This window comes from Chiloscyllium plagiosum, unplaced genomic scaffold (assembly GCF_037043375.1).
Source record: "Chiloscyllium plagiosum isolate Xiang-an unplaced genomic scaffold, Cpla_swu_hap1 HiC_scaffold_19, whole genome shotgun sequence".
In the NCBI taxonomy this organism is placed as follows: domain Eukaryota; kingdom Metazoa; phylum Chordata; class Chondrichthyes; order Orectolobiformes; family Hemiscylliidae; genus Chiloscyllium; species Chiloscyllium plagiosum.
In genome coordinates, this window is record NW_028270157.1 from 72,173,517 (window position 1) to 72,243,299 (window position 69,783).

At 49.8% G+C, this 69,783-nt stretch overlaps 1 protein-coding gene across 1 annotated transcript; it reads right to left on the minus strand.

Moving 5' to 3' along the window:
- Positions 1-11,704: 11,704 nt before the first annotated feature.
- Positions 11,705-42,931, minus strand: LOC122559455 (aldo-keto reductase family 1 member D1-like). Its single transcript, XM_043708908.2, has 9 exons — positions 42,774-42,931; positions 39,718-39,885; positions 38,858-38,974; positions 36,656-36,733; positions 26,631-26,753; positions 24,363-24,472; positions 16,933-17,098; positions 12,327-12,409; positions 11,705-12,002 (listed from the first exon to the last, which is right to left on the minus strand). The coding sequence occupies exons 1-9, from the start codon at positions 42,864-42,866 to the stop codon at positions 11,960-11,962; spliced, it is 981 nt and encodes a 326-aa protein (XP_043564843.1). The 5' UTR covers positions 42,867-42,931; the 3' UTR covers positions 11,705-11,959.
- Positions 42,932-69,783: the final 26,852 nt, after the last annotated feature.

The window sequence follows — 69,783 nt, forward strand, 5'->3', positions numbered from 1 at the left end:
ACATTGCCTTATTGTACACGGTGTACAGAACAGAGAGACCTAGTTGTAAACATACATATTAATTAAGGATGGCAGGACAGGTAAAGGGCTGTTAGCCTTTGTTCACAGAAACATAGAGTATTGAAGCAGAGATGTTATGCAGTACCCAGGACACTAGTTATACCATAGATGGAATATTTAAAGGGGGCAAAGCTTTAAATTAAGGGGGGGTAGGTATAGGACAGATGTTAGGGGTAGGTTCTTTACTCAGCGAGTCGTGAGTTCATGGAATGCCCTGCCAGTAGCAGTGGTGGACTCTCCCTCATTAAGCGGGCATTTAAGCGGGCATTGGATAGGCATATGGAGGATAGTGGGCTAGTGTAGGTTAGGTGGGCTTGGATCGGCGCAACATCGAGGGCCGAAGGGCCTGTACTGCGCTGTATTCTTCTATGTTCTATGTTCTATGTTCTATTCCCCTCAGTGCCACACTAGCATGAGAATGTGAATGCATTGGACATATTGCAGAAGGGGTTTATGATACTGTTTCCAGGGATGAGAAACTTCAGTTCTGAGGAAAGAATGGAGAAGTTGGGACTTGGAATGGGGAAGGTAGAGAGGAGATATCGTCATAGAAATTTTCAAATTTATGAGGAGTCTGGACAAATAAATAGTGAAAAACTGTTCCTGCTCTCAGGAGGACCAGAAGGTACTGTTTAAAAGTGTTTTGCAAGAGAAGTGAACTGCGATTTGTGAAGAAAATACAGAAGTAGCTCAGACTTGCAATGCACTGCCTGTAAATGTTGTGAAGGCTGACCCAATTGAGGCATTTAAGAGGATGTTAATTATCAATTTAAATCAAAATAAAGGGAAAAGGTTGGAGATTGGCTTTATTGAGATGACAAACCAAGCTCAATGTTTGTGTAGGAGAGGTGATGGGGCGCTGACGCTAGTATTGGAGACAGTGGGCCAGTACTCCTGGTACGTTCGGCAACTGAATTGTGCTCGGGCCAGTGTTCTCCTCAACCCCATAATGAGGTAAGAGAGATAGTTTTACACTAAGTAGTGACCGATTGGAATCAAATGTGGAAAAATGCGGTTACGCAAATATTTTGTGGAGACAATGTAGGAGATGAAAACAATCATCTGGGAAATGAGGGTGAGAGAATGGCAGGAAGAGACAGAAATAAAATAAAAGCATCAACAATTAAGACTCGATATTATAAATATAGCAAAAAGAAAACAAAAAGCTCTCAATTTGACTGTGTGTATAGTTCAGAACATGTTTTGCACATTGAAGTAAATTAATAAGATCAGGTATACATTATATGCACATGGTTGCAATAGGCTAATTGGAGCTCTTTCTGGGATAGGTGAGACAAACAGGATGATCTTCACCTGAACCAGAGGGGTGAAAATGTCCTGGGGGGGGGGGAAATTTGCTAATGCTTTTTGGTTGGGTTTAAACTAATTCAACAGGGGCATGGGAACCTAAATTATAGTTCCAGTGTCCAGGAGGTTGAGAGTAGTGTGGTCAGAACTAAGGTTTCAAGGTCGCAAGAAGACACTGGCAAGCAGGAAGGTGATTTGAAGTGTGTCTACTTCAACGCCAGGACCATCCGGAATAAGGTGGGTGAACTTTCAGGATGGATTGGTACCTGGGATTTAGATGTTGTGGCCATTTCAGAGACATTGATAGAGCAGGGACAGGAATGGTTATTGCAGGTTCCAGGATTCAGAATTTTCAGTAAGAACAGAGAAGATTGTAAAAGGGAGGTGGTAGGGGTGTGGCAGTGTTAGTCAAGGACAGTATTACGGACATTTGAAGCAGAAAGGACATTTGAGGACTCCTCTACTGAGGTAGTTTGGGCTGAGATTAGAAACAGGAAAGGAGAGGTCACACTGTTGGGAGTTTTCTATAAGCCTCCGAAGAGTTCCAGGGATGTTGAGGAAAGGATAGCAAAGATGATCCTTGATAGGAGTGAGAGTAACAGGGTAGTTATTATGGGGGACGTTAACTTTCCAAATATTGACTGGAACTACTATAGTTTGAATGCTTTAGATGGGTCAATTTTTGTTCAACATGTGCAGGAGGGTTTTCTGACACAGAATGTAGACAGGCCAACAAGGGGCGAGGGCACATTGGATTTGGTACTGGGTAATGAACCTGGCCAGGTGTTAGATTTAGAGGTAGGTGAGTACTTTGGTGATAGTGACTATAATTCGATTATGTTTAGTTTTGTGATGGAAAGGAATTGGTATATAGGGCAAGGGTTACAGCTGGGGGAAAGGCAATTACAATGCAATTAGGCAAGATTTAGGATGCATAGGACGGGGAAGGAAACTGCATGGGATGGTCACAATTGAAATGTGGAGATTATTCAAGGATCAGCTACTGTGTGTACTTGATCAGTATGTACCTGTCAGGCAGGGAGGAACTGGTAGAGTGAGGGAGCCGTGGTTTACGAGGAAGTTGAATCTCTTGTCGAGTGGAAGAAGAAGGCTTATGTTAGCATGGGACTTGAGGCTCAGTTAGGGCGCTTGAGAGTTACAAGTCAGCCAGGAAAGACCTAAAGAGAGAGCTAAGAAGAGCCAGGAGGGGACATGAGAAGTCGTTGGCAGATAGGATCAAGGAAAACCCTAAAACTCTCTACAAGTATATCAGGAATAAAAGAATGACTAAAGAGAGATTAGGGCCAATCAAGGATAGTTGTGTGTGGAGTCAGAAAAGATAGGGGAAGCGCTAAATTAATAAGTTTCGTCAGTATTCACACTGGAAAAAGGCAATGTTGTCGAGGAGAATACTGAGATACAGAGTACTAGACTAGACGGGATTGAGGTTCACAAGGAGGAGGCGTTAGCAATTCTGAGAAGTGTAAACATAGATAAGTTCCCTGGGCCAGATGGGATTTATCCTAGAGTTGTCTGGGAAGTCAAGGAGGAGATTGCAGAGCCTTTGGCTTTGTTCTTTATGTCATCATTGTCTGCAGGAATAGTGCCAGAAGACTGGAGGATAGCAAATGTTGTCCCCCTTGTTCAAGAAGGGGAGTAGAGACAACCCTGGGAATTATAGACCAGTGAGACTTACTTTACTTGTGAGTAAAGTGTTGGAAAGGGTTATATGAAATAGGATTTATAATCATCTAGAAAGGAATACTTTGATTTGGGATAGTCAACACTGTTTTGTGAAGGACAGGTTGTGCCTCACAAACCTTATTGAGATCTTTGAGATGGTGACCAAACAGGTGGATGAGGGTAAAGCGGTTGATGTGGTGTATATGGATTTCAGTAAGGCTTTTGATAAGGTTCCCCACAGTAGGCTATTGTACAAAACACAGAGGCATGGATTAAGGGTGATTTAGCGGTTTGAATCATAAGTTGGCTAGCTGAAAGAAGACAGAGGGTGATGGGAAATGTTCATTCTGGAGTTCAGTTACTAGCGGTGTACCACAAGGATCTGTTTTGGGTCCACTGCTGTTTGTCATTTTTATAAATGACCTGGATGAGGGCATAAAAGGATGGATTAGCAAATTTACGGATGACACTAGGTTGGTGGAGTTGTGGGTAGTGATGAAGGATGTTGTAGGTAATAGAGGGACATAGATAAGCTGCAGAGCTGGGCTGAGAGGTGGCAAGTGGAGTTTAATGTGGAAAAGTGTGAGGTGATTCACTTTGGAAGGAATAACAGGAATGCAGAGTACTGAGCTAATGGTAAGATTCTTGGTAGTGTAGAAGAGCAGAGAGATTGCAGTGTCCAGGTACATAGATCATTGAAAATTGCCACTCAGGTTGATAGGGTTGTTAAGAAGGCAGATATTAAGAAGGTTAGCTTGTATTGGTAGGGGAATTGAGTTTCAGAACCATGAGGTCATGCTGCAGCTGTACAAAACTCTGGTTCGACCGCACTTGGAATATTGTGTACAGTTCTGGTCACCGCATTATAGGAAGGATCTGGAAGTTTTGGAAAGGATTCAGAGGAGATTTACTAGGATGTTGTCTGGTATGGAGGGAAGGTCTTCCAAGGAAAGGCGGAGGGACTTGAGGCTGTTTTCATTTGAGAGAAGAAGGTTGAGAGGTGACTTAATTGAGACATATAAGATAATCAGAGGGTTAGATAGGGTGGACAGTGAGAGCCTGTTTTCCTTGGATGGCGATGGCTAGCACGAGAGGACATAGCTTTAAATTGAAGGTTGATAGATATAGGACAGATGTCAGAGGTAGTTTCTTTACTCAGAGAATAGTAGGGGCTTGGAATGCACTGCCTGCAACAGTAGTAGGCTCAACAACTTTAGGGGCATTTAACTGGTCATTGGATTAACTTGTGCATGAAAATGGAATAGTGTAGGTTAATGGGCTTCAGATTGGTTTCACATGATGGCATAACATCGAGGGCCAGTACTGCGCTGGAATGTTCTATGTTTTAAATCCTGTAAGCTGTGGAGTGGATCCTGAAAATGAGAGATATGACATTTAAGAAGAATAGGAAGCTCTCATTCACACTCTTCGTAGCCTGTGTTTACTGGCAATTTGTGACTTGATTGACTGCGGATATTGAGAACACTCGTGGTGTTGCGGTTGAATGCATTTAGATATTTTCGGGCATCCTGGGAAAACATGTATGGTGAGTGCACATTGCAAAGTCTGCATACAGGGCACAATTATCTTTGACCTTTCTCACTACAATCGACATGTATGAACCTGTATAGAAGTTTATAACTGTTCAAGTAGCAGACAATTAGGTTTTTTTTAAACCCACTCCCCCAGTGATCACTGGTCTTGAAGGCTCTTGCCAGCAATCCCCAGCTGGTCACCATCAGGCCTTGCTCGAACATCACATGTCATATGTAGCAGAGCTCCCACTTGGTGTAACTCTGGGAGCTGTCCTCATCATTGAGGGAGGGCACATAGGTATATCACCAATTTCAGTAACAGAGATGTTTATGTCCCCTCATGCTAGCCATCACCATCCAAGGGAAAAAAGCTCTCACTTTCCAACTTGTCTAACCCTCTGATTATCTTATATGAGTCAATTAAGTCACCTCTCAACCTTCTTTTCTCTAATGAAAACAGCCTCAAGTCCCTCTGCCTTTCTTCGTAAAACCTTCCCTCCATACCAGACAACATTGTAGTAAATCTCCTCTGAACCCTTTCCAAAGCTTCCACATCTTTCCTATAACGCGGTGACCAGAACTGTACGCAATACTCCAAGTGCGGCCGAACCAGAGTTTTGTACAGCTGCAGCATGACCTTGTAGTGTCTTTAACCTTCCTGCTGCCATGGAAGGAAGACTGAATGAAGGAGTCATTTCTGACATCACTTCAAAGATGGACATTTGTGAGACCCAGGTGAGACAGCTTGATTCTACTCTCAGCAAGTAGGGAAGACTTTTAGTAAAGATGATGATAATGTTGGGTATTGTCTTCTGGTGAGCTAGAGGACACTGACTGAAGATCACTGTGCAGTCATGATTCCTTACTGCACTGCCATCATTAGGAGGAAGTCCTGGACTACCTTTGGAACGAGATGTCATTCAAATCTCAACTGGTCTGTCCACCTCCCCCACAGTCACTATGAGGAAGAAAGCTAGAAAACTGAAGATCTATGTCAATTATCAGGCATTCAACGCAAAGCCTCATAAAGATGCTTACCTTGGATTGAGGAAGTATTACCCCTTCTCAAAGGTGTAAAGTATTTCCGCGGGTATTGATTTCGCACATGGTGGTAAGCAGTTTCTCATCACTGAACACAATATTGGAAAGTTGGCCATTCTCAATAGGGAACTTCACAATACACAAGAATGCCATTTGGGTCTGCAATCAGACCATAAAACCATAAGATATAGCAGTGGAAGCAAGGCCATTTGGCCCATCAAGTTCCCTCCACCATTTAATCATGGCTGATGGGCATTTCAATTCCACTTATCCGCATTCTCCCCTTAGCCCTTAATTCCTTGTGAGATCAAGAATTTATCAATCTTTGCCTTGACGACACTTAATGTCCCAGCCTCCACTGCGCTCCGCAGCAATGAATTCCACAGGCCCACCACTCTCTGGCTGAAGAAATGTCTCCTCATTTCTGTTCTAATTTGACCCCCCTCTAATTCTAAGGCTGTGTCCACAGGTCCTGGTCTCCCTGCCTAACAGAAACAGTCTTCCCAGCGTCCACGCATTATCTTATAAGTTTCTATTAGATGTCCCCTCAACCTTCTAAACTCTAATGAATACAATCCCAGAATCCTCAGCTGATCATCATACGTTAGGCCTACCATTCTAGGGATCATCCGTGTGAATCTCCACTGGACACGCTCCAGTGCCAGTATGTCCTTCCTGAGGTGTGGGACTCAAAATTGGACACAGTATTCTAAATGGAGCCTAACTAGAGCTTTATAAAGTCTCAGAAGCACATCGTTGCTTTTATACTCCAAACCCCTTGAGATAAATGACAATATTACATTTGCTTTCTTAATCATGGACTCAACCTGCAAATCAACCTCTAGACAATCCTGAACTAGCACTCCCAGATCCCTTTGTACTTTGGTTTTATGAATTTTCTCACCGTTTAAAAAATAGTCCATGCCTGTATTCTTTTTTCCAAAGTCCGAGTTGCTCATGTTGAATTTCATCAGCCACTTCCTGGACCACTCTCCTAAACTGTCTAAGTCTTTTTGCAGCCTCCCCACCTCCTTAGAACTACCTGACTATCCGCCTAACTTCGTATCATCGGCAAACTTCACCAGAATGACCCCAGTCCCTTCATCCAGATCATTAATGTATGAAGTGAACAGCTGCGGCCCCAACACTGAACCCTGCAGGACACCACTTGTCACCAGCTGCCATTCCGATAGCCAATCCTCAATTCATACCAGTAGCTCACTTCCAACACCACCCTACTCAGCAGTGTCCACTGGGTTTCCCTGGTCTAACCTACTTGTTACCTCTTCAAAGAATTCTAACAGGTTTGTTAGGCATGATCTCCCCTTACTAAATCCATGCTGACTTGTTCTAATCTGACCCTGCACTTCCAAAAATTTAGAAATCTCATCCTTAACGATGGATTCTAGAATTTTACCTACAACCGAGGCTAGACTAATCGGCCTTTAATTTTCCATCTTTTGTCTTGATCCTTTCTTAAACAAGGGGGTTACAACAGCCATTTTCCAATCATCTGGGACTTTCCCAGACTCCAGTGATTTTTGAAATTTTTATAATACCCCTGCCACCTTCATGTGTGGATTGGATAAAGCTTTAATTTCTATTCCCTCCTGTTGTATCTGAGCGATATACTTACTTTTAGCTTGGCCGTCATGGAAATCCTTGTAAGAGTGAACATCATTTTATAGTTTAACTTGAAAGTCAAACCAGAGAGGTGCCAACATTTTCAGTGCAAGGGTTCAATCCTTGGGCACTCTGTTATCAAAGAAGGCATTCTTGGTGAAAATGAGAAAGTCTGAGCAGTAGAAGAATGGCCCTGGCCTTAGACACACAGACTGTACTCAGAGAGAGAGAGAGCGAGAGAGAGAGACGAGGGCGAGAGAGAGACTGTACTGAGAGAGAGAGAGAGACGAGGGCGAGAGAGAGAGAGACAAGGGCGAGAGAGAGACTGTACTGAGAGAGAGACAGAGAGAGAGAGAGAGACGAGGGCGAGAGAGAGACTGTGCTGAGAGAGAGAGAGAGAGAGACGAGGGCGACAGAGAGACTGTACTCAGAGAGAGAGAGAGACGAGGGCAAGAGAGAGACTGTACTGAGAGAGAGAGAGAGAGAGAGAGACGAGGGCGAGAGAGAGACTGTGCTGAGAGAGAGAGAGAGAGAGACGAGGGCGAGAGAGAGACTGTACTCAGAGAGAGAGAGACGAGGGCGAGAGAGAGACTGTACTCAGAGAGAGAGAGAGAGAGAGAGACGAGGGCGAGAGAGAGACTGTACTGAGAGAGAGCGAGAGAGAGAGACGAGGGCGAGAGAGAGACTGTACTGAGAGAGAGAGAGAGAGAGAGACGAAGGCGAGAGAGAGACTGTACTCTGAGAGAGAGAGAGAGACGAGGGCGAGAGAGAGACTGTACTGAGAGAGAGAGAGAGAGAGACAAGGGCGAGAGAGAGACTGTACTCTGAGAGAGCGAGAGAGAGAGACGAGGGCGAGAGAGAGACTGTACTGAGAGAGAGAGAGAGAGAGACGAGGGCGAGAGAGAGACTGTACTCAGAGAGAGAGAGACGAGGGCGAGAGAGAGACTGTACTCAGAGAGAGAGAGAGAGAGAGATGAGGGCGAGAGAGAGACTGTACTGAGAGAGAGCGAGAGAGAGAGACGAGGGCGAGAGAGAGACTGTACTGAGAGAGAGAGTGAGAGAGACGAAGGCGAGAGAGAGACTGTACTCTGAGAGAGAGAGAGAGACGAGGGCGAGAGAGAGACTGTACTGAGAGAGAGAGAGAGAGAGACGAGGGCGAGAGAGAGACTGTACTCTGAGAGAGCGAGAGAGAGAGACGAGGGCGAGAGAGAGACTGTACTCAGAGAGAGAGAGACGAGGGCGAGAGAGAGACTGTACTCAGAGAGAGAGAGAGAGAGAGAGAGACGAGGGCGAGAGAGAGACTGTACTGAGAGAGAGCGAGAGAGAGAGACGAGGGCGAGAGAGAGACTGTACTGAGAGAGAGAGAGAGAGAGACGAAGGCGAGAGAGAGACTGTACTCTGAGAGAGAGACAGAGAGACGAGGGCGAGAGAGAGACTGTACTCTGAGAGAGCGAGAGAGAGAGACGAGGGCGAGAGAGAGACTGTACTGAGAGAGAGAGAGAGAGAGAGAGATGAGGGCGAGAGAGAGACTGTACTGAGAGAGAGACAGAGAGAGAGAGTGACGAGGGCGAGAGAGACACTGTGCTGAGAGAGAGAGAGAGAGAGACAAGGGCGAGAGAGAGACTGTACTGAGAGAGAGCGAGAGAGAGAGACGAGGGCGAGAGAGAGACTGTACTGAGAGAGAGCGAGAGAGAGAGACGAGGGCGAGAGAGAGACTGTACTGAGAGAGAGAGAGAGAGAGAGACGAAGGCGAGAGAGAGACTGTACTCTGAGAGAGAGAGAGAGACGAGGGCGAGAGAGAGACTGTGCTGAGAGAGAGAGAGAGAGACGAGGGCGAAAGAGAGACTGTGCTGAGAGAGAGAGAGAGAGAGACGAGGGCGAGAGAGAGACTGTGCTGAGAGAGAGAGAGAGAGAGACGAGGGCGCGAGAGAGACTGTGCTGAGAGAGAGAGAGAGACGAGGGCGAGAGAGAGACTGTGCTGAGAGAGAGAGAGAGAGACGAGGGTGAGAGAGAGACTGTACTGAGACAGAGAGAGAGAGACTGTGCTGAGAGAGAGAGAGAGAGACGAGGGCGAGAGAGAGACTGTACTGAGACAGAGAGAGAGAGAGACAAGGGTGAGAGAGAGAGAGAGAGAGACTGGGGCGAGAGAGAGAGAGACTGTGCTGAGAGAGACTTCATGGGTTCCTTGGTCTAGCTGGTTACTATCGGAAGTTAATGTAAGTTTATGCCCAGTTGACTGACCCACTCCATAATTTGCTGAGATTGAATTAGAAAAAGTTGTGGAAACCTGTTGGAAAGGATGTATGAGGAGTGATGCTTCAGAGAGCATCAGAGGGGGATTTCAGTCTAGTAGTGAAGACACATCATAAGCAGAAGCCCATATTATCACCCAGACTTGATTACCCAGATTTCCAACTCCCTTATGTACTGGAAACCAAGGAACAGTGCTGTCACATGTTCAAGCAGGAGCCAATGGTTATACTTTATGTCAATTGGAGTCTCAAAGTGAGTGAGAGAAACAGGGAGAATTACTCCAGTGTGAAAGTCAAACTGATCACTTTGAGGTGGGGAATTTTTCAGAATGTAGAGACATTCTGATTGGTGCAGATTTGAAGTGTTTACAGACAACAATCCATTCAGCTACTTTCGAGTATCCACCAAGATGGGAGTCACAGAAAGCCAGTGCCCCGTCTAAGACTGCATTCTGACACAATTCCTGTGACATTCAGACTAAGATCCACTGGTATGTCTGAATAGACAGACAGACAGACAGACAGACAGACAGACAGATAGACAGAGAGAGAAAGAAAGATTTTGGGGCATTGGAGAGAGAGCTTGTGGGTGCAAGGAGGGAGAGTGAGATAGAGAGACTAGGATAAAAACAGTGCCTATGCCGAGTGTGTGTGATGGATTGGAATGAGAAAGAAAGGCAAGAGGGAAAGATTGGGCTAACAGAGTAAGACTGTGCAGAGAGAGAGACTGGGGTGAGAGAGAGAGAGTGAGAGAGAGAGAGAGATTGTGCTGAGAGAGAGAGAGAGAGATTGTGCTGAGAGAGAGAGAGACTGGGGTGAGAGAGAGAGAGAGAGACTGTACTGAGAGAGAGAGAGATTGTACAGAGAGAGAGAGAGAGATTGTGCTGAGAGAGAGAGAGACTGGGGCGAGAGAAAGAGACTGTGCTGAGATAGAGAGAGAGAGAGAGAGACTGGGGTGAGAGAGAGAGAGAGAGAGATTGTACTGAGAGAGAGAGAGAGAGAGAAAGAAACTGCTGAGATAGAGAGAGAGAGAGAGAGAGAGAGACTGTGCCAAGAGAGAGACTGGGGCAAGAGAGAGAGACTATGCTGAGAGTGAGAGACTGTGCCGAGAGAGAGAGAGAGACTGTGCCGAGAGAGAGAGAGAGAGACTGGGGCAAGAGAGAGAGAATGTACTGAAAGAAAGAGACTGGGGCAAGAGAGAGAGAGAGACTGGGGCAAGAGAGAGAGAAAGAGAGAGAGAGACTGAGCAGAGAGAGAGGGAGACTGGGGCGAGAGAGAGAGAGAGAGACTGTGCTGAGAGAGAGAAAAGGTGCTGAGAGAGAGAGACTGGGGCGAGAGAGAGAAAAGGTGCTGAGAGAGAAAGACTGGGGTGAGAGAGAGAATGTGCTGAGAGAGAATAGGGCGAGAGAAAAAGTCTGGGGTGAGAAACATTAGGCCTTGTGAAAGGAGACAGAGGGAATTAAGACTATGCCAAGTGAGAAAGACTGGGGTGAGACAGAAACTCTGGGGCAAGAAGCGTATGGTCTTGTGAAAGGAGACAGAGCGAGAAAAAATTGGAAAGAGGGAGGAACTGTTAGGAGTGACAGAGAGAATCAAGGAATAGGGAAGAGAAAAGAAAGGCTGAGGGAATAGTGGATGTGGCTGAGAGGAGAGAAAGACAGACAAGGGAGGGAGTCAGAGAGAGAGAGAGACCTGGAGACCTGGAAACTCTGATTTAGTTTAAAAGCAGTGCCTCCATCTCCACAGGGTAACAATACTTGGATAAAGTGAGGACTGCAGATGCTGGAGATCAGAGTTCTAAAGTATGGTGCTGGAAAAGCACAGCCAGTCAGGCAGCATCCGAGGAGCAGGAGAGTCGACGTTTCGACCAAAAGCACTTCATCAGGATTTTCTGCCCTCCTGTCGACTCTCCTGCTCCTCGGATGCTGCCTGACTGGCTGTGCTTTTCCAGTACCACACTTTTCGACAGGGGCAACAATGATCATGTTAGAGTCAAAGCCAGTGCTGCATGGAGAAGGTCAACAGAACAAAGTGATGTTGCTCAAGTTTGTCATTCACTGCGATTCAGAAATGGCCAACAATCAGCAACTAAACTGAAGTTCAAAATATCTCCCCTCATGGGCAATGAAGATGCACTTTCTCTCTATTATCAGTCAGCAACAATAAGTACAGAAAAAGCACATGTCTGATCTGAAAGAACTCTTGCAACTTGTTTCTCGCAGAGTCATTACACTTTATTGGATTACATGTCAAACACTCTCTGTTCTAGATGTGACCAGGGAAGAAAATAAAAAAAAGCGTTCAGACTTGCTTTTATTTTCAATCACTTTTCTCTGTTGGAGGACTTGAACTTTGTTTGGCATTTTGGCCCCAATTTGGTTTTGTCCCTCTTCATCCAGGAATCTGGCATTGCTCCTACTCCTGCTCCTGGACACCTCTAACAACGAACTGTGGAGCTTAGTATAGATCATTAAATGGGTATTCTGGGTGATCCTTCCACCTGCCGGGATGGAACAAAGACTGAGGGTTAAGGCAAGCCAATACATGTTAGTCTAGATTTGTTATTTGGTCAGTCTCAGCTGAGTGGCAACAAAGATGACATAGTTAACCTCCATGCCAGTGGTGTACATAAAGGGATCATCAACTTACTACTAATGATTATGCAATGACTGCCATTGGGCAGTGTTGTTAGAGGATGAGATGAGCCTCTCTATTGAACAATAAGGCAGCAAATGGAACATCTCTTCCATGAGCCATCAGGGTTGGTGTGGAGGCTGCGTTCGATGTGGAAGGTCATGTTGCTGATAGGGATTAGGAAACTTACATCAAAAGCTCCACATATCGTTCGTTCCTGTTGAGGTTGCTAACTATTTTCATTTCTTCACTTGTCAAAGAAAAGTCAAAAATCTAAGGAAGAAGAGAAAAACAAAGGTTGAATTATGAGATCAAATTCAGGGGAAGAAAAGGAAAAAGGCAGCAAGTCAGACTCCCAAAGGAAATCATAATAAATCAGGCATAGCACTCAAAAAAGTCAACAATAATGAAGAAAATAATGACAGTGAAGAGCTACAACCATCTACCCCACTCCAGGTCCAGATGGTTTACATTCCAGGGTTGTTGAGAGCACTACAGGTGCCCTAACCTATAATCTTCCAATGTTCATCCAATGCATGATTATTCCAGTAGAAATGAAAGCATGTCACTCAGCTACTTAAGAACAGTGAAAGAGAAAACACAGGGGTTATAGACCAGTTAGCCCAACATGTAGATTTGAGTCTCCTAGATTTTTTTCAGGAGAGTTAGCGTGTATTTGTAATGGATAGATCATGCCTAATGAAGCTGATCATGTTGAAGATGTGACGAAAGTAGTGGATGGTGAAATATCTATGGATCTTATTTTGATTAAGTTCAGCACATGTCCCAATAAAGAGAAAGAATGGTACCACCAAATCCTGTGAACCCTGGGTATCGAGGGATATTCAGGATTGGATTCAGAGAAAAAGGGAGGTTTATTGCAAAAACCGAGGGCTGAAAACGGAGGAAGCCCTAGAGGATTATAGACTATGCAAGGAGGAACTTAAAAGGGAGATTAGGAGATATTAAAGTGGACTTGAAAGGATACTGGCAGGGAATACAATAAGGGGAAAAGGATAATGGGTTAAAGAGTAGGCTCCATTAAGAAGCAGAGTAGTAATTTGTGGAGCCAGAGGATGTAGGTAGGATTTGAAATGAATACTGTATGTCAGTGTTCACTCATGAGAGAGATGCCATGGGTGTAGAAACCAGGGATATGGTTTGTGATATAATTAAAGAAATTAGCATAGATAGAGAAGGCGGTTCTATGAATGGTCTGGCCGACTAAAAAATAGGTAATTCTCCAGGGCCAGATGAAATGTACACAACGTTTTAAGTGAGGCAGGGAAGAAATAGCTGGGACAGTTTCAAAAGTTTTTAATTCCTCTCTGGCCACAGGAGAGGTGCCAGAGGAGTGGGGAACAGCCAATGATTACTGTTACTCAAGAAGGGAACAAGGGATAAAGCAGGAAACTACAGGCTGGTCATTAAAATAGGGAAACAATTGGAAGCAATTCTGAGGGACAGGATCATTTGTAGATCAAGATCAGTCAGCATCGTTCTTTTAAAGGGTCATCATGTAAGATTAACGTGATTGAATTTCTTCTAGATGTGACCAGGTATATACTTGAGGACATTGCTTTTGATGTACTCTACTTGGACTTCAGAAAGACTTTTGATAAGGTCCCACATGGGAGACTGATAGCAAAGAAAGAGCCCTTGGGACACAAGGAAATTTGGCAAATTGGATCCACAATTGAGTTGACTATCAGGTTCCGGGCTGAAAATCTGTACCCAGCGGGATTTCACAGGGGTCAGTGTTAAGGCCTTTGTTATTTGCAGATCATATAACTTTAGAATCGAATGTAGGATGGTTGAGTCGTAAGTTTACAGATGATACAAAGGCTGGTGGTTTGATAAATCATAAGGACAATAACGTTAGAGTACAAAAAGATATAGATTGGCTGCTCAGATAGACTGATCAGTGGCAAATGGAATTCAATTTGAATAAATGTGAAGTGATGCATTTGGGGTTGTAAACAAGTTGGTGATGTAAGGAGAAACATTGTCACCCAGAGGATGATGGGAATCTAGCACTCACTGCCTGAAAGGGTGTAAAGGCAGAAACCTTCATAACACTGAAGAAGTATTTAGATGTGCACTTGTGATGCCTAAGCCAACAGCCAAGTGCTGGACTGGTTAGGTAGGCAAAAGTGAGGACTGCAGATGCTGGAAACCAGAGTCTAGATTAGAGTGGTGCTGGAAAAGCACAGCAGGTCAGGCAGCATCCGAGGAAAAGGAAAATTGATGTTTCGGGCAAAAGCCCTTCATCAGAAATGGAGCTCCATTCCTGATGAAGGGCTTTTGCCCGAAATGTCGATTTTCCTGCTCCTCGGATGCTGCCTGACCTGCTGTACTTTTCCAGCACCACTCTAATCTAGACTCTGGAATAGTTAGGTGGTTGTTTTGACTGGTGTGGGATGTAATCGGTCAAAGGGCCTTTTTTGGGTACTATAGACCTTTTTGATTCTATGACTCTAGAAGTGACTATTAAATAAAGATAAAGCCTGTGAAATTACTGTAAAGGAAGCAAAGTGTTGACTTGGTTTGGAAACTGGCTGAGGAACAGGAGACAGAGAATAAGAAAACAGGGTGATAATCCAGTGGACGGAGTGTTTTCAGTGGTGTCTTTGAAGAATCTGTTGTAGAGCCTTAAACGTTCAGATGGAATTTTTAAAAAATCACATATTCAAATGTGTTGATGATACAAAAATAAGTGGGATTGTGTGCAGTATAGTTGAAAACATAGAATGACAGAAATGCTGACAGTCTAAGTAATTAGATGAAACTCTTGTAAATGAATTAAGTACAGAATTCATCTTTGAACTGATAAGGACACAACAGAAGACTTCCAGAATGATGAAAAATGGAAATATTGAAGGTCGAAGGAAATGGAGGGGGGGTGGTGGTATCTGGTGCATTGACAATTAAAACCCTATGTTCAGATATACAGGACTTGAAATCAGAACAGGCTGTTTTTGAAAAGATATGGAGCCAAAAGATGATTGTGGATGTAACTTCAGTGACTGTTTGGATAGGACACCTGGAATGTCATATCTGAAATGACCAAAGGAGCATGAAATTACAATTTCTGTAAGGAGTAAGGTAAGGCAGGATAAATTGGACTGTGATCTCTTGTGGTTCCAGAGAAAATGAGGGCCAACTATTCTCAGCAAAAACCCATTGGCTCTGAATTGTGCAGAAATGCTTGTGTTTGCACTTTTCAGGAAAACACAAGGGATAAAAGCCAGTTTCATTTCAACCCTTGCTAATGTGCTTTGAGAGTCACTGCTGAGAAAATTTGTTTCACATACAAATGACAGGAAGTATTTCTGCTGAAGTAGAAAGCAGGCGAAACTGCTGTTGAAAGGAAACAAGACAAAGGCCTCTCAGCTGATCTGCAAAGCCAAGCATCCTCAGGAAGAATATTTTACCACAGGGGGAGACTAAAAAATCTCACAGGACTTGTAGTTAGGATGTCAACAAATATTGGGTGAACTGAGTCTGTATTCTGCAGAGTTTCAAATACAGAGAAGTAATCTCATTTAGTCATAGAGTTAAAGAAGTGGACAGTACGGAGAAAAAACCCTTTGGCGCATTAAGTCTGTGCCTGTCAAAACAATTATGTATTTTATTCATATTTTCCAGGACTTGACTCATAATCTTGTACACCTTGGTATTGCAAGTGCTCATCTAAATACTTCTTAAAATGTTATATGGGCTCAACCCCTACAACGCTTAAAGACAGTGAGTTACTGTTCATCCCTCCTCAGCAGAGAGTTAAGCGATTTAGGTTTAGCAATTTCCGATTTGGAACTGTTGAGTGATTGTCATGGTTCAGCATTACTATGTAAGGAATTGAGAGGGGCTATAGGCTGACTGAGCATGAGCAGCTCTAGGCACCTCGTCCCGTAGAAGGAGATGTTGGCTGGAGGGAAACCTGGAGTCCAGGGGTTAACCTATGAGGAAGGATTAAGTAAATAAGGGTTTAATTCCTTGGAATCAAATAAGGAAGAAATTATTGCAACAAAGTTGTCATGTCATTATGGAAAACAAATGAGTTAGATTGAGGCAAGGGCACAGAGTCAAAACTTAGTTCAAAATTTTCAAAGGTGAACTTAGAAAACACTGTTCATGCAAAGTGCAGACCATGTTTTGTACTCTGCACTGTTTCTATACTATTTTCTGCTTTTTGATGTCTAGAGAATGCTACAATAACTCTTGCTATGTTCCTCTGGGCTTTGGGTATCTGTACTGCACAGTCAAGCTCCTCATAATGTAGAGTAAAATTTTCTCTATCCATTGTAGTCTGAACTCTTTATTTACATAAGGATATTAAAAACAGCTCTCTATTCTTCCAGAAATTCATGGGGTATCAATGTTCTCTCATGCTTAGGTTTAAGGGGCTGAATGACTGACTCCAGTCCTTCTGTTCCGAAAAGGAAAGGCTGAACCTATCGAGAATTCTTCACGAACAAGATCCCAAATCCGTGAAAATAGGATTGTGACTAATTAATCACAATTCACGAAAAACCTCATGTCAGAAAGTGGTTATAAGTATGTAACTTGTGACACAGTTGATATGAATATTACAGGATGCCTTTCATCGATGAGGGAGAAAGGAATTGGAGCTACTTTGAATGGCTGAGAGAAAGAGAGATGGCAGATGGCTCATGTGGAGCAGAGATAAGAGAATAGATCAGTCACACCTCAGTTAGCACTGCATCTAGATCCCAATGTTAAATACAATAAAACAACGTTGCAGCTTAGAGTAAAATAACTAAACAGGTCCGTACCTCAAAGTTTTGTTTGATACGCTCTGGGTTAAAACTTTTAGGAATGACAATAATGTTCCGCTGAAGCTGGAAACGCAGGGCCACCTGGGCACTGGTCTTCTTATATTTTGCTGCTATGGAGTTTAACACAGGGTCATCCAGCAGAGAGGGAATCTTAACGTTCACCCTGCAGATAAAGACAAGTTTGACACTGCAGCTTAAAGATTCCTCCCAAAGTGCATCCCTTCATGGTAAGTCATGTTGTTGGGTATAATTCCCCACTAATGATATTTTTTCCCCATTACCATTTTGTCGCCAAGAGTCAGGATGGGAATGGTTGTCAAGCTATTCAATGATTGAGGGTCACACAGCCAAATCTTCACTGGCTGTCAGCCCACACTCGCACTACCGAGAAGGGAGCTTTAGTTAACAATCAGTCCAAAGAGAAAAAGCCAGTGCAGAATCTCAGACCATTTCACAGAGGCCTGTGGGAGATAGCTGTATTACCTTGACTGTAGTTAGTGAGCCAGTTAATTATAGATATTAAATATTTTAAAAGTGTAATCGCTGCCCTTTGCAGGAAATACAGCACATAAAATGTCCACAGTAAGATCCCACAAACACCAAGGCGAAAAGCCGACTGGTAATCTGTTTTGGGTCAAATAAATATTGAGCAGCAATCCTGTGATGCAGTGATACTAATGTTACGGTTAGGGTGGCATGGTGGCTCAATGATTAGCACTGCTGCCTCACAGCTCCAGGGACCCAGGCTCGATTCCAGCCTCGTGAAACTGTCTGTGTGGGGTTTGCACATTCTTCCCGTGTCTGCGTGAGTTTGCTCTGGTTTCCTCCCACAATTGAAAGATGTGTAGATTAGGTGAATTGGCCATGCTAAGTTGCCTGTAGTGTTATGTGCCTTAGTCAGGGGTAAATATGGGAAATGGATCTCGGTGGGTTACTCTTCGGAGGGTTGGTGTGGACTTGTTGGACCGAAGGGCCTGTTTCCACACTGTAGGGAATCTAATCAACTGTTACGTCTGGGCCAGAAACTTTAGGTTCAAGACCCACTTCAGGAATTCCTGATTCCTGATGAAGGGCTTTGCCCGAAATGTTAATTTTCCTGCTCCTCGGATGCTGCCTGACCTGCTGTGCTTTCCCAGCACCACTCTGATCTAAACACCACTTCAGGAATTGTTGACTACAGGAGGCATCCCTCACAAATTGATCATCTTTTTTTTATTTAGCCTATTTTTCTAATCAATCTGCTTAGAGGTGTTATTACAAACCTCTGGAGCAGATGGGGCTTGAATACAGGCCTCCTGGTTCAGAGGAAGGACACTACCAATGTGCCACAAGAGGGTGCTCAAGTTGATCATCAATTTGCAAATCCCGTCTTGGCTGTAACAAGTTGCCAGTTAAAGGTAGTTATTGCTTGATCAGCTTTCTTGCTCAAAAAAAAGAAAAATAATGAGATTCCTGTCTCTCCCCCAACTCCATTTTGATTTAGTCCCTTCCCATTTTCCCTACACCACACATCTCCCCCACCCTCCCAACCTTTGATGGTTTGCATTGCCAATTATGGCCTTTGTGAGTAATATTAAACTGGCTACAGGGGTGTATTTACTGGTGGCAATTAATAGTTAAAACAAAAGGTAAAAGAAAAGTCATGGTGATTCTGGTGGTGGGAAGTTGCTCAGTTGGGTACAATAGCACTTCTTGCTAAAACAAAAAAGGAAATAGGAATAAGAATCAGCTCCCTGTTTTACCAAAACCCTGAACAAGCTAGGTGTTGAGAAATCTCAACGTGGAGGTGAGAGGAGGTACCTGGTGACTAGTTATGTAGAGCCTTTCCAATCCTGTTTAAGATTACTGAGGGAATACAGGACTGCTATACAGGCCACCCCAGCAATTAGCATTGAGATGCTGCTTTACAGGGTGCCTTGTGCACAGGGATTGGACTAGACTGACCTCAGGGCTGCCTGCTTGTTCTCTTCATGCTTTCTCAACAACATCCTACCTGCCTGCTCACAGTATCCTTCCTTCCCTGCGGGTGGCCACACAGCCTGTCCTGCTGTCCTTTGTCAAAGAGGATGGACATCTTGCTATGCGGCAGTCTGCTATGTCAATCACATACCCACTCCCTGTGGCAGCAGCTTACACCATAAACACATTGAGCTAGCAACAAGCCGGGCTGCTCTCAAAGTCTAAGGGTAGTAGTCCTCACCGAAGACCATGGAGGTACCCATCTGTCACGGGGCCCCCTGGCAAACTGAGTCAAGGTCAGTCTCCAAAACTAGTCCAGGGGATTGGTCATAGTGTCCGGTTGGAGTGTTCTCATTCAGACACTGCAGTCCAGGGAGTAGATAAAGTCAGCCTGGGGCTTAGGGTTAACACAGTCAGGAAGATATGCAGCAACCATGCAGGGATCAGACTAGATGATTAGATTACTTACAGTGTGGAAACAGGCCCTTCGGCCCAACAAGTCCACACCGACCCTCCGAAGAGCAACCCACCCAGACTCATTCCCCTACACCTAACACTACGGACAATTTAGCATGGCTAATTCACCTAACCTGCATATCTTTGGACTGTGGGAGGAAACCAGAGCACCCGGAGGAAACTCACGCAGACCTGGGGAGAATGTGCAAACTCCACACAGACAGTTGTCTGAGGTGGGAATTGAACCCTGGTCTCTGGTGCTTTGAGGCTGCAGTGCTAACCACTGTGCCACCGTGCCGCCCTGGGTACCTGTTCTCTGGGACTGTCCACTTCAGCTGCTCAAAGGGTGGGCTACTGTCAGTCCATCAGGACCAACCAGAGAAACGTAGGGAAAGGAAACTGGGGATGAAACGTATGGGGATGGGGGAGGGAGGGGTCACTGCTACAGGAAGGAGACTTGAGAACATATTCATTGGGAGTGGGGACTGCCATCCAGGGAAAGTGGCAGGCTGTTGCTGGGCAGGTGCTGTCTGATGGCACTGACACCTTCCATCACCTTACTAATGATCAAGAGGAGACTGATGGGGTGGTAATTGTCTGGATTGGATTTGTCTTGGTTTTTATGTACATGATATACCTGGGCAATTTTCCACATTGTCAGTTAGATGCCAGTGTTGTAAATTAACTGGAGCAGCTTGGCTCGGTGAGCAGAAAGTTTTGGAGCACAGCTCATCAGTACTATTGCTGAAAGGTTATCCGGGCCAATAGCCTTTGCAGAATCCACTGTCTCCAACTGTTTCTTGATATCAGTTTCCTAGGCTGCCTTGATTCCCTGCAATTTGTGGCAGTTCCACAACAGAAGCTGTTTCCCTAAGCTTGCACTCATCCCTGGAACAGTTGGATAACAAGGACACCTACATCAGATTCCTACTCATCAACTACAGCTCCAGCTTCAACATCATTATCCCCTCCAGACTGATCCCAAAACTCCGAGACCCCTAGGTCTTGACCCCACCCTCTGCAACTGGATTCTCAGTTTCCTGGCCCTTAGCCTGCAATCAGTGAAGATAGACAACAGCACCTCCTTTGCGATAACACTGAACACTGGAGCCCGCAAGGATGCGTTCACAGCCTACTGTACTCCTCATACACCTACAACTGTGTTGCCAAATTCTGAAGGAACACCATCTACATGTTTGCTGCCAACATCACTGTGGTAGGATGGATATCAAACAACAATTTACATTTACACAAATGGAGCAGAGGTTAAGAGGGTTGAGAGCGTCAAGTTCCAAGGAGTGACGATAACAGACAAACTGTCCTGGACTTCCCAAGAAGGTGCAACAATGCTGCTCCTTCATCAGGCGGCTCAAGAAATTTGGCAGGTCTATAAGGACTCTCACCATGCACCATGGAAAGCATACTATCCGGGTACATACTGGCTAGGGCTGTAAGAAACTACAGAAGGTGGTGTGCACAGCCCAGACTCCATTTACATATCTCATTGCCGCAGAAAAGCTGCCAACATCATCAAAGACCCATCCCACCCTGTAATGCTCTCCTATAACCTTTTCTGACAGGCAGAAGATACAAAAACTTAATCACATGCACCAGCAGGAACAAGAACTGCTTCTTCCCTGCCATTATTAGGCTGATGAATGGACTGTCTAACTTCAAATAATGCTGACCTTGTTAATGTTGATCTTGCCTCGGGTACATCCTGTGTGGCGTAACCTGTATGCCTTGCTCTGTCCAAGTTTTCTTTCACCCTATGATCTATACTGCTCACAAACAAAGCTTTTCACTGTGCTTAGGCACACATAACAATAAATCAAATCAATCAATACTACATAGAGTGAATCAAATTGGTTGAAGACTGGTGTCTGTCATGCTAGGAATTATTGGAGGAAGGCCAAGATGGATCATCCACTAGGCACTTGTGGCTAAAGACTGTTGTGAAAGCTTCAGCCTTATTTTTTGTACTAATGTGCTGAGTTCTTTCACCATTAAGAATGGGGATATCTGAGGAGCCTCCTCCTCCAGTGAGTTGTTTAATTCTCCACCACCATTCATGAGTGGATGTGGCAGGACTGCAGGGTTTTGATCTGATCCATGATTGTAGAATCACTTAGCTCTGTCGATCACTTGCTGCTGATGCTGTTTGGCATGCAGGTAGTCCTTTTTGAGATATCAACCTGGTGAAGCTACCATTTTTCATAATACCTGGTGCTGCTCCTGGCATGCTGTCTGCACTCTCCATTGAACCAGGGCTGATCTCCTGGCTTGACGGTAATGGTTGAGTGGGGGATATGCTGGACCATGAAATTGCAGATTATGCTGGAGGACAATTCTGCTGCTGTTGATGGCCCACAATGCCTCGTGGATGCCCACTCTTGAGTTGCTAGATCAGTTTGAAGTCTGTCACATTTAGCACGGTGATAGTGCCACATAACAGAATGGAAGATATTCTCATTGTGAAGGCGGGACTTTGCCTGCACAGGATTGTGTGGTGGACAATGTTACTAATACTGTCATGGACATCAGCTGCTGGCAGTTAGTCAGGATGAGGTCAAGTATATTTCTTCATCTTGTTGGTTCTCTCACCACCTGCAGACTCAGTATCGCAGCAATGTCCTTTCGGACCCATCCAGGACACGAGGGGCAATGTTTTTATACAGACAGTGATTTGTCTGTGGAATGAACTTCCAGAGGAAGTAATGAGTGCAGGAATAGTTAAAAGGTATTTGGATAAGTGCATGAATAAGAAAGGTTTAGAGGGATATGGAACAAGCGCAGGCAGGATGGACTCGTTCAATTTAGGATTATGATCGGCATGGACTGAAGGGTCTGTTTTCGTGCTGTATGACTCTGAATCTACACTGCTTCTGTGCTGCTCTTGGTGATGGACATTGAAGTCTCCCAATAGCAGTATATTTTGTGCCCTTGCCACTCTGTGTTGTATCATCAACCATGGGGAGGATGGTGGTAATCAGCAGATTTCCTTACCCATGTCTAACCTGAGGCCATGAGACTTGGGTTGAGGACTCCTAAAGCAACTCCCTCCCTGCTGTATACTGCTGTGCCAGCAGCTCTACTGGCTCTGTCCTAGCAATGGGACAGGACATCGAGTCATACAGCATGGAAACAAACTCTTCTGTCCAACTCGACCACACTGACCTGACATCCCAATCTGACCCAGTCCCATTTGTCAGCATTTGGCCCATATCCCTCTCAACCCTTCCTAACCATATACCATCCAGATGCCTTTTAAATGTTGTAATTGTACTAACCTCCACTATTTCCACTGGCAATTTGTTCCATACACACACCACCCTCAGGTCCTTTTTAAATCTTCCCCATCTCACCTTAAACCTATACCCTCTAGATCTGGACTCCCCCACCTTGGGGAAAAGACCTTGGATATTCACTCTATCCATGCCCTCATGATTTTATAAACCTCTATAAGGTCACCCCTCAGCCTTACATTCCAGAGAAAAAAAGCCCCAGCCTACACACCCTCTCCCTATTGCTGAAATGTTCCAGTATCAGCAACATCCTTGTATGTCTTTTCTGTACTCTCTCTCAAGCTTAACAACATCTGTCCTACAGAAATCCACACAGTACAGGTATTCTAAAAGTGGCCTACCCAGTGCCCTGTTAAGCCTCAACATAACATCTCAACTCCTACACTCAATGCACTGACCAATGAAGGCAAATGTGCCAAATGTCTTCTTCACCACCCTGATATGGTACTTGTTCAAGACACCCACTCTCTTGTGCCTGCCTAGGTATTCTGCCTGCATGGTGATAGATAAGTCTGCCACTGCTAAAATACCAGAAGGTTGAGGTCTTTAATTGTTCACATATAATGCAAAATTGGCCTTTGGGCAGGAGCCATCACAGGAAAATGGAAACACCACCTCTCATCGTCACACCCTCATCCCCCTCCCATCCCTCTCCACTATCCTGCCCTCACACAAGGGGAATGGTTAATGCTGGAATTATGCACCGTTTACCAAGATGGCAGCACTTGCATGGTAGGGATGTTGGGACTCCTGAACCTGTACGAACCAAGCCATCTACATCCTTCTCTCTCTTCCTCCTCTTCTGCCTTCATCTTTCCCTTTACTTTTCTTGATCTTCTGACATCATGGGGTATACGGATCAGTTGTCAGCAGCAGTGCCTGGATTGAGGACCCCTGGTTTCAGTAGACCTGGAGCCTGAACTCAGGAACTCGGTGGGCTATCAGCTGTAGAGTTTGGTGTGGAATGGAGGCAAAGCCTGATGCAGTCTGGGGGATTGAAGGCAAGGCCCAGAGTGGCATGGAGGCTTATAAGGGGTACGGGGAGAAAGTGGGAGAATGTGGTTGAAAAACTTATCAGCCATGATTGAATGGCAGAGAAGACTCGATGGGCTGAATGGCCTAAATTCTGCTCTTTGTCTAATGGTCTTATGGTCTAATGGAGGTGAGATTCCAGCATGGCAAGGCCTGGCTAGGACTGGGGGGAATCGTGTGGCGTGGACTGGAGTAAGGCCTGGCATGGTCTGAGGGCGAGGCCTGGCGGAGTCTATGATGAGGCTGGCTGTGGGCTGGAGGTGAGACCTAGCATGGTCTGGAGGCTCGGCTCGGCTCGGCTCGGTGTGGTCTGGGGTCGAGACCTGCCACAGTCTAAGGCAAGGCCCCGCATGGTTTTGAAGGAAGGCCCAGCGCAGTCTGGAAGTGAGGCCTGGCACAGACTGGAAGCAAGGCCTGGCAGAGACTGGAGGTGAGGCCTGGCGGGGTGTGCTTGAAGGGACTGTAATAGTGAATGTTTTATTTCTTTATTTTTCTAATTTAATCCTAAGATTAGACATCTATGTGCCTAAGATGGCATGGTAAGTGACAACTTTGTGAACTTTTCACTGCACTCATTTGACTGCATGTGACAATTAAGCTAATTCTAATTCTATTTCTAGAAGGGAGTCAGTATCTCAGAGAGTTAGCGAGGTAAACCGTAAGCAGGTTACTTACCAGAGGGAATCCCGACAGGTTCCCAGGGGGCTGTAACCCACGATGACAATTCCATGGGAGTCGCAAATTTCCTTGAACTTAGGCTGGGTAAAATATGGATGACATTCAATCTGAGCAGAAGAAAGATTAAAAAGTGAACATTGCTGTCATTTTTGACCAGTAGACAGCCAAGGATGACCATAGATTCATAAAGAGAGAGAAAATAAAACATCAGAGTCAATGAGTCATTGGTCATAGTGATCTACAGTAAAGAAAAAAGCCCATTGTGCACACACCAATCAAAGACAACCACCTAACCAGCCCATTCCCATTTTCCAACTCTTAGCCCAGAACCTTGTATGCTTTGTGAAAGTGACATCAAAATACTTCTTAAATGAGGGATGAATAAAACAAAAGAGCTTCCATAAGTATGCAAACATGGAAGACAGGATGTAAGATCAATATGGACCTGTTAAAAAAAAGGACAGGAATATGTCTGATGTCTGATTCTGGGCTGCAGTAGATTTCTCAGAATTGACAACAGTGCCAGTGAACCTTAAATTAGCAAATGTAACATGACAACAGAAGACAGCAAACGGAATTACTGTCCACTTTTAATCTCATGTCAGTCATTGAGAAAACTTCAAAATAAAACAGCAGCAAAAGACACTTAGAAAATCAACGTATGATCAGGCAGGGGTCACAAATGGATGATTCTTTTTGAGGGATGTAACTACTAGCGAAGCCAATGCATTTCAATTTTCAAAACATTTGGCAAGGTGCTATGGGAAAGGTTGAGAGAAATATTTAAGGATAGATAGAGGATTTGTTAAAGAGCAGAAAACAGAGGATTATTTTCCAATTGACTGCTTGTTTCTGATTAGTGTCATATGGTCAGTGCAGACCTTAGCTACTTTATAAACTAATATTACTGAGAGAATATATCCACATTTTGCTGAGAATATATCCACATATACGTTAGTTGAGTGTAAAAAAGATGTTGGATGGAGCGTGATCCTGGCAAGTGTGAGGTTATACATAGAAATGCAAACTATTTTAAATGATAAACCTTTTAATATTGTATTTCGAAGGATTTGGCAACCTCCTGCAAGTTAACCACCCTACAGGAAGTAATCAAGAAGGTCAGAGTTCAGAGTCTAAAAGCAAAGCCTTCAGTTCTGGAGAATCTCACTGGACTTGAAATGTTAACTCTGCTTTCTCTCCACAGATGCTGGCAGACCTGCTGCATGTCTCCAGCAATTCCAATTTTTATTTCAGATTTCCAGCATCCACAGTTCTTTGTTTTATTTTAATTGAGGTCTTGCAGCAATTGTCCAGGTGTTTGGAGGGACCACACCTCAAACATTCTGTACAGTCTTGCTCCGTAGCTTTGGAAGAATTTTACTTACCTGAGAGGTAGTGCAGAAAATGGTATGATATTGATTCCTAGAATGAGAGTTGCACTGAGATGGATTTGTACCCTAGAGAAGTATGTGAATGATCTAATTGAAGCATAAAATAATCTGAGAGAGCACCAAAGGCTAGATGTTTAAAGACTGTCCTCTGATTAGAGAGTCTGCAATGAGGAGACTCAGCCTTAGAATAAAGGGTGGGCTGTTTGGATCAAAATAAAGAGAAGTAGGAATTGTTGAAATCTAAGGCAGTTAAAAGCTATGGGGATGGGGCAAGAAAATGGAACTGAGGGTCAGCCATGAGTTTACAAATGATGGTGGAGGCTCGAAGCTCCTGATGGCCAATGTAGGTGGACATTAATGTGATGTGGAGGTGCCGATGTTGGACTGGGTTGGACAAATTCAGAAGTCACACGACACCAGATTACTATCCAACTGGTTTTATTTGAAATCACAAGCTTTCAGTGTGCTGCTCCTTCATGAGGTGATTGAGGGTGTAAAGGATATATTGAGCAGAATGGAGATTAGAATCAGCGAGGATGAGGAGTCACTCAGCAGCAGAGGCTGGAGATAGGAAGCAGTGAAGATATCTTGGCGAGAAATTTTACAATATACTTAGGTGAGTAATAGGATGTTGGATGAGATGTCAGAGGTTTGGGGGAAGGCAGGTACTCAAAGGAGGATAAGATGTTACAGGCTGAGAGCGACAGACCAAGGTGTGATTAGCAATAATATCCACATGACAGTGTGAACAAAGTAAGTGGTAAAACATACAGCCAAGACAAAGAGAGCTCCCTCAGACTGCAGGTTTCACCATAATGGCTGAAATAACTCAGTGTGAAGCACTAAAGGATTACATGTCAGAAACAGACAGTACCTGGTTTACCACTGGCTTGTACTTTAGACCGGGCTTGTTCAGGATCAGCTCCAACTGCCTGCGATTAAAATTCGACACCCCAATTGATTTGACCAAACCAGCATCTTTCAATGCTTCCAGGGCCTAGCAAGTAAAAAATCCTGATATAGTAACAAAGCATTGCAGATTCCGTCACTTCAAAATGGACTGAAATGATCAGTCTGTTTCTCAATTCACTGATGTAGCAGACCTGATGAGTAATTCCAATATTTTATTTTCTCGTATTGAATAATAATCATTTTCACTTTCATTTTTGCACTGACATAGAGTCAAAGAACTATCCTAAATTAATCTAGTCTCATTTGCCAGCATTTGGCCTACACTTCCTATTCATATACCTGTCCGGATGCCTTTTAAACGTTGTAATTGTATCAGTCTCGAACACTTCCTCTGGCAGCTCAATGTATACACACACCATCTTCTGTATGAAAAATTGCCCCTTATGTTCCTTTTAAATCTTTCTCTTCTCACCTTAAACCTATGTCTTCCAGTTTAGGACTCCGCTAACCTGGGGAAAAGGCCTTGGCTATTCACCCTATATACCATGCCTCTCATGTTTTTACAAAATTCTGTAAGATCATCCCTCAGCATCCAACTCTCCAGGGGAACATAGCCCCAGCCATTTCAACCTCTCCCTATTGCTCAAACCTCCAATCCTGGCAACCCTTTCAAATTTCACAACATCCTTCCTGTTGGAGGTAGACCAGAATTGCAGACAATATTCTAAAAGTAGCATAACCAATATCCTGTACAGCCCCAATTTGACCTCCCAACTCCTATACTCAGTACACTAACAAAAAATGCCTTCTTCATTACCCTGTCTAACTGTGACTTTACTTTCAAGGACCTGTGAACCTGCACTCCAAGGTCTCTTTTTTCAGCAACATTCCCCAGCACCTAACCTGTTAGCATATAAGTTTTATCATGACAGGCCTTTCCGAATTGCAGCACCTCACATTTATCTAAATTAAACTCCATCTGCCACTCTTCAGCCCATTGGCACAACTGATCAAAATCGTGTTGTCCTCTGAGGTAACCTTCTTTGCTGTCCACTGCACCTCAGTGGACAGCAAAGAAGGTTACCTCAGAGGACAACACGATTTTGATCAGTTGTGCCAATGGGCTGAAGAGTGGCAGATGGAGTTTAATTTAGATAAATGTGGGCGGCACGGTGGCACAGTGGTTAGCACTGCTGCCTCACAGCGCCAGAGACCCGGGTTCAATTCCCGACTCAGGCGACGGACTGTGTGGAGTTTGCACATTCTCCCCGTGTCTGCGTGGGTTTCCTCCGGGTCCTCCGGTTTCCTCCTACAGTCCAAAAGATGTGCAGGTCAGGTGAATTGGCCATGCTAAATTGCCTGTAGTGTTAGGTAAGAAGGGGTAAATGTAGGGGTATGGGTGGGTTGCGCTTCGGCGGGTCGGTGTGGACATGTTGGGCCGAAGGGCCTGTTTCCACACTGTAAGTAATCTAATCTAATCTAATCTAACCTCCAATTTTTGTGTCACCGACAAGCTTACTTACCATTTGTCCTATGTTCACATCCAAATCATTTATATAAGTGGCAAAAGAAATGGACCCAGGAATGATCCATGTGGAACACCACTGTCTATAGGCCTCCAATCTGAAAAGCAACCCTCCACCACCACCCTTAGATTACTTAGATTAGATTTAGATTAGATTACTTACAGTGTAGAAACAGGCCCTTCGGCCCAACAAGTCCACACCGACCCGCCGAAGCGTAACCCACCCATTTACCCCTACATTTATCCCTTTACCTAACACTCCGGGCAATTTAGCATGGCCAATTCACCTGACCTGCACATCTTTGGACTGTGGGAGGAAACCGGAGCACCCGGAGGAAACTCATGCAGACACGGGGAAAACGTGCAAACTCCACACAGTCAGTCGCCTGAGGCGGGAATTGAACCCGGGTCTCTAACCACTGTGCCACCGTGCCACCCTCTGTCTTCTACCTTCTGTATCCAAATGGCTAGTTCTCAGCTGCCACGGGGCATATGTTCCAAGACCTATTGTGGAAGTCCAAAACTGCGGATAGGTGTGAACCCATTCATTTAAATAGGAAATGTACCTTCCCGGCAGCCTCCTGGTTCCTGGTTCTGGAACATTCCCTATAATATATTTGGGCCGTGGTAAACTACAGCTAACTGAATCCGCGGTAACTGGACATGGGGATACGGACTTCGCCCTCTATTTCATCCCACGTCTGAATCTTGTGAAATGATTTTATTCAGTTACAAACTGAGTCATTCATTGTGTGGGCCTTCATCAGGATGAAGGACTTTTGCCTGAAACATTAATTCTCCCTGCTCCTCGGATGCTGCCTGACCGGCTGTGCTTTTCTAGCACCAGACTCCTCGACTCCATATCAGCTCACCATTTCCACATTATGGAGTTTTCTACCTGACCACTTTGCATTAATAATACGTCTAAACATGATGCACAAAAACCTATAGAAAGGTACAGTCCGGTATGTAAGACATCCCCAGATGACTTGGATCACATTTCGAATTTCTTGTCTGATGATCATATCCTTGAGTCAAAGTATATGACATTGGTCAAGTGAAATAATATCCAATTGACCCATTAATAACCTTAAACAACTCTTAGAAATTATGCCCTCAGGCTCTTTTCCTTAGAAAAGAGGCCACGTCCTTTCCTGATAGTCCTTTCATTTCATGTATTTTTCCAGTAACTAATTTTTAAACCTTCTTTATGTCTTTCGATCCATGAGGACCAGAACTATTCAGAAAATGGGCAAGTGGCCTTACTGAGGCTCTGTACAAACATAACACAACCTCTCTGCTTTTTAATTCTATCTGTTGTAAAACAAAACCAAGTGTTTCATTTATTATTTCATATATTACTTAGGAAGGAAACTTGGCTTAATAGAGCATGTTTAATTTTTGGTGACTCGGTTGGATATTCACTAAAAGATGTCAACATGAGGCTGCAGACAGTCTTTAGTAGCCGAAATTAAGTTTTGTAAACAAAAGAAAAAAAGTCTAGACAATATGGATATTAACAGTAGGAAAGATCTTAACATAAATTGCAGCATAAAGTTTCAACCTGTTCCCCAACACTATCCTTTTTCAGATACTCAATTCCATAGAAAGTTCACTTTTTTTTTAGATTACTTACAGTGTGGAAACAGGCCCTTCGGCCCAACAAGTCCACACCGACCCGCCAAAGCGCAGCCCACCCATACCCCTACATTTACCCCTTACCTAACACTATGGGCAATCCAGCATGGCCAATTCACCTGACCTGCACATCTTTGAACTGTGGGAGGAAACCGGAGCACCCGGAGGAAACCCACGCAGACACGGGGAGAACATGCAAACTCCACACAGTCAGTCGCCTGAGGCGGGAACTGAACCCGGGTCTCTGGCGCTGTGAGGCAGCAGTGCTAACCACTGTGCCACCGTGCCGCCCACAGACTTCTGTCTCAATTCTAAGTTTTTTCTTAACTCACTTTTACCAGTTTCTTTTTCCTTGGACAGTGAAGATGGTTTTATGATCCCTTTCTGAGCCCACTGACATGAGCCTTTCACAATATTTTCAGCTCTTATTTCCAAGGTCTCCCAGTTAGAAAGACCCATGAATTATAGTACTTTAGTTGTAGTGCCTGGCTTCCTTGAACAGAGACTTGATTTGCCTGCTAAGCGTAACTGTTCACCCTTTGAACCAAGCTCCTGAATCTTCTGATCTGAAACTTTGAAACTTCTGTGATAGCTAAAACTAATGATATTTTGACATGTTGTAAGCTCAGCAATATGAACATTTTATCCATTAACACAACAGGGGCTCTCCAAAGTACGTGAGCCAGATTTTCAGAAGCTACTGGTACTCTTAATAACCTTTTTCATTTTGTTTGTGTAGTGATTGGAACAATGTCAAACACGCGGATCTTATAGAGTATGAGTTCTCTGTTTGGGGCTGTTACCTGGTCCAATCGGAGAGCCCTGGCTGACAGATACAAACAGGACTGTTCATTCTGTGTGAGCTTAGTCAGTGTCATGTACTATGCACCAGCTTTCATGGGGTTTTTTCAGTGGCAATGAAATTGAGTTGCTGACATAGTCAGGTTGGTGGGGCAGTTCCCAGAGCGCCAACAAGGACAGAAATTACCACCAGTAGCTCCCCCACATTCATGGGAATGACTAGGTAAACCCCGGATTTGATTACACACTGACTCTGCTGGTCCTTTCATGAGTTCTATGTTTTTAGTCATTATGAACACTCATTCAAAGTGGTTGGATCAATATAGAGATAATTCCTCAAACAGAGGGATGACAATTTCAAAGTCCCAAGTGTCTTTTGCAATACATGGACTGCCAGAGCTGTTGGTCATAGACAACAGGCCATCATTGACTAGCAGTGAATTCGAGCATTTCCTAAATTCAAATAGCATTCAGCATTCAAGGACACATCCATATCATCTATCGTCCAATGTCTGGCAGAAAGAGCAGTCCATACTTGGAAGGCATGCTTAAAGAAACAGCCTATAACTTCACCCATTACCAAACCATTCTGGTTCCTGTTTGATTATAGGACCACTCCTCATGCAACTACAGGGACAGCTCCAGCAGAGTTGCTAATGTTGAGAAAACTCCGTACCAAGTTAAACCTGATCTTCCCAGACCTGGGAGAAAGGGTGTAACAGCATCAGGAGTGCTAATGCCAGACATAAGACTCCTCTAAGTGAGAGAGACAGTTTACTTCAGGGGATGAGATTTGGTGTCAAAACCATGGGAATGGCCCCACATGGATAAGGTCCCATGACGTACAAAATTCAGGTAGGAGAGGCAGTCCTGAATAGGTAAGCTGAAGCCTCGCAAATGGGGCAAGAGCAAAAAAAAACCTGGCCCCCTCAGAATTTCTAGCGAGGTTGTCAGAGCCTGTAGATGCTCTCCATCCACCTCACCTTGAAGAAACCTCCAAGGCCTAGAAAGACACAGGTGCCTGTGCCACCTGAAGAAGAATTTCTTCCCAGATGTTTCGGGTGCAAGAGGTGGGCTATGGCATGGTACATGCCACCAGTATCTGAGGCAGGAGAAACTACAGGAGGATGGGTCTATGTCCCAGGGCTTAGAGGGGGAGGGATGTAGTGATTGGAGCAATGTCAGAAAAATGGATCTCACAGAATATGAGTTCCATGACTGGGGTTGTTAACCTGGTCAAATTAGGGAGTCCTTGCTGACAGATACAAACAGGAGTGTCAGAGGTTCTGTTCATTCTAGGAGGTAGTTCTGTGCTAGCTGGGTCAGTGTTTTTTACTATGCACCAAGTAAATGAAGGGTGACTTCATGACGAGACATCACTTGGAGTTATTCATTTTGCTTCTAAAGGTAAGGGATAATATTTTTCAGGACACCCCTCAACATCTGTTTCCCCAGTATATGATTGCTTTCAGATGCAAGGGTTGCTTGTGGACACAGAATCAGCAGTTGAACTGTGGTTTATTATTCTCCATTCTTTCAACACATTTTATCAGTCTAGGAACCTCACTTTTTGGCTACCTTCTTGAACAGGCTATTAGTATTTAAATGGGCCAGTAGCTATTTCTGCATGTTCTGCAAATGCTGCACCCATACATCCATTAGAGACCTCACGCACCTGAGTTACAACTGATCTGTGGATATGTAGCGTAGTCACTCACATTCCCACTATTTACAACCTCAAGATGGCAATGGAGTAGCATGTGGTCGGTTGCCTGGGGCTCATAAATTCTCATATGTTATCTTTTTTTCCCTCTGTTCTTTTTCATGTCGTTCTTTCATTTTATTTTATTTTCGTTGCAGCTTTCTGCAGGTTAGTAGCCAAAATCGGTCCAGCTGCTACAGCTGGCTGTGCATGGAATGATGGTTCATCCCGCTGGCTGGAGGCAGCATTGGACACGGCTCCTCACGGTTTTGGAGGCAGTGGCGGCAGGGGCAAAGCTTCCTCCAGCGATCGGCAGTGGCAATGGCAGTCTTTTCAAGGCTGCGGTGTTGGCAGGGTGACATCTTGGAGGAAGGCAGCCAGAGCAAGACGGCAACAGCGGCCTGGTCGGGCCAGAGATTCCCAGATGCAGTTGGCTCAGAGTGGGGACTGCAGGCTGCGGCTGCGGAAGCGACAGTGATGGTATGTACAGAGCCAAGACTCCTGGTGTCACTGAGGCACCAAAGGAGCTGGGGACTCCTGGCTGTGGAATGAGCGTGGGTCTAACACAGGGTCTGGCATTGGCAATAGCGTTGTGAGGTGGCTCCAACGGCGAAGAGATGGTGCCTAAAGTGTGGCAACTCCTACATTAAAGGGCTAGCGCGGGCAGCGACAAGGTGGTAGTGGAGGGGTGGAGGCACAGGCAATGTTGATGAGTCAGCTCAGGACTATCATTCAATGATAACTTTTATCCTTAAACATTTCAAACGGCACTGGATTGTGGTGAATGGTGATACTTTTCACTGTATTTTGCTCTGTTATTCACTGCAGTGAATGCAAGTGACAATAAATCAATCATTCATTATTTAGCTTTAACTCAACCCCAACATGTTTTGTTGCTTAGGACCACCATCACAAACACACAATGTATAATATCGATATTTCCGAACAAGCTTGTTCAGAGATATTATTACACACCTCTGAACAGGTGAGACTTGAACTCAGGTCTCCTGGTCCGGCGGCAAGGATACATCGTATCAGGTGCAACATTTATTCCCACCAGCTACTCCGAGTGTTAGATTTTGCAACTAATTCCATATAATCATGAGGAATTGACCTCAATTTGGTTATTAGTTTGAATAAATACTGTATAATCACCAGACATATGCCTTACCAGGGAATTCCCGTTCCCAGTGACCCGACAAAATCATCCTCTTCCTCAGATTTGTTTTCATCATCTTAAGGATCTCCCCTTTGACTTAGACAGTACATTGCATTGTATTTTAAAAGACAAACATGTATTTACCCTTTGTTGTATATAGTCTGTCCATTATATTGACTGAGTGTTCAATAATGAGGCCATTTTGAAATCTGGCAAATGGTGAATTTCCTGACTGCTTCATTTAATCATTGAAGGCAGTTCAGTTTCTGACTGATAATTGTCAGAGATTGACCAATGATATGTTAAGAACATGAATAAAGTATGAATGTTTCCTGAATACATTTTCAAAAAACTGGGGTTGAAGTGTTCCGAGGCGGAAGATGAGGTGTTCTTCCTCCAGGTGTCTGGTGGTGAGGGAGCAGCGGTGAAGGAGGCCCAGGACTTCAACAGCTTCCTCATTTCCCCTTCCCCCACCTCATCCTAGTTTCAAACTTCCAGCACAGCACTGTCCCCATGACTTGTCCGGACTTGTCCGACCTGCCCAGCTCCTTTTCCACCTTTCCACTCCACCCTCTCCTCCCTGACCTATCACCTTCATCTCCTCCCCCACTGACCTATTGTACTCTATGCTACTCTCTCCCCACCCCCACCCTCCTCTAGCTTATCTCTCCACGCTTCAGGCTCACTGCCTTTATTCCTGATGAAGGGCTTTTGCCCGAACCGTCGATTTCGCTGCTCATTGGATGCTGCCTGAACTGCTGTGCTCTTCCAGCACCACTAATCCAGAATCTGGTTTCCAGCATCTGCAGTCATTGTTTTTACCCAATTGAGTTTCTGGTCAATGATAACTCCAGGATGTTGGTAGTGGGGTTTCAGTGATAGTAACACCTTTGAATACCAGGGGTGGTGGTTAGATTGTTTTTATTCATGATGGTCATAGCCTGGCATTTGTGTGACCCGAATGTTAATTGCCACTTGTCAGCCCAAGCCTGGATATTGTCCAGATTTTGTTGCATTTGACCATGGACTGTTTCAATGTCTGAGGAGTTGCAAATGGTGATGAACGTAGCACAATCATCGGCAAACATCCCCACTTCTGACCTTATGATTGGGAGGGTGGTGTCATTCATGAAGCAGATGGAGATGGTTGGGCTGAGGACACTGCCCAGAGGAACTCCTGCAGAGAGGTCCTGGAGCTGAAAAGAATGACCTCCAACAACCACGACCATCTTCCTATGTGCCAGGTATGACCCCAACCACTGGAGAGTTTGCCCCCTGATCCCCACTGATTCCAGTTTTGCCAGGGCTTCTTGATGCCACACTCCTTGATGTCACGGACTGTCACTCTCACCTCCCCACTGGAATTCAGCCCTTTTGTCCATTTTTGGGCAAAGGTCCCGTGCTGAGTGCCTCTGGCGGAAACCAAACTGGGCGTCACTGAGCAGGTTATTGTTGAGCGGGTGCTGCTTGATTGCACAGTCCATCACTTTACTGATGATCCAGAGTAAATTGATGGGGCAGTAATTGGCTGGGTTGGATTTGTCCAGCTTTTTGTGTACAGGACATGCTTGGGCAATTACTGGAATAGCTTAGCTAGGGGAGTGACAAGTTCTGGAACACATGTCTTCAGGACTATTACCGGATTGTTACCAGGGCCCATTGTCTTTGCAATATCCAGTGCCTCCAGCCATTTCTTGATATCATGGAATGAATCGACTTGGCTGAAGATTTGTATCTATATTGCTGGTGACCACTAGAGGAGGCTGAGATGGATCACCCGCTCGGTACTTCTGGCTGAAGATTGCTGCGAAAGCTTCAGCCTTATCCTTTGCACTGATGTGCCCGGCTCTTCCATCGTTGAGGAGGGGGATATTTGTGGAGCCTCCTCCTTCAGTGAGTTGTTTAATTGTCCACCAGCATTCGCGATTGGAAATGGCACAACTGCAGAGGTTAGATGTGATCTGTTGGTTGTGGGATCACTTAGCTCCGTCTATCACTTGGTGCTTATGCTGTTCAGCATGCAAGTACTCCTGCTTGGTGGCTTCACCAGGTTGACACCTCATCTTCAGGTATGCCTGGTGCTGCTCCTGGCATGCTCTCCTGCATTCTCCATTGAACCTGGGTTAATCTCCTGACTTGATGGTAATGGTTGAGTGGGGGGGATATGCTGGGCCATGAGGTTACATATTGTGCTGGAGTACAATCCTGCTGCATTTGTTGGTCACAGAGTCTCATGGATGCCCAGTATTGATCAAAGTCTTTCCCATTTAACCCAGTGATAGTGTCACACAGCCAATGGATATTATTCTCAATGTGCAGGTGGGACTTTGACTCCACAAGGACTGTGTGGTGGTCACTATTACTGATACTGTCATAGACAGATGCATCTACAGCCAGCAGATTGATAAGGGTGAGGTCAGGTATGTTTTTCCCTCCTGTTGTTTCCCTCACTATCTGCCGCAGACTCAATCCAACAGCTATGTCCCCAACCAGCTCCATCTGTAGGACTGCTGCTGAGCCACTCTTGCTGGTGAACATTGAAATCCCCCACCCAGAGGACATTCTGTGCCCTTGCCATCCTCAGTGTTCAACATGGAGGAGGACTGATTCATCAGCCGAGGGAGGACGGTACGTGGTAATCAGCAGGAGGTTTCCTTGTTCATTGTCAACCTGAAGCGATAAGACTTCATGGGGTCTGGATTCAATGTTGTGGACTCCTGGAGCAACTCCATCCTGACTATATATTAGTGAACCAAATGAGTTTTCTGACAATTGACAATGATTTTGTGATCAGTGGATCACAATGATTAGTAGATTCTTATTTCCAGATTTTTTTTGTTGAATTCAAATTCTACCATCTGCTGTGCGGGATTTGAACCCAGATCTCCAGCTGAGTTTCAGGATTAGTAATCTAGCAATAATGCCACTAGGCCATTGCCTACTCGATGCTTAACGGAATTAAACCTGATATCAGTACAACAGCAAGCTTTCATTTACTGCACTGAGTCTTATTGGGCAAGACATGTAAAAGTTTGTCAATTAATTCACAATGCATTAACTAGGCTGTGACTCTCTTGTTTGATGCTGACCAGTTTTTGAGTCCTCAGCAAGAAGCAGAGTGTATTATTTGGATGGTGTAAAGATAGGACACTCCCAGCTTACCTCCCAGGTAGCACACAGGTCAGTTGGATGATACAAATACTTCCCATTTTCATCACGGGGATAAAACACATCTCCCGGCTGCAATGGGTAATTGCAAAGAGTTAAAAGAAATGACAACAACAGCAATTTGCATTTATATAGCACCCCTAATGTAAACTCATCACATACTTTATGGGGATGTTATAAAACTAAATATGACAGCAAGAAAGATGAAGAAGAAATTAAGACATAATTAAAACCTTGCTCAAAGAGATTTGGTTAAATAGGTGATTAGATCTCTGGGCAATACCAGAGAATGAACCATTGCAAGAGGAATCTACAGGAATCTGTGACAATCAGCTGGACCCAGAGACTGAGATCTGAAAAACAAAGCAAAATGATCAGGGCACTCAGCACACAGTCTTAGGAGAGAGGGCTGAGGACCAATTCTTTCATTGGAATGATTCCTATGAACCTTAGGCACTTGTAGGGCATGTTAATGGACTAGGGACTTTTTAAACAGCAAGCTTGTTCCTGAGCATGTTCTGAGAGATAGGATAATGGGAAGTGAATGTGAAGAGATGAGCAGCAGCCTGCAGATTTCGTGTGGAGAAGAAGCAGCAGTCCTTATCACATCGAGACAAGGAGATGACTTCTTTATTTTACACGTCAGCTTTTGAGACAGATCCTAATGTGACAGTTCCCCATCAGACCCTGATGTGACAGTTCCCCATCAGACCCTGATGTGACAGTTCCCCATCAGACCCTGATGTGACAGTTCCCCATCAGACCCTGATGTGACAGTTCCCCATCAGACCCTGATGTGACAGTTCCCCATCAGGCCTCGATGTGACAGTTCCCCATCAGACCTCGATGTGACAGTTCCCCATCAGACCCTGATGTGACAGTTCCCCATCAGACCTCGATGTGACAGTTCCCCATCAGACCCTGATGTGGCAGTTCCCCATCAGACCCTGATGTGACAGTTCCCCATCAGACCCTGATGTGACAGTTCCCCATCAGGCCCTGATGTGACAGTTCCCCATCAGACCTCGATGTGACAGTTCCCCATCAGACCCTGATGTGACAGTTCCCCATCAGGCCCTGATGTGACAGTTCCCCATCAGGCCTCGATGTGACACTTCCCCATCAGACCCCGATGTGACAGTTCCCCATCAGACCCTGATGTGACAGTTCCCCATCAGACCTCGATGTGACAGTTCCTCATTGTTATTGCACATTAATGTGTCCCAGCTTTTTATTTATTGCCCTCCCAATGGATCCAGCCAATCAGGAACTGTGTAGCCTTTTCTGGCATACATCTTCGTCAGAACAAACTGTGAGTGGGACAGGGACAGTTATAATACGATAAAATATTCCATACTGTGGAAAATGTGTGTAAGTGTTACTTCTGCAGAAGTCATGTACTCAGAAGTCATAAAGACTTTGTTGTGTCAGCAGAAGTAATTAGACTCAGCTATTAAGGGCGGGTTGCACGCTGACAACAGGCCACAGACAAATGTAACTGTGTTGCTGGAAAAGCGCAGCAGGTCAGGCAGCATCTAAGGTGCAGGAGAATCGACGTTTTGGTCATGAGCCCTTCTTCAGGCTCATGCCCGAAATGTTGATTCTCCTGCTCCCTGGATGCTGCCTGACCTGCTGCGCTTTTCCAGCAACACATTTTCAGCTCTGATCTCCAGCAGCTGCAGTCCTCACTTTCTCCACAGACAGATGTAGTCAACTGATTAGATTAGTAGCTGCACAGAGCAATGAAACTGCCTACTTTTGTGTGGCATTCGCTCTTGCAAGAACGTACGAATAAAGACTGCTTCGGAGTTTGACTCAGACTAAAATTATTTGGCAGTGAGCTTCGTTTCTCACAATACTTCAATTGTTATGGTACAAAACCCTCTGACTCAGCACCTAGAGAGCAACAAGAATTTAGGGTGCATTCCTGTTCCTGATCACAATTGATGGATCCCTGTTGAATCTCTGGTGCAGGGATTATTGACTGCAGCCTCCAATAGTTGAAGTGCCTGCTGATGCTCAGTATCTAGAATGACCAGTAAAGAATGGAGATTTGGATGAGGTGGTGGAGGACAGCAAATGCCTGAGAAACTGTACAGCAATAAGAGACAGCATGGTCAATGAGATAGCAAGACATTAGGGCAGTTCAAGAAGAAAAGCAGTGAAAAAGCAACACCAAGGAGGGCACTGACTCACCTTAAATGCCAATGGAAGCTCAATAAGGTACAGGTCGATGTAATCAAACTTCAACAGTTTGAGGGATTTCTCCAGGCTGGATCGTACCAGTTGCGGTGGGTGAAAGGTGTTCCACAGCTGAAAGTGTAAAGTCAAACTGAAGCAGCTGACAATCTGTTTTTGAAGACTTCACAACCTTTTCTATTACTGCAATTACATTCACAGTTCCAACTGTCGATTGCAAACAGCATGGATACCAGTGCAGTGAGCTGTGAGTTTGTGTGAATGCATGTGTGTTTGTGTGTGCGCGTACAAATGCATACTACCTGCATGATTTGGAGGTGCCGGTGTTGGACTGGGGTGTACAAAGTTAAAAATCACACAACACCAGGTTATAGTCCAACAGGTTTAATTGGAAGCACTAGCTTTCGGAGCGACGCTCCTTCATCAGCTGGGTGTGGTGTCAGGTGCCCTCCACAACCACCTGATGAAGGAGCAGGGCTCTGAAAGCTAGTGCTTCCAATTAAACCGGTTGGACTAGAACCTGGTGTTGTGTGATTTGTAACTTACTACCTGTATGTGTGAGGTTGTTCTGTTATATTAACAGCATGTGTGTATATGGCTTTGTGTGTTTACATGTGGATGTATACACCGGGTCTGTGCATGTGCAAGGTAATGTGCGATTGCAGGTGAGTGCAGGAGGCCAATTGAGATTAAGATCAAACTCTCTGCGATCACGCGGAGTTGAATAGCTGAGTAATGGTCAATACCTGGAGGCAAATGTCAAAATGCAGGATGTGTGTGAAACCAAAACAAACCGGTGGTCAGCAGCTCCAAGTAAAGATGTGGACAGAGAGAGGGAGAGGGAGAAGCTGAATTACCTTGCCACAGTAATAGAGGTCCTCACGTGTCACTGTACCGTCAGCAATCTTCTCGTGAATGGCTCTTCCGATTTCATCTTCGTTACCGTAAACCAAGGCTCCGTCAAAGTGTCGGTATCCTACATCAATCGCGATTTTTACCGCTTCATAACACGCACCTTTGGCAGTCTATGACAGAAAAAAAAGCAACGGGACAGTGCTCAGAGCACAATTTATAAGCTGTTTTAACATACAAAGCTCAGTATATTATCACATTTCCAGCCAGCTTAATAGCCCAAGCCTTCCCAGAGCAACACTTGCTGTCAGATTACTGCTATCACACCTACCGGTACCTCTCTCCTCTCACTTCATTACCACTGGACAGAGACCCATGTGAGTGCAGAGGAACGAGAGCCAAAGTTTCATATCAGTCACCCTTCTCCAGGACTGGAAACTGGACCTGAACATTTAGCTCTGTTTTCTTCCCACGGATGCTGAGGTTTTTTCCAGCAATTTTGTTTCTGATTTCCAGCATCCGCAGTTCTTTTCGGGCTTGCTTTGCGTTTATGAACGTTTCGTCGAAATTCTAGATTCGAGAAGCCAGCCCGAGATTCTATTGAAGGAAAACTGACTATGTTTCAATTCAGATATAAACATTATAATACTGATTAAACCGCAAACTAGCAAATTTGTCTAACTGCACAAATTCAGTTTTCTGCTGGAATTTTTCCACGACCAGGCCAATTACAGAGTCTGTCCAGTGAGCACACTTTCTGGCCGTTAATATTTCACATGGCTTCACATCTCAGAGTTGACACCGCGTTAGAAACCAGAAATGGGGCTGCAATATGAAAACAGGGGAGAGGTGCAGCGCCTTTCTGAATACTTGATCAAAGCCCAGGTGGAGTATAACCGTTCCTGTGTGTGTCAGTATGTGTGTTTGGCAGAATGTACATGCGTGCGTGATTGCGTGTTCCTGTGTGTTCAGTGTGTGTATGAGTTTATGTACCTGTGCAGGCGTCTGAGTGTACGTGTGTCTGTGAGTGTGTGTATATATGTCTGTCTGTGCCTGGGTGGGTGGATATATGTGTGTCTGTCTGAGTGTGTGTATATGTTTATCTGAGTGTGTGCCTGTGAGTGTGTGTATATATGTGTGCCTGTGAGTGTGTGTATATATGTCTGTCTGAGTGTGTTTATATATGTGTGTCTGAGAGTGTGTGTATATGTCTATCTGAGTGTGTGCCTGTGAATGTGTATATATATGTCTATCTGAGTGTGTGCCTGAGTGTGTGTATATAAAAAGTAAGAGTAATAAAAAGATGGGGTACTGGGCTAACGGTCGGATACTTGGTAGTGTGGATGAGCAGAGGGATCTTGGTGTCCATGTACACAAATCTTTGAAAGTTGCCACCCAGGTAAATAGTGCGGTGAAGAAGGCATATGGCGTACTGGCTTTTATTGGTAGAGGAATTGAGTTCCGGAGTCCTGAGGTCATGTTGCAGCTGTATAAGACTCTGGTGCGGCCACATCTGGAGTATTGTGTGCAGTTTTGGTCGCCATACTATAGGAAGGATGTGGAGGCACTGGAACGGGTGCAGAGGAGGTTTACCAGGATGTTGCCTGGTATGGTAGAAAGATCGTATGAGGAAAGGCTGAGGCACTTGGGGTTGTTTTCATTGGAGAAAAGAAGGTTTAGGGGTGACTTGATAGAGGTGTATAAGATGATTAGGGGTTTAGATAGGGTCAACAGTGAGAATCTTTTTCCACGTATGGAGTCAGCTATTACAAGGGGGCATAGCTTTAAATTAAGGGGGGGTAGGTATAGGACAGATGTTAGGGGTAGGTTCTTTACTCAGCGAGTCGTGAGTTCATGGAATGCCCTGCCAGTAGCAGTGGTGAACTCTCCCTCATTATGGGCATTTAAGCGGGCATTGGATAGGCATATGGAGGATAGTGGGCTAGTGTAGGTTAGGTGGGCTTGGATCGGCGCAACATCAAGGGCCGAAGGGCCTGTACTGCGCTGTATTCTTCTATGTTCTATGTTCTATGTTCTATATGTCTGTCTGTGTGTGTATATATGTGTCTGTCTGAGTGTGTGTATATGTCTATCTGAGTGTGTGCCTGTGAGTGTGTGTATATATGTCTGTTTGTGTGTGTATATATGTGTGCCTGTGAGTGTGTGTATATATGTCTGTCTGAGTGTGTTTATATATGTGTCTGAGAGTGTGTGTATGTCTATCTGAGTGTGTGCCTGTGAATGTGTATATATATGTCTATCTGAGTGTGTGCCTGAGTGTGTGTATATATGTCTGTGTGTGTATATGTGTCTGTCTGAGTGTGTGTATATGTCTATCTGAGTGTGTGCCTGTGAGTGTGTGTATATATGTCTGTCTGTGTGTGTATATATGTGTGCCTGTGAGTGTGTATATATGTCTGTCTGAGTGTGTTTATATATGTGTCTGAGAGTGTGTATATATGTCTATCTGAGTGTGTGCCTGTGAATGTGTATATATATGTCTGTCTGAGTGTGTTTATATATGTGTGTCTGAGAGTGTGTATATATGTCTATCTGAGTGTGTGTCTGTGAGTGTGTGTATATATGTCTGTCTGAATGTGTTTATAAATGCCTTTCTGAGTGTATGTATGTCTGAGAGTGTGTAGATATGTCTATCTGAGTGTATGTGTGCCTGAGTGTATATGTTTGTCAGGATGTATGTGTGTGTGGAGGGGCACACTGGAGACTCAGTGCTGTGCACTGGCAGCACACGCTCTGCTAATAATTATCATCCACCCGACTCTGGTTACCCATTATTCTGCTTCCGACCCGCAGCCCCACCAGCCCAGAGAGTGAAAACCTGGCCATTCGGGGTCATTTCATTCTAGGCAGGGGCTCAGTGAGCTGGAAAGTTGCCTGGCTTTATTCCTGTCTGCGGAGTGACAATCCAAACCAGTTACTCTGTGCTGTGCTAAACAACGTTCACTTGATGACGGGGCAATGTTCAAGCTTTCGAGAGCGAGACCAATAAAGAAAGTCACAGACATCGGAGGCAGATTGAAAATAGAAGAGACACACTTACTGTTTTGGGTGTAGAGTATGTTCCCAGCCCAATAATCGGAATGCTATTTCCGTCGTTTAAATGAATTCGATGGTTTTGTGGTGTTAGATCCATTTCGGTTCCAGGTTCCAGTCCAAAATCCGACTTTGTTTACAGCAGCAAGCACCCACAGGGAACAAAAAAGGGAGGGACTAACTGTAAATGCTGGATAAACATATCACCGTTAACTGTCTGCCTTCTGCGTTCATCTAGTAGCTTTAACATTTTTATTCAAGCAGCTTTTAAACTTTGCTAAATGGATGCATAGAAAGCAAGAAAGTCCAGGCCTGGTCAACTGCTCATCCTCATGACAACACAAGTGGATGCTAACAGCACATTCACCTACAGCACCATGGGTAAACTCGTCCTCCCACACCTGCCTGCATGTAGCTGCCAATGACAAGATAGTCTTTACATCAACCCATTTACCACCTCAAACACAAAGATTCAGGTAAATGTCCTGTGAGCTTATTCCCGCAATGGGACTTCAATGTCGTGGGTACACTGATGGAAAGCGAGCGGATTGCTGTCTGCACAGGGACAGGAGGAAACAAAAAGAGTGAGGGAGAGAGATATTGAAGATAAAGAGATAGTGAAGAGAGGAGGATGGAAGAGAGAGTGATAGTGAAGAGAGATATAGAGAGAGGGATGGTAGAGAGAGAGAGATAATGAAGAGACAGACAGTAGAGTGAGATAGTGAGGAGAGAGGGATGGTGGAGACAATGACAGTGAAGAGAGAAGGATGATGGAGACAGTGATATGATGAGAATGGAATAGTGGAGAGAGGAGGATAATGGAGAGAAGTTTAGTGGAGAGAACGTGTGATGACAAACAATGACAGAGAAGGGGAAGGCAGAAGGTGGAATGACAGAATGGTTATCTCCATACTACAGGACAGCAGACGGTAGCTCAGTGGCTAACACTACTACCTCAAAGTACCAGAGACCTGGGTTTGATTCCCGCCTTGGGCGACTGTCTGGAATTTGTGCATTCTCCCTGTGTCTGCGTGGGTTTCCTCCCACAATCTGAAGATATGCAGGTTAGGTGAGTTGGCCATAGTGTTCAGGGATGTGTGGGTTAGGTGCATTAGTCAGGGGAAAATGGATCTGGGTGGGTTACTTTTTGGATGGTCACTGTGGACTTGTTGGGCCAAATGGCCTGTTACCACACTGTAGGGAATCTAATCTAAACATAACAGAGACAGACATTTAGAAGGAGGGATTTTCCAGAAAGAGGGTTTTCCTTAGGGATAGACTTTTATAGAGTAGGACTTTCCAAAAGTAAGGATGCTGCTGAGAGAGATTTTGCAGAGAGAGTTACTTTGCAAAGTCATGGCTATTTACACTTTGTTGTTTAAAACCAGCAGATTGAATCTTGCAATTCAGCAGTTTACAAATTGGACATTAATCTTAGTTAAACATCAGTAAATGGGCAATGGTTTATAAATAAAGATTGCTTTCACAATCAGCTTGTGTGGAACACAGCAAAAATGTCAGAGAACGTTGTGCAGGAAGACCCTTCAGTAAAACGCTGTGAGGTCCGAGAGGATTATAAGATATTTATTGTGCTTAATGGTTACTTCCTGCAAGTATAAATGAGGACAATTCAAAGAACTTGTTCTTTACTAAAAGAAAAATAAGGTTATATGAAATAGTAGCAGGAGTAGAATTTGGCCAATCAAGCCTGTTCCACTATTTGACAAGGTCATGGCTTATTCGGTTGTGGCCTTGACTCCACTTTCCTGCCCAACTCCTATACTACTTGACTCTCCTGTTGATCAAATATCAGTTTAACTCAATATATCCAATAATCAGACACCACTGCTCTTGATTAAAGAGAATTCTTCAGTCAAATGGCCCACTGAGAAAAGAAATTCTGCCCCATCTCCATCTGAAATGGGGCACCCCTTCTGTTGAAATGTGCTCCCTAGTTCTAGATCTCCCTCCGAGAGGGGAAGATCTAACCTGTGCAGCATATTTCCCTCACCCCACCTGGCCACGCACGCAATCCCAAATGTCTCCCTGAGATAACCTCGCATTCTTCAAAACCCCAGTAAGTAGAAGCCAATCTATTCAATCTGTCCTCAGAAGACAGACCTCTTCATCAACATAGTGATCCTTCTCTGAACTGCTTCAAAAGCAAATATATCCCTCCTTAAGGTGGCTTTTGTGGAGGAGTGGTAGTGACCCAATCTGTGGATTAGAAGGTCCTACCTCTTTAGTTGTGGGTAAATTGTTGGAGGTGATTACAAACGATAGGATTTATAGACATTGAGAGAGGCAAAAATTGCTCAGGGATAGTCAGCATGCGTTTGTGCAACAAATACCATCTCTCACAAACTTGATTGAGTTTTTTGAGGAGGTTACCAAATACAATAACGATGGCAGGTCAGTAGATGCTGTCTATTTGGATTTTAGTAAAGCCTCGACAAAGTTCCGTATGGTAAACAAATTAGTAAAGTCAGGTCACGTGAGATTCAGGGTGAGCTTGTCAATTAGATACATAATTGGCTTAACAGCAGGAGACAGAGCGTGATGGCAGAGGACTGCCTGTCAGCAGCTGTGTTCTCCAGGGGATGGTCATGTGTCCTCTTTTGTCAATCACTGATATAAATGATATCACGGAGTGGGAGTGGGGAGAGTGAGGAGCTGAGTGGGAGCGAGGATATTGGTGGCAAAGTAGACAATGAAGAAGATTTTCTAAGATTACAAAGGGATCTTGATCCATTTTGCAACACCAGCGGAAAAAGTGAGAGTGAGGAGCTGAGGGGGAGTGGGGAGAGTGAGGAGCTTAGGGGGAGTGTGGAGAGTGAGGAACAGAGTGGGTGTGGGGAGAGTGAGGAGCTGAGGGGGAGTGTGGAGAGTGAGGAACAGAGTGGAGAGGGGAGAGTGAGGAGCTGAGGGGGAGTGGGGAGAGTGAGAAGGTGAGTGGGAGTGGGGAGAGTGAGGAGGTGAGTGGGAGTGGGGAGAGTGAGGAGCTGAGTGGGTGTGGGGAGAGTGAGGAGCTGAGTGGGAGTGTGGAGAGTGAGAAACTGAGTGGGTGTGGGGAGAGTGGGGAGCTGAGGGGGAGTGTGGAGAGTGAGGAGCTGAGTGGGTGTGGGGAGAGTGAGGAGCTGAGGGGGAGTGTGGAGAGTGAGGAACTGAGTGGGTGTGGGGAGATGAGGAGCTGAGGGGGAGTGTGGAGAGTGAGGAACTGAGAGGGTGTGGGGAGAGTGAGGAGCTGAGGGGGAGTGTGGAGAGTGAGGAACTGAGTGGGTGTGGGGAGATGAGGAGCTGAGGGGGAGTGTGGAGAGTGAGGAACTGAGAGGGTGTGGGGAGAGTGAGGAGCTAAGGGGGAGTGTGGAGAGTGAGGAGCTGAGTGGAGAGGGGAGAGTGAGGAGCTGAGGGGGAGTGTGGAGAGTGAGGAGCAGAGTGGGTGTGGGGAGAGTGAGGAGCTGAGTGGGTGTGGGGAGAGTGAGGAGCTGAGTGGGGAGGGGAGAGTGAGGAGCTGAGGGGGAGTGTGGAGAGTGAGGAGCTGAGTGGGTGTGGGGAGAGTGAGGAGCTGAGGGGGAGTGTGGAGAGTGAGGAACTGAGTGGGTGTGGGGAGATGAGGAGCTGAGGGGGAGTGTGGAGAGTGAGGAGCTGAGTGGGTGTGGGGAGAGTGAGGAGCTGAGGGGGAGTGTGGAGAGTGAGGAACTGAGTGGGTGTGGGGAGATGAGGAGCTGAGGGGGAGTGTGGAGAGTGAGGAACTGAGAGGGTGTGGGGAGAGTGAGGAGCTAAGGGGGAGTGTGGAGAGTGAGGAGCTGAGTGGAGAGGGGAGAGTGAGGAGCTGAGGGGGAGTGTGGAGAGTGAGGAGCAGAGTGGGTGTGGGGAGAGTGAGGAGCTGAGTGGGTGTGGGGAGAGTGAGGAGCTGAGTGGGGAGGGGAGAGTGAGGAGCTGAGGGGGAGTGTGGAGAGTGAGGAGCTGAGTGGGTGTGGGGAGAGTGAGGAGCTGAGTGGGTATGGGGAGAGTGAGGAGCTGAGTGGGAGTGGGGAGAGTGAGGAGCTGAGTGGGGAAGGGAGAGTGAGGAGCTGAGGGGGAGTGTGGAGAGTGAGGAACTGAGTGGGAGTGGGGAGAGTGAGGAGCTGAGTGGGAGTGGGGAGAGTGAGGAGTTGAGTGGGAGTGCGGAGAGTGAGGAGCTGAGAGGGGGAGGGGAGAGTGAGGAGCTGAGGGGGAGTGTGGAGAGTGAGGAACTGAGGGGGAGTGTGGAGAGTGAGGAACTGAGTGGGAGTGGGGAGAGTGAGGAGCTGAGTGGGAGTGGGGAGAGTGAGGAGGTGAGTGGGAGTGGGGAGAGTGAGGAGCTGAGTGGGAGTGGGGAGAGTGAGGAGCTGAGTGGGAGTGGGGACAGTGAGGAGCTGAGTGGGAGCGGGGAGAGTGAGGAGCTGAGTGTGAGCGGGGAGAGTGAGGAAGTGATTGGGAGTGGGGAGAGTGTGAGGCTGAGTAGGACAGGGAGAGTGAGGAGCTGAGTGTGAGTGGGGAGAGTGAGGAGCTGAGTGGGGAGAGTGTGGAGGTGAGTGGGAGTGGGGAGAGTGAGGTGCCGAGTAGGAATGGGCAGAGTGAGGAGGTGGGGAGAGTGGGGAGAGTGAGGAGCTGAGTGGGAAAGGGCAGAGTGAGGAGGTGAGTGGCAGGGGGAGAGTGAGGAGCTGACTGGAAGTGGGGAGAGTGAGGAGCTGAGTGGGAGAGTGAGGAGCTGAGTTGGAGTGGGGAAAGTGAGGAGCTGTATGGGAGAGGAGAGAGTGAGGAGCTGAGTAGGAGCGGTGAGAATGAGGAGTTGAGTGGGAGTGGGGACAGTGAGGAGCTGAGTGGGAGTGAGGAGAGTGTGGAGGTGAGTGGGAAAGGGCAGAGTGAGGAGTTGAGTGGGAGCGAGGAGAATGAGGAGCTGAGTGGGAGCGGGGAGAGTGAGGAGCAGAGTGGGAGTGGGGAGAGTGAGGGGTTGAGTGGGAGTGGGGAGAGTGAGGAGGTGAGTGGGAGTGGGGGGAGTGAGGAGGTGAGTGGGAGTGGGGAGATGAGGAGGTGAGTGGGAGTGGGGAGAGTGAGGAGGTGAGTGGGAGTGGGGAGAGTGAGGAGGTGAGTTGGAGTGGGGAGAGTGAGAAGGTGAGTGGGAGTGGGGAGAGTGAGGAGGTGAGTGGGAGTGGGGAGAGTGAGGAGCTGAGTGGGAGTGGGGAGAGTGAGGAGCTGTATGGGAGAGGAGAGAGTGAGGAGGTGAGTAGGAGCGGGAAGAGTAAGGAGGTGAGTGGGAGAGGGGAGAGTGAGGAGATGAGTGGGAGTGGGGAGAGTGTGGAGGTGAGTGGGAGTGGGGAGAGTGAGAAGCTGTATGGGAGAGGAGAGTGTGAGGAGGTGAGTAGGAGCGGGAAGAGTGAGGAGGTGAGTGGGAGAGGGGAGAGTGAGGAGATGAGTGGGAGTGGGGAGAGGGTGAATTTGAGTGGTAGTGGGGACAGTGACGAGGTGAGTGGGAGCAGGGAGAGTGAGGAGGTGAGTCAGAGCTAGGAGAATGAGGAGGTGAGTGGGAGAGGGGACAGTGAGGAGCTGAGTGGGAAAATGCAGAGTGAGGAGTTGAGTGGGAGCGGGGAGAGTGAGGAGGTGAGTGGAAGTGGGGAGAGTGCGGAGTTGAGAGGGAAAGGGCAGAGTGAGGAGCTGAGTGGGAGAGGGGAGAGTGAGGAGCTGTGTGGGAGAGGAGAGAGTGAGGAGCTGTGTGGGAGAGGAGAGAGTGAGGAGGTGAGTAGGAACGGGAAGAGTGGGGCGAGTGAGGCTCTTGGTAGGACCAGGGAGAGTGAGGAGGTGAGTGGAAGTGAGCAGAGTGAGGAGTTGAGAGGCAAAGGGCAGAGTGAGGAGCTGAGTGCTAGTGGGGAAAGTGAGGAGATGAGTGGGAGTGGGGAGAGTGAGGAGCAGAGTGGGAGTGGGAAGAGTGAGGAGTTGAGTGGGAAAGGGCAGAGTGAGGAGGTGAGTGGGAGCTGGAAGAATGAGGAGGTGAGTGCGAGAGGGGAGTGTGAGGAGCTGAGTGGGAGTGAGGAGAATGAGGAGCTGAGTTGGAGAGCGGAGAGTGAGGAGGTGAGTAGGAGCGGGAAGAGTGAGGAGGTGAGTGGGAGTGAGGAGAATGAGGAGCCGAGTGGGAGAGGGGAGAGTGTGGAGGTGAGTGGGAGCGGGGAGAGTGTGGAGGTGAGTGGAAGCGGGGAGTGTGAGGATCTGAGTGGGAGTGGGGAGAGTGAGGAGGTGAGTGGGAGTGGGGAGAGTGAGGAGGTGAGTGGGAGTGGGGAGAGTGAGGAGCTGAGTGGAAGTGGGGAGTGTGAGGATCTGAGTGGGAGTGGGGAGAGTGAGGAGGTGAGTGGGAGTGGGGAGAGTGAGGAGCTGAGTGGGTATGGGGAGAGTGAGGAGCTGAGTGGGAGTGGGGAGAGTGAGGAGCTGAGTGGGGAGGGGAGAGTGAGGAGCTGAGGGGGAGTGTGGAGAGTGAGGAGCTGAATGGGTGTGGGAAGAGTGAGGAGCTGAGTGGGAGCGAGGAGAGTGAGGAGCTGAGAGGGGAGTGTGGAGAGTGAGGAACTGAGTGGGAGTGGGGAGAGTGAGGAGCTGAGTGGGAGTGGGGAGAGTGAGGAGGTGAGTGGGAGTGCGGAGAGTGAGGAGCTGAGTGGGAGCGGGGAGAGTGAGGAGCTGAGTGGGAGTGGGGAGAGTGAGGAGCTGAGTGTGAGCGGGGAGAGTGTGGAAGTGAGTGGGAGTGGGGAGAGTGAGGAGCTGAGTGGGGAGAGTGAGGAGCTGAGTGGGAGAGTGTGGAGCTGAGTGGGAGTGGGGAGAGTGAGGAGGTGAGTGGGAGTGGGGAGAGTGAGGAGGTGAGTGGGAGTGGGGAGAGTGAGGCTCTTGGTAGGACCAGGGAGAGTGAGGAGGTGAGTGGAAGTGAGCAGAGTGAGGAGTTGAGAGGCAAAGGGCAGAGTGAGGAGCTGAGTGCTAGTGGGGAAAGTGAGGAGATGAGTGCGAGTGGGGAGAGTGAGGAACAGAGTGGGAGTGGGGAGAGTGAGGAGCTGAGTGGGGGTGGGGAGAGTGAGGAGTTGAGTGGGAAAGGGCAGAGTGTGGAGCTGAGTGGGGGTGGGGAGAGTGAGGAGCTGAGTAGGAGCTGGAAGAATGAGGAGGTGAGTGCGAGAGGGGAGTGTGAGGAGCTGAGTGGGAGTGAGGAGAATGAGGAGCTGAGTTGGAGAGGGGAGAGTGAGGAGGTGAGTGGGAGTGAGGAGACGAGTGGGAGAGGGGAGAGTGAGGAGCTCAGTTGGAGCGGAGAGAGTGAGGAGGTGAGTGGGAGCGGGAAGAGTGTGGAGGTGAGTGGGAGTGGGGAGAGTGAGGAGTTGAGTGTGAGAGGGGAGAGTGAGGAGCCGAATAGGAATGGGCAGAGTGAGGAGGTGGGGAGAGTGGGGAGAGTGAGGAGGTGAGTGGGAGTGGGGAGAGTGTGGAGCTGAGTGGAAGCGGGGAGTGTGAGGATCTGAGTGGGAGTGGGGAGAGTGAGGAGGTGAGTGGGAGTGGGGAGAGTGAGGAGGTGAGTGTGAGAGGGGAGAGTGAGGAGCCGAATAGGAATGGGCAGAGTGAGGAGGTGGGGAGAGTGGGGAGAGTGAGGAGGTGAGTGGGAGTGGGGAGAGTGTGGATGTGATTGGGAGTGGGGAGAGTGACAAGTTGAGTGGGAGTGAGGAGAGTGAGGAGCTGAGTGGAAGCGGGGAGTGTGAGGATCTGAGTGGGAGTGGGGAGAGTGAGGAGGTGAGTGGGAGTGGGGAGAGTGAGGAGGTGAGTGTGAGAGGGGAGAGTGAGGAGGTGAGTGTGAGAGGGGAGAGTGAGGAGCCGAATAGGAATGGGCAGAGTGAGGAGGTGGGGAGAGTGGGGAGAGTGAGGAGGTGAGTGGGAGTGGGGAGAGTGTGGAGGTGAGTGGGAGTGGGGAGAGTGAGGAGCTGAGTGGGAGCAGAGAGAGTGAGGAGGTGAGTGATAGCGGGAAGAGTGTGGAGGTGAGTGGGAGTGGGGAGAGTGAGGAATTGAGTGGGAGTGAGGAGAGTGAGGAGCTGAGTAGAAGCGGGGAGAGTGAGGAAGTGAGTGGGAGTGGGGAGAGTGAGGAAGTGAGTGGGAGTGGGGAGAGTGAGGAGCTGAGTGGGAGTGGGGATAGTGAGGAGGTGAGTGGGAGTGAGGAGAGGGCGGAGCTGAGTGGGAGCAGGGAGAGTGAGGAGTTGAGTGGGAGTGGGGAGAGTGAAGAGTTGAGTGGGAAAGGGCAGAGTGCGGAGGTGAGTGGGAGTGGAGAGAGTGAGGAGTTGAGTGTGAGCGGGGAGAGTGAGGAGGTGAGTGGGAGTGGGGAGAGGGCGGAGCTGAGTGGGAGCAGGGAGAGTGAGGAGTTGAGTAGGAGTGGGGAGAGTGAAGAGTTGAGTGGGAAAGGGCAGAGTGCGGAGGTGAGTGGGAGTGGAGAGCGTGAGGAGTTGAGTGTGAGCAGGGAGAGTGAGGAGGTGAGTGGGAGTGGGGAGAGTAAGGCTCTTGGTGGGTCCAGGGAGAGTGAAGAGCAGAGTGGCAGGTGGAGATTGAGGAGGTGAGTGGGAGTGGGGTGAGTGAGGAGGTGAGTGGGAAAGGGCAGAGTGAGGAGATGAGTGGCGGGGGGGGGAGTGAGGAGATGAGTGGGAACGAGGAGAGTGAGGAGCTGAGTGGGAGTGGGGAGAGTGAGGAGCCGAATAGGAATGGGCAGAGTGAGGAGGTGGGGAGAGTGGGGAGAGTGAGGAGGTGAGTGGGAGTGGGGAGAGTGAGGAGGTGAGTGGGAGTGGGGAGAGTGAGGAGGTGAGTGGGAGTGGGAAGATGTGAGGAGCTGAGTTGGAGAGTGGCAAGTGAGGAGCTGTGTGGGAGAGGGGAGAGTGAGGAGGTGAGTAGGAACGGGAAGAGTGAGGAGGTGAGTGGGAGTGGGGAGAGTGAGGAGGTGAGTGGGAGTGGGGAGAGTGAGGAGGTGAGTGGGAGTGGGGAGAGTGAGGCTCTTGGTAGGACCAGGGAGAGTGAGGAGGTGAGTGGAAGTGAGCAGAGTGAGGAGTTGAGAGGCAAAGGGCAGAGTGAGGAGCTGAGTGCTAGTGGGGAAAGTGAGGAGATGAGTGCGAGTGGGGAGAGTGAGGAGCTGAGTAGGAGCTGGAAGAATGAGGAGGTGAGTGCGAGAGGGGAGTGTGAGGAGCTGAGTGGGAGTGAGGAGAATGAGGAGCTGAGTTGGAGAGGGGAGAGTGAGGAGGTGAGTAGGAGCGGGAAGAGTGAGGAGGTGAGTGGGAGTGGGGAGAATGAGAAGTGAAGTGGGAGAGGGGAGAGTGAGGAGCTGAGTTGGAGCGGAGAGAGTGAGGAGGTGAGTGGGAGCGGGAAGAGTGTGGAGGTGAGTGGGAGTGGGGAGAGTGAGGAGTTGAGTGTGAGAGGGGAGAGTGAGGAGCCGAATAGGAATGGGCAGAGTGAGGAGGTGGGGAGAGTGGGGAGAGTGAGGAGGTGAGTGGGAGTGGGGAGAGTGTGGAGCTGAGTGGGAGTGGGGAGAGTGACGAGTTGAGTGGGAGTGAGGAGAGTGAGGAGCTGAGTGGAAGCGGGGAGTGTGAGGATCTGAGTGGGAGTGGGGAGAGTGAGGAGGTGAGTGGGAGTGGGGAGAGTGAGGAGGTGAGTGTGAGAGGGGAGAGTGAGGAGCCGAATAGGAATGGGCAGAGTGAGGAGGTGGGGAGAGTGGGGAGAGTGAGGAGGTGAGTGGGAGTGGGGAGAGTGTGGATGTGATTGGGAGTGGGGAGAGTGACGAGTTGAGTGGGAGTGAGGAGAGTGAGGAGCTGAGTGGAAGCGGGGAGTGTGAGGATCTGAGTGGGAGTGGGGAGAGTGAGGAGGTGAGTGGGAGTGGGGAGAGTGAGGAGGTGAGTGTGAGAGGGGAGAGTGAGGAGGTGAGTGTGAGAGGGGAGAGTGAGGAGCCGAATAGGAATGTGCAGAGTGAGGAGGTGGGGAGAGTGGGGAGAGTGAGGAGGTGAGTGGGAGTGGGGAGAGTGTGGAGGTGAGTGGGAATGGGGAGAGTGAGGAGCTGAGTGGGAGCAGAGAGAGTGAGGAGGTGAGTGATAGCGGGAAGAGTGTGGAGGTGAGTGGGAGTGGGGAGAGTGAGGAGTTGAGTGGGAGTGAGGAGAGTGAGGAGCTGAGTGGAAGCGGGGAGAGTGAGGAAGTGAGTGGGAGTGGGGAGAGTGAGGAAGTGAGTGGGAGTGGGGAGAGTGAGGAGCTGAGTGTGAGCGGGGATAGTGAGGAGGTGAGTGGGAGTGAGGAGAGGGCGGAGCTGAGTGGGAGCAGGGAGAGTGAGGAGTTGAGTGGGAGTGGGGAGAGTGAAGAGTTGAGTGGGAAAGGGCAGAGTGCGGAGGTGAGTGGAAGTGGAGAGCGTGAGGAGTTGAGTGTGAGCGGGGAGAGTGAGGAGGTGAGTGGGAGTGGGGAGAGTGAGGCTCTTGGTGGGTCCAGGGAGAGTGAAGAGCAGAGTGGCAGGTGGAGATTGAGGAGGTGAGTGGGAGTGGGGTGAGTGAGGAGGTGAGTGGGAAAGGGCAGAGTGAGGAGATGAGTGGCGGGGGGGGGAGTGAGGAGATGAGTGGGAACGAGGAGAGTGAGGAGCTGAGTGGGAGTGGGGAGAGTGAGGAGCCGAATAGGAATGGGCAGAGTGAGGAGGTGGGGAGAGTGGGGAGAGTGAGGAGGTGAGTGGGAGCGGGGAGAGTGAGGAGGTGAGTGGGAGTGAGGAGAGTGAGGAGGTGAGTAGGAACGGGAAGAGTGAGGAGGTGAGTGGGAGTGGGGAGAGTGAGGAGGTGAGTGGGAGTGGGGAGAGTGAGGAGGTGAGTGGGAGTGGGGAGAGTGAGGCTCTTGGTAGGACCAGGGAGAGTGAGGAGGTGAGTGGAAGTGAGCAGAGTGAGGAGTTGAGAGGCAAAGAGCAGAGTGAGGAGCTGAGTGCTAGTGGGGAAAGTGAGGTGATGAGTGCGAGTGGGGAGAGTGAGGAACAGAGTGCGAGTGGGGAGAGTGAGGAGCTGAGTAGGAGCTGGAAGAATGAGGAGGTGAGTGCGAGAGGGGAGTGTGAGGAGCTGAGTGGGAGTGAGGAGAATGAGGAGCTGAGTTGGAGAGGGGAGAGTGAGGAGGTGAGTAGGAGCGGGAAGAGTGAGGAGGTGAGTGGGAGTGGGGAGAGTGAGGAGGTGAGTGTGAGAGGGGAGAGTGAGGAACCGAATAGGAATGGGCAGAGTGAGCAGGTGGGGAGAGTGGGGAGAGTGAGGAGGTGAGTGGGAGTGGGGAGAGTGTGGAGGTGAGTGGGAGTGGGGAGAGTGAGGAGCTGAGTGGGAGCAGAGAGAGTGAGGAGGTGAGTGATAGCGGGAAGAGTGTGGAGGTGAGTGGGAGTGGGGAGAGTGAGGAGTTGAGTGGGAGTGAGGAGAGTGAGGAGCTGAGTGGAAGCGGGGAGAGTGAGGAAGTGAGTGGGAGTGGGGAGAGTGAGGAAGTGAGTGGGAGTGGGGAGAGTGAGGAGCTGAGTGGGAGTGGGGATAGTGAGGAGGTGAGTGGGAGTGAGGAGAGGGCGGAGCTGAGTGGGAGCAGGGAGAGTGAGGAGTTGAGTGGGAGTGGGGAGAGTGAAGAGTTGAGTGGGAAAGGGCAGAGTGCGGAGGTGAGTGGGAGTGGAGAGCGTGAGGAGTTGAGTGTGAGCGGGGAGAGTGAGGAGGTGAGTGGGAGTGGGGAGAGTGAGGCTCTTGGTGGGTCCAGGGAGAGTGAAGAGCAGAGTGGCAGGTGGAGATTGAGGAGGTGAGTGGGAGTGGGGTGAGTGAGGAGGTGAGTGGGAAAGGGCAGAGTGAGGAGATGAGTGGCGGGGGGGGGAGTGAGGAGATGAGTGGGAACGAGGAGAGTGAGGAGCTGAGTGGGAGTGGGGAGAGTGAGGAGCCGAATAGGAATGGGCAGAGTGAGGAGGTGGGGAGAGTGGGGAGAGTGAGGAGGTGAGTGGGAGTGGGGAGAGTGAGGAGGTGAGTGGGAGTGGGGAGAGTGAGGAGGTGAGTGGGAGTGGGAAGATGTGAGGAGCTGAGTTGGAGAGTGGCAAGTGAGGAGCTGTGTGGGAGAGGGGAGAGTGAGGAGGTGAGTAGGAACGGGAAGAGTGAGGAGGTGAGTGGGAGTGGGGAGAGTGAGGAGGTGAGTGGGAGTGGGGAGAGTGAGGAGGTGAGTGGGAGTGGGGAGAGTGAGGCTCTTGGTAGGACCAGGGAGAGTGAGGAGGTGAGTGGAAGTGAGCAGAGTGAGGAGTTGAGAGGCAAAGGGCAGAGTGAGGAGCTGAGTGCTAGTGGGGAAAGTGAGGAGATGAGTGCGAGTGGGGAGAGTGAGGAGCTGAGTAGGAGCTGGAAGAATGAGGAGGTGAGTGCGAGAGGGGAGTGTGAGGAGCTGAGTGGGAGTGAGGAGAATGAGGAGCTGAGTTGGAGAGGGGAGAGTGAGGAGGTGAGTAGGAGCGGGAAGAGTGAGGAGGTGAGTGGGAGCGGGAAGAGTGTGGAGGTGAGTGGGAGTGGGGAGAGTGAGGAGTTGAGTGTGAGAGGGGAGAGTGAGGAGCCGAATAGGAATGGGCAGAGTGAGGAGGTGGGGAGAGTGGGGAGAGTGAGGAGGTGAGTGGGAGTGGGGAGAGTGTGGAGCTGAGTGGAAGCGGGGAGTGTGAGGATCTGAGTGGGAGTGGGGAGAGTGAGGAGGTGAGTGGGAGTGGGGAGAGTGAGGAGGTGAGTGTGAGAGGGGAGAGTGAGGAGGTGAGTGGGAGTGGGGAGAATGAGAAGTGAAGTGGGAGAGGGGAGAGTGAGGAGCTGAGTTGGAGCGGAGAGAGTGAGGAGGTGAGTGGGAGCGGGAAGAGTGTGGAGGTGAGTGGGAGTGGGGAGAGTGAGGAGTTGAGTGTGAGAGGGGAGAGTGAGGAGCCGAATAGGAATGGGCAGAGTGAGGAGGTGGGGAGAGTGGGGAGAGTGAGGAGGTGAGTTGGAGTGGGGAGAGTGTGGAGCTGAGTGGAAGCGGGGAGTGTGAGGATCTGAGTGGGAGTGGGGAGAGTGAGGAGGTGAGTGGGAGTGGGGAGAGTGAGGAGGTGAGTGTGAGAGGGGAGAGTGAGGAGCCGAATAGGAATGGGCAGAGTGAGGAGGTGGGGAGAGTGGGGAGAGTGAGGAGGTGAGTGGGAGTGGGGAGAGTGTGGATGTGATTGGGAGTGGGGAGAGTGACGAGTTGAGTGGGAGTGAGGAGAGTGAGGAGCTGAGTGGAAGCGGGGAGTGTGAGGATATGAGTGGGAGTGGGGAGAGTGAGGAGGTGAGTGGGAGTGGGGAGAGTGAGGAGGTGAGTGTGAGAGGGGAGAGTGAGGAGGTGAGTGTGAGAGGGGAGAGTGAGGAGCCGAATAGGAATGTGCAGAGTGAGGAGGTGGGGAGAGTGGGGAGAGTGAGGAGGTGAGTGGGAGTGGGGAGAGTGTGGAGGTGAGTGGGAGTGGGGAGAGTAAGGAGCTGAGTGGGAGCAGAGAGAGTGAGGAGGTGAGTGATAGCGGGAAGAGTGTGGAGGTGAGTGGGAGTGGGGAGAGTGAGGAGTTGAGTGGGAGTGAGGAGAGTGAGGAGCTGAGTGGAAGCGGGGAGAGTGAGGAAGTGAGTGGGAGTGGGGAGAGTGAGGAAGTGAGTGGGAGTGGGGAGAGTGAGGAGCTGAGTGTGAGCGGGGATAGTGAGGAGGTGAGTGGGAGTGAGGAGAGGGCGGAGCTGAGTGGGAGCAGGGAGAGTGAGGAGTTGAGTGGGAGTGGGGAGAGTGAAGAGTTGAGTGGGAAAGGGCAGAGTGCGGAGGTGAGTGGGAGTGGAGAGAGTGAGGAGTTGAGTGTGAGCGGGGAGAGTGAGGAGGTGAGTGGGAGTGGGGAGAGGGCGGAGCTGAGTGGGAGCAGGGAGAGTGAGGAGTTGAGTAGGAGTGGGGAGAGTGAAGAGTTGAGTGGGAAAGGGCAGAGTGCGGAGGTGAGTGGGAGTGGAGAGCGTGAGGAGTTGAGTGTGAGCGGGGAGAGTGAGGAGGTGAGTGGGAGTGGGGAGAGTGAGGCTCTTGGTGGGTCCAGGGAGAGTGAAGAGCAGAGTGGCAGGTGGAGATTGAGGAGGTGAGTGGGAGTGGGGTGAGTGAGGAGGTGAGTGGGAAAGGGCAGAGTGAGGAGATGAGTGGCAGGGGGGGGAGGGAGGAGATGAGTGGGAACGAGGAGAGTGAGGAGCTGAGTGGGAGTGGGGAGAGTGAGGAGCCGAATAGGAATGGGCAGAGTGAGGAGGTGGGGAGAGTGGGGAGAGTGAGGAGGTGAGTGGGAGTGGGGAGAGTGAGGAGGTGAGTGGGAGTGGGGAGAGTGAGGAGGTGAGTGGGAGTGGGGAGAGTGAGGAGCTGAGTGGGAGTGGGGAGAGTGAGGAGGTGAGTGGGAGCGGGGAGAGTGAGGAGGTGAGTGGGAGTGAGGAGAGTGAGGAGCTGAGTGGAAGCGGGGAGAGTGAGGAGGTGAATGGGAGTGGGGAGAGTGAGGAGGTGAGTGGGAGCGGGGAGAGTGAGGAGGTGAGTGGGAGTGGGGAGAGTGAGAAGCTGAGTGCGAGTGGGGAGACTGAGGAGCTGAGTGGCTGTGGGGTTATTGAGGAGGTGAGTAGGAGAGGGGTGAGTGAGGTGCTGAGTGAGAGAGGGGAAAATAAGGAGGTGAGTGGGTATGGGGAGAGTGAGGTCAGTGGGCGTGCAGAGAGTGAGGAGGTGAGTGGGCGTGGGGAGAGTGAGGAGGTCAATGGAAGTGGTGAGAGTGAGGAGCTGAGTGGGAGCGGGGAGAGTGAGGCGGTGAGTGGGAGTCAGGAGACGGAGGAGCTGAGTGGGAACGGGGAGATTGAGGAGTTGAGTGGGCGTGGGGAGAGTGAGGAGCTGAGTTGGCGTGGGGAGAGTGAGGAGGTAAGTCGGAGTGGTGAGAATAAGGAAGTGAGTGGGAGAGGGGAGAGTGAGAAGGTGAGTGGCAGTGGGGAAAATGAGGAGCTGAGTTGGAGTGGGGAGAGTGAAGATGTGAGTGGGAGAGGGGAGAGCGAGGAGCTGATTGGGAGTGAGGGGGCGGGGATGTGAGTGGGAGCGAGGAGAATGAGGAGGTGAGTGGGAAAGGGCAGAGTGAGGAGGTGAGTGGGACTGGGGAGAGTGAGGAGGTGAATGTGAGAAGATGAGTGAGAAGGTGAGTGTGAGTGAGGAGAGTGAGGAGCTGAGTGGGAGTGGGGAGAGTGAGCAGTCGCGTGGGAGTGGGGAGAGTGAGAAGCCGCGTGGGAGTGGGGAGAGTGAGGAGCTGAGTGGGAGTGGTGATAGTGAGGAGGTGAGTGGGAGAGGGGTGAGTGAGGAGGTGAGTGAGAGAGGGGACAGTGAGGAGCTGAGTGGGAGTGAGGAGAGTGCGGAGCTGAGTGGGAGTTGGGTGAGTGAGGAGGTGAGTGGGAGCAGGAAGAGTGAGGTGCTGAGAGGGAGTGGGGAGAGTGAGGAGGTGATTGGGAGCAGGGTGAGTGTGGAGCTGAGTGGGAGTGGGGAGAGTGAGGAGGTGAGTGGGACCGAGGAGAATGAGGAGGTGAGTGGGAGAGGGGAGAGTGAGGAGGTGAGTGGAAGTGGGGAGAGTGAGGATCTGAGTGGGAGTGGGGAGAGTGAGAAAAAGAGTGGGAGTGGGGAGAGTGAGGCACTTTGTGGGAGTCGGGAGAGTGAGGAGGTGAGTTTGAGCGAGGAGAATGCGGAGGTGAGTGGGAGTGAGGAGAGTGAGGAGGTGTTTGAGCGAGGAGAATGAGGAGGTGAGTGGGAGTGGGGAGAGTGCGGAGGTAAGTGGGAGTGGGGAGAGTGAGGAGGTGAGTGGGAGAGGGGAGAGTGAGGAGGTGAGTGGGAGCTAGGAGAATGAGGAGGTGAGTGGGAGAGGGGACAGAGAGGAGCTGCGTGGGAGTGGGGAGAATGAGCAGAAGAGTGGGAGTGGGGAGAGTGAGGAGCTGTGTGGAAGTGGGGAGGGTGAGGAGCTGAGTGGGAGTGGGGAGAGTGAGGAGCTGAGTGGGAGTGGTGATAGTGAGGAGGTGAGTGGGAGAGGGGTGAGTGAGGAGGTGAGTGGGAGAGGGGACAGTGAGGAGCTGAGTGGGAGTGAGGAGAGTGAGGAGGTGATTGGGAAGGGGGAGAGTGAGGAGCTGAGTGGGAGTGGGGAGAGTGAGTGGGAGTGAGGAGAATGAGGAGGTGTGTGGGAAAGGGGAGAGTGAGGAGGTGAGTGGGAGTGGGGAGAGTGAGGAGGTGAGTGAGAGTGGGGAAAGTGAGGCGGTGAGTGGGAGTGAGGAGACGGAGGAGCTGAGTGAGCGTGGGGAGAGTGAGAATGTGAGTGGGAGTGGGGTGAGTGAGGAGGTGAGTGGGCGTGGGGAGAGTGAGGAGGTGAGTGGGAGTGGGGAGAGTGAGGACCTGAGTGGGAGTGGGGAGAGTGAGGACCTGAGTGGGAGTGGTGAGAGGGAGCAGGTGAATGGGAGTGGGGACAGCGAGGAGCTGAGTCTGAGCGGTGAAAATGAAGAGGTGAGTGGGAGTGGGGATAGTGAGGAGGTGAGTGGGAGTGGGGAGAGCGAGGATCTGAATGGGAACGGAGGGAGTGAGGAGGTGAGTGGGAGATGGGAGAGTGAGGAGCTGAGTGGGGAGGGTGAGGAGCTGAGTGGGGAGAGTGAGGAGCTGAGTGGGTGTGGTGAAAGTGAGGAGCTGAGTGGGTGTGGGGTGAGTGAGGACGTGAGTGGGAGAGGGGAGAGTGAGGTGGTGATGGGAGTGGGGAGAGTGAGGTGGTGAGTGGGCGTGGGGAGAGTGAGGAGGTCAGTGGGAGCAGTGAGAGTGAGGAGCAAAGTGGGAACGGAGGGAGTGAGGAGGTGAGTGGGAGAGGGGAGAGTGAGGTGGTGAGTGGGCATGGGGAGAGTGAGGAGGTCAGTGGGAGAGGGGTGAGTGAGGTGGTGAGTGGGAGTGGGGAGAGTGAGGAGGTGAGTGGGAGAGGGGAGAGTGAGGTGGTGAGTGGGAGTGGGGAGAGTGAGGAGGTGAGTGGTAGAGGGGAGAGAAAGGAGCTGAGTGGGTGTAGGGAGAGTGAGGAGGTGAGTGGGAGTGGAGAGTGAGGAGGTGAGTGAGAGTGGGGAGAGTGAGGAGCTGAGTGGGAGTGGAGAGAGTGAGGAGGTGAGTGTGATTGGGGAAAGTGACAAGGTAGTCGGAGTGGTGAGAATGAGTCAGTGAGTGGGAATGGGGAGAGCGAGGCGCTGAGTGGGATTGGGGAGAGTGAGGAGGTGAGTGGGAGAGGGGAGAGTGAGGTGGTGATGGAAGTGGGGAGAGTGAGGAGGTGAGTGGGAGAGGGGAGAGTGAGGTGGTGATGGGAGTGGGGAGAGTGAGGAGGTGAGTGGGAGAGGGGAGAGTGAGGTGGTGATGGGAGTGGGGAGAGTGAGGAGGTGAGTGGGAGAGGGGAGAGTGAGGTGGTGATGGGAGTGGGGAGAGTGAGGAAGTGAGTGGGAGTGGGAAGAGTGAGGAGGTAATTGGGAGACGGGTGAGTGAGGAGGTGAGTGGAGAGAGTGAGGAGCTGAGTAGGAGTGGGGAGAGTGAGGTGAGTGAGCGTGGGGAGAGTGAGGACATCAGTGGGAGTGGGGTGAGTGAGGTGAGTGGGAGAGGGGAAAGTGAGGAGCTGAGTGGAAGCGGGGAGAGTGAGGCGGTGAGTGGGATTGAGGAGAGGGAGGAGCTGAGTGGGAGCGTGGGGAGTGAGGAGGTGAGAGAGTGGGGAGAGTGAGGAGCTGAGTTGGAACATGGAGAGTGTGGAGATGAGTGGGAGAGGGGAGAGTGTGGAGATGAGTGGGAGTGGGAATAGTGAGGAGCTAAGTGGGAGCGGGGAGAGTGAGGAAGTGAGTGGGAGTGGGGATAGTGAGGAGTTGATTGGGAGAGGGGAGAGTGAGGAGGTGAGTGACGAGAGTGAGGAGCTGAGTGGGCATGGAGAGAGAGTAGAGGAGGTCAGTTGGTGTGGGGTGAGTGAGCTGAGTGGGAGTGGGCGAGTGAGAAGCTAAGTGGGCGTGTGGAGAGTGAGGAGCTGAGGGGGAGTGTGGAGAGTGAGGCGCTGAGTGGGAGTGGGGAGAGTGAGGAACTGAGTGGGAGTGGGGAGAGTGAGGAGGTGAGTGGGAGAGGGGAGAGTGAGGAGCTGAGTCGGAGTGGGGAGAGTGAGGAGCTGAGTGGGAGTGGGGAGCATGAGAAGCTGAGTGGGTGTGGGGTGAGTGAGGAGCTGAGGGGGAGTATGGAGAGTGAGGAGCTGAGTGGAAGAGGGAAAAGTGAGGAGCTGAGTGGGAGTGGGGAGAGTGAGGAGTTGAATGGGAGTGGGGAGAGTGAGGAGGTGAGTAGGAGTGGGGAGAGTGAGGAGGTGAGTGGGAGCGGGGAGAGTAAGGAGCTGAGTGGGAGTGGGGAGAGTGAGGCGCTGAGTGGGAGTGGGGAGAGTGAGGAGGTAAGTGGGAGAGGGGAGAGTGAGGAGGTGAGTGGAGAGAGTGAGGAGCTGAGTAGGAGTGGGGAGAGTGTGGTGAGTGAGCGTGGGGAGAGTGAGGACATCAGTGGGAGTGGGGTGAGTGAGGTGAGTGGGAGTGGGGAAAGTGAGGAGCTGAGTGGAAGCGGGGAGAGTGAGGCGGTGAGTGGGATTGAGGAGAGGGAGGAGCTGAGTGGGAGCGTGGGGATTGAGGAGGTGAGAGAGTGGGGAGAGTGAGGAGCTGAGTTGGAACATGGAGAGTGAGGAGATGAGTGGGAGAGGGGAGAGTGTGGAGATGAGTGGGAGAGGGGAGAGTGAGGAGGTGAGTAGGAGTGGGAATAGTGAGGAGCTAAGTGGGAGCGGGGAGAGTGAGGAAGTGAGTGGGAGTGGGGATAGTGAGGAGTTGATTGGGAGAGGGGAGAGTGAGGAGGTGAGTGACGAGAGTGAGGAGCTGAGTGGGCATGGAGAGAGAGTAGAGGAGGTCAGTTGGTGTGGGGTGAGTGAGCTGAGTGGGAGTGGGCGAGTGAGAAGCTAAGTGGGTGTGGGGAGAGTGAGGAGCTGAGGGGGAGTGTGGAGAGTGAGGAGCTGAGTGGGAGTGGGGAGAGTGAGGAACTGAGTGGGAGTGGGGAGAGTGAGGAGGTGAGTGGGAGAGGGGAGAGTGAGGAGCTGAGTGGGAGTGGGGAGAGTGAGGAACTGAGTGGGTGTGGGGTGAGTGAGGAGCTGAGGGGGAGTATGGAGAGTGAGGAGCTGAGTGGGAGCGGTGAGAACGAGGAGTTGAATGGGAGTGGGAGAGTGAGGAGCTGAGTGGGAATGGGGAGAGTGAGGAGGTGAGTGGAAGAGGGGAGAGAAAGGAGCTGAGTGGGAGCGGGGAGAGTGAGGCGGTGAGTGGGAGCGTGGGGAGAGTGAGGAGGTGAGTGGGAGTGGAGAGAGTGAGGAGGTGAGTAGGAGAGGGGAGAGTGAGGAGGTGAGTGGGAGTGGAGAGAGTGAGGTGAGTGGGAGTGGGGAGAGTGAGGCGGTGAGTGGGAGTGGAGAGAGTGAGGCGGTGAGTGGGAGTGGGGAGAGTGAGGCGGTGAGTGGGAGCGTGGGGAGAGTGAGGAGGTGAGTGGGAGTGGAGAGAGTGAGGAGGTGAGTAGGAGTGGGGAGAGTGAGGAGGTGAGTGGGAGTGGAGAGAGTGAGGAGGTGAGTGGGAGTGGGGAGAGTGAGGCGGTGAGTGGGAGTGGAGAGAGTGAGGCGGTGAGTGGGAGTGGGGAGAGTGAGGCGGTGAGTGGGAGTGGAGAGAGTGAGGAGGTGAGTGGGAGTGGGGATAGTGAGGAGATGAGTGGGAGAGGGGTGAGTGAGGAGCTGAGTGGGAGCGGTGAGAATGAGGAGTTGAATGGGAGTGGGGAGAGTGAGGAGGTGAATGGGAGTGAGAAGAGTGAGGAGGTGAGTGAGGAGGTGAGTGGGAGAGGGGAGAGTGAGGAGCTGAGTGGGAGTGGGGAGAGTGAGGAGGTGAGTGGGAGTGGGGAGAATGAGGGGAGTGGGAGTGGGAAGAATGAGGAGGTGAGTGGGAGAGGGGAGAGTGAGGAGCTGAGTGGGAGTGGGGAGAGTGAGGAGGGGAGTGGGAGTGGGGAGAATGAGGTGAGTGGGAGTGGGAAGAGTGAGAAGGTGAGTGGGAGAGGGGAGAGTGAGGAACTGAGTGGGAGTGGGGAGAGTGAGGAGCTGAGTGGGAGAGGGGTGAGTGAGGAGCTGAGTGGGAGTCGGGAGAGTGAGGAGCTGAGTGGGAGAGGGAAAAGTGAGGAGCTGAGTGGGAGCGGTGAGAATGAGGAGTTGAATGGGAGTGGGGAGAGTGAGGAGGTGAATGGGAGTGGGAAGAGTGAGGATGTGAGTGGGAGAGGGGAGAGTGAGGAGCTGAGTGGGAGTGGGGAGAGTGAGGAGGTGAGTGGGAGTGGGGAGAATGAGGTGAGTGGGAGTGGGAAGAATGAGGAGGTGAGTGGGAGAGGGGAGAGTGAGGAGCTGAGTGGGAGTGGGGAGAGTGAGGAGGGGAGTGGGAGTGGGGAGAATGAGGTGAGTGGGAGTGGGAAGAGTGAGAAGGTGAGTGGGAGAGGGGAGAGTGAGGAGCTGAGTGGGAGTGGGGAGAGTGAGGAGCTGAGTGGGAGTGGGGAGAGTGAGGAGCTGAGTGGGAGTGGGGAGAGTGAGGAGCTGAGTGGGAGTGGGGAGAGTGAGGAGGTGAGTGGGAGAGGGATGAGTGAGGAGCTGAGTGGGAGCGCGGACAGTGAGGAGGTGAGTGGGAGTCGGGAGAGTGAGGAGATGAGTGGGAGTGGGGAGAGTGAGGAGGTGAGTGGGAGCGGGGAGAGCGAGGAGGTGAGTGAGAGTGGGGAAAGTGAGGACCTGAGTGGGTGTGGGGTGAGTGAGGTGCTGAGTGGAAGAGGGGAGAGTAAGGAGGTGAGTGGGAGTAGGGAGAGTGAGGAGCTGAGTGGGAGTGGGGAGAGTGAGGAGGTGTGTGGGAGTGGTTAGATTGAGGAGGTCAGTGGGAGTGGGGAGAGTAAGGAGGTGAGTGGGACTGAGGAGATTGAGGTGGTCAGTGGGAGTGGGGCGAGCGTGGAGATGAGTGGGCGTGGGAAGAGTGAGGCAGTGAGTGGGAGCTTGGAGAGTGAGGCGGTGAGTGGGAGTGGGGAGAGTGAGGAGGTAAGTGGGAGAGGGGAGAGTGAGGAGGTGAGTGGGTGTGGGGAGAGTGAGGAGGTGAGTGGGACTGGGGAGAGTGAGGAGATGAGTGGGAGTGGGGAGAGTGAGGAGGTGAGTGGGAGCGAGGAGTGTGAGGAGGTGAGTGGTAGAGTGAGGAGGTGAGTGGGTGAGTGAGGAGGTGAGTGGGAGTGGGGAGTGAGGAGGTGAGTGGGAGAGTGAGGAGGTGAGTGGATGAGTGAGGAGGTGAGTGGGAGTGGGGAGTGAGGAGGTGAGTGGGAGAGTGAGGAGGTGAGTGGGTGAGTGAGGAGGTGATTGGGAGTAGGGAGAGTGAGGAGGTGAGTGGGTGTGGGGAGAGTGAGGAGGTGAGTGGGACTGGGGAGAGTGAGGAGATGAGTGGGAGTGGGGAGAGTGAGGAGGTGAGTGGGAGCGAGGAGTGTGAGGAGGTGAGTGGTTGTGGGGAGTGTGAGGAGGTGAGTGGTAGAGTGAGGAGGTGAGTGGGTGAGTGAGGAGGTGAGTGGGAGTGGGGAGTGTGAGGAGCTGAGTGGGAGCGAGGAGTGTGAGGAGGTGAGTGGGAGAGGGGAGAGTAAGGAGCTGAGTGGGAGTGGGGAGAGTGAGGAGATGAGTGGGAGTGGGGAGAGTGAGGAGGTGAGTGGGAGTGGGGAGAGTGAGGAGGTAAGTGGGAGAGGGGAGAGTGAGGAGGTGAGTGGGAGTGGGGAGAGTGAGGAGGTGAGTGGGAGTGGGGAGAGTGAGGAGGTGAGTGGGAGTGGGGAGAGTGAGGAGGTAAGTGGGAGAGGGGAGAGTGAGGAGGTGAGTGGGAGTGGGGAGAGTGAGGCGCTGAGTGGGAATGGGGAGAGTGAGGAAGTAAGTGGGAGAGGGGAGAGTGAGGAGGTGAGTGGGTGTGGGGAGAGTGAGGAGGTGAGTGGGAGTGGGGAGAGTGAGGAGATGAGTGGGAGTGGGGAGAGTGAGGAGGTGAGTGGGAGTGGGGAGATTGAACAGGTGAGTGGGAGAGGGGAGAGTGAGGAGGTGAGTGGGAGTGGGGAGAGTGAGGCGCTGAGTGGGAGTGGGGAGAGTGAGGAAGTAAGTGGGAGAGGGGAGAGTGAGGAGGTGAGTGGGTGTGGGGAGAGTGAGGAGGTGAGTGGGAGTGGGGAGAGTGAGGAGATGAGTGGGAGTGGGGAGAGTGAGGAGGTGAGTGGGAGTGGGGAGAGTGAGGAGGTGAGTGGGACTGGGGAGAGTGAGCAGGTGAGTGGGAGAGGGGAGAGTGAGGAGGTGAGTGGGAGAGGGGAGAGTGAGGAGGTGAGTGGGAGTGGGGAGATTGAGCAGGTGAGTGGGAGAGGGGAGAGTGAGGAGGTGAGTGGGAGTGGGGAGAGTGAGGCGCTGAGTGGGAGTGGGGAGAGTGAGGCGCTGAGTGGGAGTGGGGAGAGTGAGGAGGTGAGTGGGAGAGGGGAGAGTGAGGCGCTGAGTGGGAGAGGGGAGAGTGAGGAGGTGAGTGAGAGCAATCAAATTGCATCCTGGTAAAGTGAGTGAACAGATCCATTTAGGCAGTGGCTGAACCCAAGACAGTACACGTGTCGTGTCTCCCCACACCCTCCTCCTCTAACGATAAAGGAAGAATCTGTGGTGTGTTGATATGGTAAGAGTTTTCTTTTCCTTCTTTATCATGTGATTGGTCAATTTTTAAAATTTCATTTGTCTATTTTTTGATATTATTGTTGGACTCATTGGGTTGAAGAGTAAAAATGGTAGGAGATCTCAGACCCACGTTATCGTCCTCTTGCTCAATGTGGGTGCTCAGAGACACGGCTGATGTCCCTGGCTCCTTCACGTGCAGGAAATGTGTCCAGCTGCAGCTCTTGTTAGGCCGCATGACGGCTCTGGTGCTGTGGACGGACTCATTGTGGAGCATCCACGATACTGACGGGTTGTGGGTAGCATGCTCAGTGAACTGGTCACACCGCCGGTTAGGATTGCTGACGGAGACAAGGAATGATTAGATTAGATTCCCTACAGTATGGAAACAGGCCCTTCAGCCCTACAAGTCCACACTGACTCTCAGAAGGGTAACCCACCCAGACCCATTCCTCTACATTTACCCCTGACTAATGCGCCTAACACTACGGGCAATTTAGCATGGTCAATTCACCTGACCTGCACATCTTTGGACTGTGGGAGGAAACCCACGCAGACACGGGGAGAATATGCAAACTCCACACAGACAGTCATTCGAGGCAGGAATTGAACCTGGGTCCCTGGAGATATGAGGCTGCTTGTAACCACTGAGCCACCGTACCACCCCAATGGGTCACTGAAAGGCAGAGAAAGAGCAGGATGGTAAATGCAGGTGTCCACTGCAGTCATGTCCCTCCAAATCAGGTATACTGTTTTGGATATGGTTGGGGGAGATGGCTCACCAGGGGAAGGCAGCAGTAGCCAGGTTCATAGCATGATGGCTGGTTCTGCTGTACAGAAGGGCGAGAAAAAGAGTGGAAGGGCTATCGTCATTGGGGATTTAAATGGAAGGACGGTAGATAGATGGTGAGTGGGAGTGGGAAGAGTGAGGAGGTGAGTGGTAGAGTGAGGAGGTGAGTGGGTGAGTGAGGAGGTGAGTGGTAGAGTGAGGAGGTGAGTGGGTGAGTGAGGAGGTGATTGGGAGTAGGGAGAGTGAGGAGGTGAGTGGGAGTGGGAGAGTGAGGAGGCGAGTGGGAGTGGGGAGTGTGAGGAGGTGAGTGGTTGTGGGGAGTGTGAGGAGGTGAGTGGTAGAGTGAGGAGGTGAGTGGGTGAGTGAGGAGGTGAGTGGGAGTGGGGAGAGTGAGGAGGTGAGTGGGAGTGGGGAGAGTGAGGAGGTGAGTGGTAGAGTGAGGAGGTGAGTGGGTGAGTGAGGAGGTGATTGGGAGTAGGGAGAGTGAGGAGGTGAGTGGGAGTGGGAGAGTGAGGAGGCGAGTGGGAGTGGGGAGTGTGAGGAGGTGAGTGGTTGTGGGGAGTGTGAGGAGGTGAGTGGTAGAGTGAGGAGGTGAGTGGGTGAGTGAGGAGGTGAGTGGGAGTGGGGAGAGTGAGGAGGTGAGTGGGAGTGGGGAGAGTGAGGAGCTGAGTGGGAGTGAGGAGAATGAAGAGGTGAGTGGGAGTGGGGAGAGTGAGGAGGTGAGTGGGAGAGGGGAGAGTGAGGAGGTGAGTGGGAGAGGGGAGAGTGAGGAGGTGAGTGGGAGAGGGGAGAGTGAGGAGGTGAGTGGGAGTGGGGAGAGTGAGGACATGAGTGGGAGTGGGGAGAGTGAGGAGGTGAGTGGGAGAGGGGAGAGTGAGGAGGTGAGTGAGAGAGGGGAGAGTGAGGAGGTGAGTGGGAGTGGGGAGATTGAGGACATGAGTGGGTGTGGGGAGAGTGAGGAGGTGAGTGGGAGAGGGGAGAGTGAGGAGGTGAGTGGGAGTGGGGAGAGTGAGGACATGAGTGGGAGTGGGGAGAGTGAGGAGGTGAGTGGGAGAGGGGAGAGTGAGGAGGTGAGTGGGAGTGGGGAGAGTGAGGAGGTGAGTGGGAGAGGGGAGAGTGAGTAGCTGAGTGGGAGTGGGGAGAGTGAGGCGCTGAGTGGGAGTGGGGAGAGTGAGGACATGAGTGGGAGTGGGGAGAGTGAGGAGGTGAGTGGGAGTGGGGAGATTGAGCAGGTGAGTGGGAGAGGGGAGAGTGAGGAGGTGAGTGGGAGTGGGGAGAGTGAGGAGGTGAGTGGGAGTGGGGAGATTGAGCAGGTGAGTGGGAGAGGGGAGAGTGAGGAGGTGAGTGAGAGCAATCAAATTGCATCCTGGTAAAGTGAGTGAACAGATCCATTTAGGCAGTGGCTGAACCCAAGACAGTACACGTGTCGTGTCTCCCCACACCCTCCTCCTCTAACGATAAAGGAAGAATCTGTGGTGTGTTGATATGGTAAGAGTTTTCTTTTCCTTCTTTATCATGTGATTGGTCAATTTTTAAAATTTCATTTGTCTATTTTTTGATATTATTGTTGGACTCATTGGGTTGAAGAGTAAAAATGGTAGGAGATCTCAGACCCATGTTATCGTCCTCTTGCTCAATGTGGGTGCTCAGAGACACGGCTGATGTCCCTGGCTCCTTCACGTGCAGGAAATGTGTCCAGCTGCAGCTCTTGTTAGGCCGCATGACGGCTCTGGTGCTGTGGACGGACTCATTGTGGAGCATCCACGATACTGACGGGTTGTGGGTAGCATGCTCAGTGAACTGGTCACACCGCCGGTTAGGATTGCTGACGGAGACAAGGAATGATTAGATTAGATTCCCTACAGTATGGAAACAGGCCCTTCAGCCCTACAAGTCCACACTGACTCTCAGAAGGGTAACCCACCCAGACCCATTCCTCTACATTTGCCCCTGACTAATGCGCCTAACACTACGGGCAATGTAGCATGGTCAATTCACCTGACCTGCACATCTTTGGACTGTGGGAGGAAACCCACGCAGACATGGGGAGAATATGCAAACTCCACACAGACAGTCATTCGAGGCAGGAATTGAACCTGGGTCCCTGGTGATATGAGGCTGCTTGTAACCACTGAGCCACCGTACCACCCCAATGGGTCACTGAAAGGCAGAGAAAGAGCAGGATGGTAAATGCAGGTGTCCACTGCAGTCATGTCCCTCCAAATCAGGTATACTGTTTTGGATATGGTTGGGGGAGATGGCTCACCAGGGGAAGGCAGCAGTAGCCAGGTTCATAGCATGATGGCTGGTTCTGCTGTACAGAAGGGCGAGAAAAAGAGTGGAAGGGCTATCGTCATTGGGGATTTAAATGGAAGGACGGTAGATAGATGGTGAGTGGGAGTGGGAAGAGTGAGGAGGTGAGTGGTAGAGTGAGGAGGTGAGTGGGAGTGGGGAGAGTGAGGAGGCGAGTGGGAGCAGGGAGTGTGAGGAGGTGAGTGGGAGTGGGGAGAGTGAGGAGGTGAGTGGTAGAGTGAGGAGGTGAGTGGGTGAGTGAGGAGGTGATTGGGAGTAGGGAGAGTGAGGAGGTGAGTGGGAGTGGGGAGAGTGAGGAGGTGAGTGGGAGTGGGGAGTGTGAGGAGGTGAGTGGTTGTGGGGAGTGTGAGGAGGTGAGTGGTAGAGTGAGGAGGTGAGTGGGTGAGTGAGGAGGTGAGTGGGAGTGGGGAGAGTGAGGAGGTGAGTGGGAGAGTAAGGAGGTGAGTGGGTGAGTGAGGAGGTGATTGGGAGTAGGGAGAGTGAGGAGGTGAGTGGGAGTGGGGAGTGTGAGGAGCTGAGTGGGAGTGAGGAGAATGAAGAGGTGAGTGGGACTGGGGAGAGTGAGGAGCTGAGTGGGAGCGAGGAGTGTGAGGAGGTGAGTGGGAGTGGGGAGAGTGAGTAGCTGAGTGGGAGAGATGAGAGTGAGGAGGTGAGTGGGAGCGGGGAGAGTAAGGAGCTGAGTGGGAGTGGGGAGAGTGAGGCGCTGAGTGGGAGTGGGGAGAGTGAGGAGATGAGTGGGAGTGGGGAGAGTGAGGAGGTGAGTGGGAGTGGGGAGATTGAGCAGGTGAGTGGGAGAGGGGAGAGTGAGGAGGTGAGTGGGTGTGGGGAGAGTGAGGAGGTGAGTGGGACTGGGGAGAGTGAGGAGCTGAGTGGGACTGGGGAGAGTGAGGAGATGAGTGGGAGTGGGGAGAGTGAGGAGGTGAGTGGGAGAGGGGAGAGTGAGGATGTGAGTGGGTGTGGGGAGAGTGAGGAGGTGAGTGGGACTGGGGAGAGTGAGGAGATGAGTGGGACTGGGGAGAGTGAGGAGATGAGTGGGAGTGGGGAGAGTGAGGAGGTGAGTGGGAGAGGGGAGAGTGAGGATGTGAGTGGGTGTGGGGAGAGTGAGGAGGTGAGTGGGACTGGGGAGAGTGAGGATGTGAGTGGGAGTGGGGAGAGTGAGGAGGTGAGTGG

Excerpts from the sequence above, each read along its gene's own strand:
- LOC122559455 (XM_043708908.2), bottom strand. The coding sequence starts at position 42,866 with ATGGATCTAACACCACAAAACCATCGAATTCATTTAAACGACGGAAAT. Across the intron at positions 39,886-42,773 it reads CATACTCTACACCCAAAACA|ACTGCCAAAGGTGCGTGTTA; the intron begins GTAAGTGTGTCT and ends TTTCTGTCATAG. Across the intron at positions 12,003-12,326 it reads CGATATGTGGAGCTTTTGAT|GTGGAAGGATCACCCAGAAT; the intron begins GTAAGTTTCCTA and ends CCATCCCGGCAG.